We start from the raw sequence: 72089 nt of genomic DNA, 5'->3' as shown, positions 1-72089 counted from the left end.
CTGGAGGTACTAGCAGCCTAGTTTCTTTGCCACTGTCATCTACCTGCGACGGAATAAAAGCTATCGCTGAGACAATGTCTCAGTTGTGCACAACATTAACCAAATACAAATTTAAATCACAATTCATATTTCAAATAAATAGTGGATACTTAAAAACCATAGTTAAATTCAAGATAATAATGTCATAAAGAATTTAACACAATATCACAATAAATCTCAGTAATCAAAACATAGTTAAATTCAAAAGACAGTAAATGTCAATAAGAATTTAAACTTCATTTTACAAATTATCAAATCGCATAATAACACAATTTAGTCGAATAATTTAAGAATACAGTGTTGCCAATTCATTCACAACTTAAGCCATGACACAAATTTCCGATCAATGCCGCGTTGTACACCACGACAAAGCAATCACAACCCCACTAATCGAAATCAATGAGGAAGGGAGCTAGCTATATAATGAGTACTCATCCGATCACCTCAACTGGTAAACCAGAGAGGGAGAAAAATAAACGATCACGACTCCATAAATGGAGAAGGAATGATATGATACTGCCATGCTAAGTGTGAACATAAAATCAATTCCAAACATTTTATTCAAATGATTCGTGAGAATCCAATAAATTTCCAAAGTTATAATTTCATTCACAAAATGGCAACACAATTCATAATTAACTTTAATTTCCACAAATCACACTAAATCAATTTTTTCACAGTTTCAAACCATTTACAATGCTTTTCAAGCAATAAGTATCCATCAGTATCATTCAAACAGTTTTTCACAATTTCGAACTATTTACAATGCTTTTCAAGAAATAAATATCCATTCAAACACACTTCTATAATTTAAAACAATAATATACAAATAGTCAATATTTATTTCAATTGAAAATTCAAAAGAAATACTGTTGTGCACAAACCTCTGATATTTGTCTCCTGGTCTGGACTCAGTGTTTCCTTCCCTCTTCCTGAGTCTTTGCTAACTGAGAAACACAATTTGAAGTGTTTCAGTATTCATTTAAACTATTTCTAGCGATAATGTTTGATAAGTAATTCACTGAATACCCTTATTTGCTTAATCAACCAATATATCGACCCTCGATGCGTTCTAGGTAAACTAGGTTTTAACGTTACTAATATGTCACATTCGATAGTATTTTAGGGTTGGTACGTGTTACCAAACTCATTTCCTTGTTTAGTGCATTTTAATGTAACTTGCTGGATTCCAGGATACTAGTTTGACCTAGCCAGACGACCTAGTTTCCTCGGTTTTTGGGTTTCGGTCAAAACTAAAAACTTGTAGATCTATGTCTTATTGCACGCGGGGCAAAATTTCAGGTCATTCCGAGTTATGTAGACCAAGTTATGGTCATTTTACTATTGCTGGTCAAATGGCATCAAATTAGGTCATTTTAGGTCAATTTGGTCAACTTTGGTTCGGCCAGTTTTTGGACCCGAACTTGTGCAAGCTGTTTGACTTGCTTATGGTCATTTCTGGGCTTTGGTGTCTTCATAAGACTTGTAGGTATGGGTCTTAACTATTCATGGTTAAAATGTTAGGTCAATTGGACCTGTTTTGAGTGAGTTATGGCCTAAACACTAACTGCTGCCCAATTGGTAAATTTTCAGGCCCTATTGCACTTAATCCGGATTTGGTCACTTTTTATGCTACCTTGCAAGCAGAATTTTGGTATGTTTTCTTCATGAAAGTTGGCACATTTTGTGCCTAGTTTCACCTCCAATTGGTCTCATACCAATTGGAGTTACACATTTAGTGTTATTGGCTAAAATGCATGCTGTCCTTAGTTACATTGCTTATACATGTATCAATTACACATTTACCTTGCTCTAAGTCCACTTCCCTTACCAATTCTGGTTTGGTACATTACCAAAACCATTTATCACTTCACTTTAAAGTCACTTTGGGCAGAATACAAATATCCTCAATATACCAAATAAAACTCTAATTCATAAAGTCCAAATACAACCACATATACACATAAACATTTCTAATTCTTACATACAACCAATTTACATACAAATTCATCAATCCTCAATGTCACAATTTACCCAATATCTTCATGAATTCAAACACTCATCAAGAAGCCTCATAGCTGCCGAAATGCTCCACCATGCCAAAGTGTCCATAATTTCGTCAACTTCATTTCAAGTGCACAATCACCATATACATGTGGGATTAACTTATTAGGACATTAAATCACCCTACTCAACATGAATCCACATCAAATATATGTAAGAATACTTCATCAAATATAGAACTCCATGGCTGTCCAAAATTGGACATATCAAGAACTCCTCAAAACTTAAAAATTCCTTCACAAAGCACACACCCATAACATGTATACAAAGTTTAACAAAGCAATATTCAAAAACTCAAACTTACCTATTATTGGGACTTGCTAAATCTTCACTAAAACTCCTTTTTCTTGCTTCCTACATGCTGCCCATGATGTGTAGACTAAGTTTAATGAAGACACTTGCATGGAAATATGGCTTGATCAATGGTGCATGAGGGCTTGTATATGGGGCGGCCATGGATGAAGCTTGGAGAACTTGAATTCGGCCATGGGTGTTTGGATAAAGAAATGGAAGACTTTTGGGTCATGAATTCTATCCACTTAAGTATTTATACCCTCCACTAATGTAGATTAATGAATATAATATTTACCACTCACTTTAGGTTAATATTAGAATAATTAAACTTATGGTTATTTTAATCATGTCCCCATAATTTCTTTTAATTACATTATGTATAAAACTTCTTATTTTCATGACATTTTCAATTTTAATACTACTTATTTTTCATGGATATTTAGGTCAAAGATCAACTCTAGGTGTCAATTGACCAAAATACCCCACTTCGGGTTATATTCCCGATTTTTCGGTAACACCGGGTTTTGTCTGTTTTTCGATTTCTCACTTTTCTTTGTACTAATTAATTAATTTTTCTTTGATATTTTTAATGATATTTATACTTCAATTGATGTCTCTTTAAGTCCTAAAAATATTTTCCAGGGTTCCCCGCAGTCTAGGGCTAGTCAACGGTCCACGCCGTGACTTCCCGGTGCGGTCACCCATCGTTAGGGTTCTCGGCTCGTTTAACTTGTTTACATTTCTTTGCTATTATTTTTCCTTTGTTTTTCTTGTATTTTCTTTTCTTGTATTTCATTGTTTTATGTCTTCTCACTCATATCGAAGTGTAGTTCTAGGCATCCTAGCTGTCCGGACAACACTGGTCACCTGAACAGTAGAACGCACTACCGAACATAGGGGTGTTACAGGTTCACCAAACCAAGCTGATGATTCATACATTACAGTCCATTAATTTCCAAGCTTCCAAATTCAAGTACACGTTCACATATACTAAGTATACATCACCCAAATTAATTCCTACACACATAAACATTTAATCAACCCTTTAATCTACCATTTGCAAGCAAGAATAAACTGCCCTCAAGGAGTTTCCATGGCTGTCAAAAATACACCTCTCCCTTTAAACATCAAACCTCAAAAATCTCTCCATAATTCAAGTATCCATAACATTCTTACTAACTTTAATGAAGCCATAACCCAAAAACACAAACTTACCACTTTGAAAACTCTTCAAAATCTCTCCAAAACTTGGTCTTCTTGTTGCCTATCTACTGCCCAAGGTGTATGGACAATCTTTAATGAAGGAAAGTGCCAAGAAAGGAGCTTGAATCTCACATGCATTGAGCTTTAAACCATGCGTCAATGGAGTTTTTTTTGGGAGCAAATTTCTGCTGGTTCTAAGGTTGAAGATGAAGATGTGTATTCTGCCCAAGATGATGAGTTAGTGGTCCACTTTGATGGGTGAGTGGAGCACTAAGCTTAAATTAAATATTAGTTTAATATAAGATTTCATTTTCCCACATTAAGCTTCCCATTTTTGCTATTTACATTAGGTACCACTAATTTAATTTTTCATGACATTTTCCAAGTGTAATATCATTTATTTTTAATGGACATTTAGGTCAAAAGACAACTCAGGGTGCCAAATGACCACAATGCCCCTGCTCGGGTTGCATTCCAAATTTTTCGATAACACCGGATTTTGTCTATTTTTCGATTTCTCACTTTTCTTTGTACTAATTAATTAATTTTTCTTTGATATTTATAATGGTATTTATACTTCAATAGGTGTCTATCTAAGTCCTAAAAATATTTTTTAGGGTTTCCCGCAGTCCAGGGCTAGTCAACGGTCCACGCCGTGACTTCCTGGTGCGGTCACCCATAGCTAGGGTTCTCGGCTCGCTTAACTTGGTTACATTTCTTTGCTATTATTTTTTCTTTGTTTTTCTTGTATTTTCTTTCCTTGTATTTCATTATTTTATGTCTCCTCACTCATATCAAAGTGTAGTTCTAGGCATCCTAGCTGTCCGGACAACACTGGTCACTGGAACAGTAGAACGCACTACCGAACTTAGGGGTGTTACAGTAGCCATATGGCTGTCTAACCCGTATACTCCCGTGTATCCAGCATTATAGTTTGTTATAGGTTACTTGGGCACAAATATACAGATATGACATAAAATACACCGATATAACATAAAATACTAGTATAACATGAAATACACCGATATGACATAAAATACACTAATATGATTCCAAAGACTCTAATATGAGTTTAAAAAGCCAGAGAATGAAATTAATACTCAGAATAGATACTGATAATTAATTTATTTCCAAAGTACAGAAAAGTCATAAATGACTTAGACTATATAAGAAATGAATAGAAAAGATACTGATAATTAATGCATTTCCAAAGCATAGAAAAGTCATAAATGACTTAGACTATATAAGAAATGAACATAAAAGATACTGTTAAATTTAACTGTTCCCAAAATATAGGAAATTTATAAATGTCTTAGGATTGATGATAATTTCACTGATATGAGTTTAAGGAGACTGAAAATGAGATATGTGCACAGATAAGATCCTGATAAATATATATTGATTCCAAAGTGCTATAAAATATGCAATTGACCTAGAGTTATGAAATTACACATATTACTGTCATTTTAAATCATTTAGTTATTCTGCTTTAAGATTATTCACCACTAAGCAATTTGCTTAGCGCATTGGATTTTTCATTGCATAGGTACTGGAGATCAGCAGCCGCCACAATAGTGTTCTGACCGCAGTTGACCAGATCTGCATACAGTCTAGAGTTCACCTCATTAGTCTTTTGTATTTTAGTAGAGCCCACATATAGACTAGTATTTTGGTTCATTGTGTATAATCATGATGTAATTACTAGTTTGTTATGTAAATAAAAATTGTAAGTATAATTTGGGTTGTAAATAAAGTTATGAATTTTTGTATATAAATTTCCATCTGAATGAATGAATGAATTTCATTTCTTGAAATGATATGATATGATATGACTATGGATATATAAGACAGATATGAAATTGTTTTTAATAGGTAACTAGTGGAACCCGCCAGACGCTAATAAAAACAGAGGAGGCTTTGCCCGGGTATCCACAGAATTAAATTGTGATAAAAAAATTTTTTTTCACATGTTTTGTATAAAGTTTAAAATTAACAATGGACAAAATAGGATAAGATAGGGTGCTCCGGCACCGAATGTGGCACTCCTCGTTCGACTACACAGTAAATGAGTGAGGGGCATCACAAGATGCACCTGATGTTATAATTGGTATATTCTTTCTGTTTGACTCCGTAGTGCATACATTGATAGACCCAGGCTCAACTCATTCTTACATATGCACTGCCATCTTAGTAAAGAGGGGTTTAAAGGTTGAAACTACTGAGCAGGACATCTAGTTACTAACCCTTTAGGCCAAAGTGTGATGGTGAACAAGGTTTATATGGGTTGTCCCTTGAGGATTTAGGAGTATGAGTTTTTGGCATACTTTATTGAGTTGCCTTTTCATGAGTTTGATATGATTTTGGGGATGAATTGGTTATCGCGTCACCAATCTATGGTGGATTGCCATTTAAAGAGAATCACATCGAGGACTCCTGATAACAAGGAAATCACTGTTATGGGTGAGAGGACGGATTATCTGTCTAATGTTATATCAGCCACTACTGCAAAAAGATAGATAAGGAAGGGTTGCGAAGCCTGCTTGGCACATGTGGTTGATACTAGGAAGGCTAGGCCTGACCTACATGACATGCCCATTGTATGCAATTTCCTAGATGTCTTCCCTAAGGAATTGCTTGGTTTGCCACCAGAGTGGGAAGTGGAATTTGCTATAGAGGTTATACCTGGTACAACACCAGTGTCCATTACTCCTTATAGGATGGCACCCACAAAATTAAAGGAGTTAAAAATCATAGCATTTAGGTAAGTATTTTCATGCATAGTAGTTGATTTCATTAGTTTTCATAAATTCTGTTACCAAGCCCTTAATTCCATGTTTTCTACATTATTTCAGGTGTTTGGGTGAAGCCCCAAAGGATGGGAGTGCAAAGGAAAGCTTAGAGAGGTAAAAAGACAAAGAATTGCTGCTGATACAAAGTACATGGGTCATGTAAACCAAGCCCTAGACCCGCGTAACTCTCTGCCAGAAGAAAGCCAAGAGAATCGATGAGAAACACAAGTATACGGGTCGTCTAAATAGACCCGTGTAATCTGCAGGGACCCGTGTCAGTCTCTGCCGGGCGTAAGCTTGAAGAACCTTATGGGAACAACAGTGCACGGCCCGCGTAATCAGGCCCGTGTAGTTGGCACATACCCGTGTAACTTTTTGTGCCAAAACAAGACCACGCGATTCTCCTCCAGCAAGTTACACGGCCCTACTTTGAGGGACCCATGTAGTGACATATGAGTCGTGTACTATGCTGCAGCTTATTTTCTGACTCGAATTCCCCTCCTGTTTTCTGATTCAAACGAGACTCCTAAAGCCTTTTGGACTCAAAATGACCTAACCCTAGAGCAAGCAATATAAATAGAAAAGAAAACATCAGGAAGCGAGGTCAGTCACTATCATCAGGAATGCTGCTGAAGGTTGCTATTGTCGGACTCTACATCAGTACCAAAAGAAGTTTTCCAGCTGAAACTCCACAAGATCAAAGCTGCAAACTCTCTTTGGTTCCTTCATTTCATCTCCTTAGACATATTTTTATTATTTTATTTCTTCTACATAACTCTCTTTTTATTATTTTTACTTTTTATCATGACATTTGCTGAACTCACTATGAGTGAGTAGTTTTCTTATTCTGGATTTGGGAGAGTAGCTCTTGTAATTATTATTATGGATGAACACTGAGTTTTATTTATTGGATTTGAGATTCGTTTCTTGATTTAATTTCTCGCGATGTTAATGCATGCTATGTGTTGGTACCCACTTAGTTATGATTGTAGATGTTAATTAAATGACTAAAAGGTGAAGATTAACATTAGAAAATCAAAGATCATGAACTTAGGAATTCTAACCTGGACATAGGCTGATACCTTTGTGGAACCTAAAAATTGGTTAAAGGTTTTAAAGGATTTTAATTAATTTGATCACCACGAAAGTAGGATTTGAGTTAATTAGAATACACCCTAGATGCCTTGAGAGAGGATTTAGGATAACTTAGGACTGATTTCCATCAAGGAAAATGATCCTCAATTCAGTAAATAAATGAGATAACATCCCTAGTAAGATTCAAGTGTGAAATCTTAATTCCAGAATTGCTTCAAATAAATTATTTCATTTTAATTTTACCATTTTAGTGTTTAAAGTTAATAAACTTCATTCCCTAAGTATTCGATAGCCTATACAGTCAAGATTTCTGTGTAGATTGGTACTTGCAAAACAAAATCCCTCGTGGGAACGATACTCTACTTATCACTTTATTACTTGTTAGCGATACGTGCACTTGCGGTGATTGTAAAATAGCGAAACATCCGGACAATTAAAGGGATTAGAACCACGTCTAAGACACCTAGACAAGCTCTGAATGCAAATAATTAGTAATTGCCAAATAGTTAAGTATAAAGAAGAAAAACAAAGCATAAAAAGTTAAATGAGCTGGGAGTCACAGCGATGGGTGACCTTCTAGGGAAATGACTGCGAGGTCAATTTAAACTAAAATTTTGTACTAGAAAATGTGACGCTGCGGTCCTTAGGACTATTGTGAACACAGTAAAAAAGAGAAAATCATAGAAAAGAATTTTTAAGCAAGTCAAATAATTAGTTCAGGGATAAAGAAGAAATATCAAATAACTTGCAAACCGGATCGAACTGGCGAGAGGCAAATTGGTCAATTCACCCCTAGAGGTAACTCTTGACCTAACTGTCCAATAAAAAGTGAGAAATTAAAATTGTGAAATATATAATTAAATTGAAGAAGTGAGGAAAAAGAAAAGAAAAAGAAAAGAAAATAAAAATAATAAAATGACATCATCATGCATGACATAATAAAACTATAATTTTAAATTTGAAAAATTTGGATAATTACTTATAAAGTGACCAATTAAAATTAAAAAAAAAAATTTGTCATCTTCCATTTCACCTTGTTGTCCCTTCTTCTTCTCCTCTCCTCTCTCTCATTTTTCTCTTCCTTTCTTCCATTAAAGTTCTCTTTGAGCTCTTGAAACCCTAAAATTAACCCAAAATTGTTTTAATTTCTCCACAAAAAAACTCTTAAGTAGACTTAGAAAAGAAGATTGAATAAGGAATTGGGAAGGAAAGTGGAGAGATTTGAAGATTTGGAAGTCAAAGTAAAGGTTAGTGATTTTCCTTCAAATTCTCTCTATTTTTATGAGTTAGATGCATGAATTAAGTTGAAATTGATGAACTTATGGATAGAAAAATGAAACAAAATGAAGCATGTTAGAACCCTAATGAAATTTGGTTGCCATAGTGGTAGTGTGAATTGTTGTGTTTTGGTTTGATAAAATACGTATACAAGTTCAATTAAGTGTGTAGAGAATGTTTAGATACCTTAATTGCATAAATCGAAACACTTGGAAAAATTAAGGTTCTTGACCCTTAGGGTTTTGGAAAAAAAAATTTGGAGAATTGGTTAATTGATGCCATTGACCTCACTTGAGTTGAGAAATGGTCAATTGTGATTGTTTGTGGTGTGTGTGAATTGTTAGAACCAAGTTTCAATTCGGATTGGTTAGGGTCAGTATGCAGATAACTTGACCTAGGTCTCTTTCAGAAACCAAAACTGGAAATTTACCAACCCAATTGATGTGAGGTCAATTGAAAATGAAACTGGACACAAAATGGACCATTTTTCATTTAGGAACCATGCTCAGAAAATGACATTAGGATAGTGAACAATGAGGCCAAATCCGGATTTGGGCACACTGCCCTGTACAAAAATGACCAAATGAACACTAGTTACGTAAATGACAATAACTTGGCCTAGGAAGATCCAAATGACCTAAATCTTATACTAATGGAAAGCTGAGACATAGCCCTACAACTTTTATGAAGAAAATAAATCTAAATTTTGATCATAACCTATCCAAAAGCTCACCTACAATCAGCACACCAGAAACTGCTAGTATCTAGAAAAATGCACAGAATTCTAGATAACACCAAATCCCGCCAGTCTTAGAAAAATAGGCATAACTTAGGCTAAAAAACTCCAAATGGAGTGATTCAAAAAGGGAATTAAAGCTAAGACAATAAGGAACAACTTTGATGAAGGACACTTAGCCAAATTCTTACAATAACTAGACCAATGAAACAGTAGAAAATAGGAGACCAAAACTGAAAAATTGTAAATTCTCTTAGGAGACTTAGAAATTGAATTGGCAATCAGTGCCAACAAATTTGACACTCAAAATGTGGTATGTGGGTGTAATTGGAATTCACATACCTATTATGCATGAGAAAGTCAATATTTTGACTTGAATAGTGTCACCATATGCAAAAATGTGAAAGACCTGAAATTTATAAACCGTAATAGGTAGGATAAGTTTCTAAAGAAACTGTTGGAATTTAAGTATTAGAAATAGATACTGAAGCACTTTAAATTTATGTGTTTCAGTTGGAAAGGGATTTATGAAGGAGAAACGAAAGTATGAGTAAATTAAGTTGACAAAAGAGGTTTGTTCACAACCAGTTTTTAATTGAATTTGTTTTGAATATTTTGCGTAATTAAATGATTTTATTTTTTCTTATGCACTATGTTTATCAATTATGGAATTGATTTCAATGATTATTGAAATTGGTATAGCAAGCATGAGTTTCATTTGGTGAAATATTATTTCAACAATTATTGAATATTGTGTTGGACTGGATAAAATATGTTTGGAAAATTGCGTTGGAATTATGTTTTGAATGTGATGGGCAATTTGCATGAATAAAATACAAAATTTTGTTTTGGATTGTGATGAGCATAAAAAAATTATGGAATATTGGAATTGATCTTGAATTAATATTGTGTTGTGATTTATCCTCACAAAAAGGACAAAGAAATGTATGATATGGTTTTATATCTCACTATAGATGCTTGATTAGGTTATTACCCGTCCCTCTCATTTGTTGAGGAGACAATAGAGTTAGCTTTGTTTTATTTTGAATACCATGGTTTGTGCACAGGCTTAGATTCTCCTCTTATTAGAGGTTAGATCTAAGTTTTTCATTGGCCCTTTTGGAAATTGCATTATTGTGGTATGTACTGTGCACGATGATTCAACTTCCCCGACTATAAGGAGTTAAAATCTCGATTCTACCTCCCCGATCATAGGGAGTTAGAATCGCCCTGAAGATGGCCCTTTCGGATTAGTCTTGCATAGTTAGTGAGATAAAGAATGGGTTTTGATTGATAAGAAATTGTGATTTTAAATGAGATTGTGCACAAATGATTTTGTTAAAATAATTATTTATTTCCATAATTGCAGGAATTACTTTTATTGTTTAGTTGTGATTTGACAAATTAAAATTTTGATCAAGGTTATTTTAACAAGTGACTATTATTATTGGCAATGAAAATTTTGACATTTGGAAATTGGTTAAATTTTGAGATTCCAAAATTTTTGGTATGATTATGTCAATGTATATTGTATTACATTTTAAATTATGGTTGTGCACCACTGAGTTCACCACTCAGCGATAAGCTTTGTATGTTGTCGTAGGTGAAAGTAAAGATAGAGTAGTTAAGTGAGATTCCTGCAGCTGCACCTTGAAGACTGCTTGTGACTAGTCTCAGGTATATTATAGGTATATCCTTGTATATTAGATTTTGATGTATGCATGTAATTATATGTATGTAAATTATTTGAGCAGTTGTATAAAAACTCTTGTAATATTATTTTGGTATGTAATGAAATGCAAATTATTGTAATGTTTAAACTTGTTTTTGAGTTTCGTAATGAATGTAAATTAATTTTTCTTTAGTGGAATATGAATGAAGTTATTTAATATTATTTTTGAAACAATTAAATTGAGAATTGTTTTAAATTATGGAGTTAGGAGAAATGATGTTGATTTGTGTTGTGGAAGTGGTTGATTTTGATGAAATAAATTATTGGAAGTATTTTTTACAGGTGTTTGAAGAACTATCTTTCCCAAATATAGACGGCACTCTGCCGAAAATTTTCTAAAATTTGCGTAAAAATAAAAATATACAAAAATTTTAAATAGTCTTTAAACTTCAAGTAAGAGTTTTTAATTCCTACCAAAAGTGCTTGCCACCTTCGAAATGTAAGAAAATTGTTTTAAAATCCCTTATAGTATATTTAATGGGTTACCGATAGGCGAAGTACGATAACTCATTGTAACACCCCTAATTGCATAGCCCGGTATATTTCACTGTTCCGGTGACCGGTGTCGGTCCGGACAATTAAGGGGATTAGAACCACACTTAAGACAACTAGAGAAGCCATAAACACAAATAATTAGTAATGTCCAATTAGTTAAGTATAAACAAGAAAAAAAGAACATAAGAAGTTAAACGAGCCGAGAGTCACAGCGATGGGTGACCTTCTCGGGAACGACTGCGAAGTCATTTTAAACTCAAATTTCGAACTGTAAGATGTGACACCGCGGTCCTTAGGACCCTTATAAACACAGTGGAAAAGAGAAAATCATGAAAAAGAACTGTTAAGCCAGTCAAATAATTAGGTCAGGAAGCCGGAAGAAATATTAAATTATTTACAAACCGGGATGAACCGGCGAGGGACAATTTGGTTAATTGACCCCGAGAGCTGACTCCTGACCTAACTATCAAATAAAATCGGAGAAAAGAAAATCTCGGAATCGAGAATTAAATTAAAGAACTAATAAAAAAAAAGAAGCAAATGGAAAAGTTAAAAGGTGATGACATCATGCATGACCTCATGCATGATGCCATAAAGAATACAATTAATTTATTTATTTATTTAGACTTTTGGTCTTCCTAAAGAGATAAAAAAAAAACAAAAGAAAAGAAAAGAAAAAAAAAGTAAAAAGCCTCATCTTCCTCACCATTTACGTTTCTCTCTCCCTCACCATTGTAAACCTCCATTAAAGCTTGCTTCAAGCTTTGAAACCACCATTAAACCCCAAATCCTTCCATACTTGCTTCACAAAAACTTGATTTAGTCACTTAAGAAGAAGCTTGGTCATCAAAGAAAGAAGAAAAGAAGAGGGAAATTAGAGAATTCAAATTCAAGTTGAGGTAAGTGCAATTTCAAGTTTAAATTCTTATTGAATTCATGAATTTAAGTTTATGTGTGGTGAAATTGCATTAGAAATAAATGAAATCATGCTTAAATAAGGGAAGAGAGAATGTGGCAGCCATGGAACCCTAAGGTTTTGATGGTATTTAGTTAGGTTAAATATGAAATCTTGGTGAATAGATGTTAGATATGTGAATTGTATAATTAGATTACATGAATTGTGAAGATTGGACAAACTTAGGGTTTTGGACATTAGGGTTTGGAGACCAAAAATGTGAGAAACCTGTAAATGGTGTTTTTGACCTAATGTAAAGTGAGAAATGGTCATTTGTGACCTAATTAAGTGTGTTAGAAGTGTTTGAATCAAAGCCAAATTCGGATTGGGTATGCACCATGACCAAAAGTCAACTTTGAAGGACCAAAAATGAAATTTTACAAGTCCAATTGGTATGAGACCAATTGGGAATGAAAATAGGCACTAAATGACACAATTTTCATTCAGGAAGCATGCCCAAAAAGTGACCAAAACCTAGTGAACAAATTAACCAAAGTTGGAAAATTGTAGGCTACCCTGTATAAACTGACCAAATGAACAGTGTTTGTTCATTTGGTCATAACTCGAGCTAGGCAGGTCAAAATGACCTGAAATTTTACCAGTGGTTAGATGAGATATAGATCTAAAACTTTCATGAAGAACACAAACCCAAATTATGCCATTAACCAAATCAAATTACTGAGCAAAGTTGAACTATTGAATCTGCAGAACTGCAGATTTGCTATATAAATAGTAAAGTTTCAATGGCTATAACTCTCTCTAGAAAACTCCGATTTAGGTGATTCTTGAACTGATGGAAACCTAAGACATAGTAAAACATTTCATATGAAGAAAATTAGACCAAATTATGGACTTAACTTGATCAAATTGCTGAACAAAGTTGGAGCAACAAATCTACAGAACCAAATTCTGCAGCATGAATAATAAACGTAATTTGCTTATAACTTGAGCTACAAAACTCCAATTGGGGTGATTCAAAAATGAGAATAAACTTAAGACAATAGGGAACATTTTCTATGTAGAAAGTTTTGCCAAATTCTAACAATAAAAGGACCAATGAAACAGTGCAACTTAGGACTCCAAAACCGAAAATTTGTAATTTTGCCTAAAAGACCTAAGTTTTGAGAAAATGACCAAAACCAACAAATTTAGTGACCAAAATGTGGTATGTGGGTAAAGTTGGAATTCCCATACCTATTAAGCCTTAGAAAGTCAATAATTTGACTTGAATAGTGTAATGAATAGTAACCCAAAACACAAAATTTCAAGAACGTCGAGTTTAGCACGTTAGAGCTAGGTAAAAGTGAGGTTAAATTTATTTTGGGTTTATGTTAAGTTCTAGTACTGAAACATTGTAAAATTGTGTGTTTCAGTTGGAAAGAATACTGGGAAAGAACCCGAGGAACTGAGTCGAGGCCAAGAGGTGACTCGCTTGAGGTTTGTGCACAACGTGTAATTTTTGTAAATTATTTGCTGCATATTGTTTTGAATGATTTGAAAAAGTGAATTGAGACATTATTTATGATGCTTTAATCGAAAATTGTTGAAAGTTTTTGTGTATATTCGAAATGACAATGTTTAGCAAATTGTTAAGATAAGTTTTGAAACCACAGTATCATGACCATATATTTGAACACCTCACTAACACGACTAGTGGGGGTAATTAGTTTCGAATTTTGATTCCTTCTCTAGAGAAGTGTTGAGGTGTGCCAGTAGAAGAGGATGTGAATGGATATCCATATATTTGAGCTAGCTAGCCTTGTGATGTGATTTCTCTTTAGCCTCTAGCTATTGAGATTCTATTTGTTTCGAATGGCATGATCTAACTGTGGGTTTTATGAAATATGATTTGATACTTCAAAATGAAATTGTTTGGGATTAAAATCTCATAATGCATGATTTGTATTTAATACTCATGTTTAGTCAAATTTTTGAATAAATGTGATTTAAGTTCTGCATAAAGATTATTTTAGTATGTTGTGCACCACTGAGTCCTAGTACTCAGCGATAGCTTCTATTGTTATCGCATATACAGAGACTAGAGGAGCAGCAGACTGAGTTGCTGAGGTGTGAGGAGCTATCAGTTTAAAGTCATCGGTTATAATTTATACCCTAATTGTAAATATTTCTTTTGATGTATATATTGCATATAAAAGTATGGACATGTAAATGGGTCTTGAGCAGCTTGTACAAAGTTTGTATGAAGTTTGTAATAAAAAAATTTAGTTTGAACTTCCTTTGATGTAAATTTTTTAATGATGTGTATATAAATTATTTCGTCTCTAATGAAATATGAGTGGAACTATATTATTTAATTTGAATAAATTGTATTGCTAGTATTTTGAGGATTATTAAATTTTGAACTTGAGAAATTGATTGAAATGATTGTGGAATTGTTGAAATGGATTGAGTGTGATTGTGAAATTGAAGTAGTTGTTGGGGAAAAATTTTTAGAAGTGCTTTTTACAAGTATTTGAAGAACTGTTTTCTCAAAATACAGAGGGAACTCTGTCAAAATTTTTATAAAATTTGCGAAAAAATAAAATGGACCAAAAATATTAACTAGTTTTAATTTTAACTAAATGTTTTAAATACTTATTAGAAAATGCTCACCACTTATCAAAAATAAGAAAATTGTTTTAAAATCCCTCGTAGGGTACTTAATGAGTTATCGGTAGGTGAAGTTCGGTAGTTCATTAAGTATTCTACGGGATCATGTTATGCCTTATAGAGGGGTAAGGTGTGACATGTTTTAGTGGTATCAGAGCAAAATTTTTGAAGTATGTTTTAAATTGTGAATTTGTGTCTTTCTTTGTTAAGTACAACTGCTCAATGTCCATAATTGTTACATACAGCGCATTACATCATAAATATGAACTAACGGAGGGAAATCTCCTTGTGTTACTTGTTCAAGAGATACCCTACTTCAGACTGAAATGAAGGAAGAGGATCGCTCAGTTGAGCAGTCTGTTGATGCTGAGGCACAAGGGGATGCCCCAGCTCTACAGAATGTCAGTGGATCAGTAGCACCAGTCCCACAAATGCCGCAATTCCCTGCACAGTTTGCATAGCAGATGGCGGTAATGTTTCAATAAATGGCTGGGGGTATGCCTGTTCAAGCTCCACCCCAACCACCTGTGGCACAACCACTACCTCCAGCCAGACAGTATGATAAATTACTGAAGTATGGGGCTGCAGAATTTAAGGGTACAGTGGACCCTTTAAAGGCAGAGTAATGGCTCGAAAGAATGGACAGAGTATTTAAGAAGCTGCACTGCCAAGATGAACTGAAGTTTGAGTATTCTGTGTCTCTACTGCAAGGGGATGCGTATGATTGGTGGAAGACCATCCCTCACAGCTTGGCTGAACCACCAGTGCTGACCTGGGATGATTTCATCAAGAAATTCAGACAGAAATACATCCCAGATGCATATGTTGATCAGAAACTGCAAGAATTTTTGAGTTTGAAACAAGGGAACTGATCGGTGGCAGAGTATGAGAGGGAGTTCTCCCGCTTAAGTCATTATGCTGGGAGTCTTCTTACTACCAGCAAGGCAAGGTGCAAGAGATTTGAGACGGGTTTGAAGCCCAATATAAGGATGCAAGTTGTGGGATTCCGACACAGCAACTTCTTAGAGCTCATGTCTCAAGCACTTGAGTTGGAAAGAATAGAATCAGAAGCAACCCCAGTGAAAGAAAAATCAGAGAAAGCTGAGAAATCAGAAAAAAACAAGGGGGAAAAATCACTAGAACCGAGTTCTGGTGGGACTTCTGGGAAGAAGAAGAAATTTAGTGGACCTTGCAGGGGTCGAGGTGGAAGATTTGGTAGGGGCCGATTCTTTGGACAGAGACCCCCTAGGTCTGGTCAACAGTCTAGCAGGGGTTCACATTCTGCCCACCCCTGTGAGACTTGTGGCAAGATTCATGGGGGGGAGTGTTATTGGGCTACTGGAGCCTGCTTTAACTGCGGAGGCAAGGGTTATTTAGCAAGAGACTGCACTAGTGCTCCGTCTCCGAGTTATGGTCCAGCTCCTACTACTGCCAAGGGATCTATTCAGAGTCCTGCTCCCAGAGGTTCACAATTAGTTGGTAGAGGAAGAGGCAGAGGTAGAGGCACTACTTTAGGCAGTTAGGGCACAGTTGGTCAGTCAGCACAGAGAAGTGCTTCAGTTAGGGTTTATTCAATGAGACAACGAGAAGAGGCTGAGACTTCCGATGTAGTAGCTGGTATATTTTCTATCTCTGATCAAGAAGTATTTGTATTGTTTGATCCGGGTTCAACCCATTCATATGTTAGTGCTAGCATAGTCAGTTCACTTGCTGTTCCATGTGTGCAAATGAGTTTTGAAGTGCTAGTAACTAGTCCGTTAGGACAAGAGGTCCGGGTCAACAGAATTTATAGAGACTGTCCTTTGGTGATCCAAGGACATGTTTTCCTGTCAGACTTGATTGAAATGCCCTTCAGAGAGTATGATATCATCTTGGGCATGGATTGGTTAGCCAGGCATCACGCCATGATTGATTGTAGACTGAAGACAATCACTTTTGGTCTCCCTCTATATGGTGATGTGGTAATACATGGGGAGAGGCATTTACTGCCATCAAACATCATTTTGGCTGCACTAGCGAGAAGGATGATCAGAAAGGGGTGTGAAGCATACTTGGCACATGTGATAGACACCCAAGTGGGGAGTCCAACACTAAGAGACATCCCTACTGTATGTGATTTTTCGGATGTGTTTCCTGATTAATTGCTAGGATTACTTCCAGAAAGAGAGGTGCAGTTTGAAATTGATGTTATGCCTGGTGTGGACCCAATCTCCATAACGCCATATAGAATGGCACCTGTAGAATTGAAAGAGTTGAAAGTGCAATTGCAAGAATTGCTTGACAAGGGCTTTATCTGCCCTAGTGTGTCACCTTGGGGAGCGCCAGTGCTGTTTGTTAAGAAGAAGGATGGCACTCTCTGCTTGTGTATTGATTATCGGCAGTTGAATAAGGTGACAATAAAGAATAGATACCCATTGCCCCGTATTGATGACTTGTTTGATCAGTTGAGGGGTGTAGCTGTGTTCTCCAAAATTAACTTGAGATCAGGTTATTATCAGCTGAAAGTACAAGAGCAGAGTATTGCTAAAACTGCCTTTAGAACCCGCTATGGCCATTATGAGTTTTTGGTTATGCCATTCGGGTTAATTAATACTCCGGCTACTTTTATGGATCTGATGAACACTATCTTCAGACCATACCTCGATCAGTTTGTTGTGGTATTCATAGATGATATATTGGTCTATTCGAGGAATGCAGAAGAGCATGATAGACATCTGCAGATTATACTACAGACTTTGAGGGAGAAACAGCTATATGCCAAATTGTCGAAATGTGAATTTTGGCTGAAGGAAATATCTTTCTTGGGGCATGTAGCATCAGAAGAGGGCATCAAGGTAGATCCAAGTAAGATAGAAGCTGTCCTTAATTGGAGGCCACTAGAAATGTCACAGAGATTCGCAGTTTTCTGGGTTTAGCTGGATACTACCGTAGATTTGTAAAGGGATTCTCTATGTTGGAATCTCCATTGACCAAGCTGCTTAGAAAAGATGTGAAATTTCAGTGGATGAATAAATGCCAACAGAGTTTTGATGAATTGAAAAGATGTTTGACTGAAGCTCCAGTCCTGACTTTACCTACCCCAGTTAAAGAATATACAGTTTACAGTGATGTTTCTCACAATGGGTTAGGCTATGTATTGATGCAAGATCGAAATGTCATTGCCTATGCATCACGCCAGCTGAAACCACATGAGAGGAATTATCCAACACATGACTTGGAGTTTGTAGCTATAGTGTTTGCTCTTAAGATCTGGAGACACTATTTGTATGGGGAGAAGTGTTACATCTACACAGATCATAAGAGTTTGAAGTATTTGGGCACCCAGAAAGAGTTGAATTTGAGACAGAGGAGATTGTTAGAGTTGATAAAAGACTATGATTGTCTGATAGACTATCAGCCAGGGAAAGCTAATGTTGTGGCTGACGCTTTAAGTCACAAGACCATGGCAAGTCTACGGGTTACTCCTTTGTCTTTGGTGCATGAGTTAAGATCATTGCATGCCAGCTTAGAGATTAATGATGATGGGCGGACAATAGTTGCATGGCATATACAGCCAGTGTTGATTGATCAGATCAGAATGGCTGCTCAGAATGATGAAAGGTATCAGAAGCTGTTGGAAGAAGTCAGGCAGGGCAAGAAATTTGAATTCTCAGTTAGAGATGATGGTTTATTGCTACACCAAGGCAAAATATGTGTTCCTAATGATGTCGATTTGAGGTAGATCATTGTGAAGGAAGCACATGAGTCTCCTTTTGCCATGCACCCTGGTGGCACAAAAATATATAGAGGGCTAAAGGAGCATTACTGGTGGATGGGTATGAAAAGAAATGTGGCAGAGTTTGTATCCAAATGCCTAACTTGTCAGCAAGTGAAGGCAGAGCATCAAGTACCCACTGGGTTGTTACATCCACTACCAGTATCGGAATGGAAATAGGAGAGAATAATGATGGATTTTGTGATGGGACTTCCGAGGACACAGAAGAGTCATGATGCAGTATGGGTCATTGTTGACAGACTGACCAAGTCTGCTCATTTTTTGCCAGTCTGGATGGACTACAGTTTAGAAAAATTAGCCAAGTTGTACATTGATGAGATTGTGAGACTGCATGGAGTGCTAGTACCCAGCGTATTAGACAGAGATCCTAGGTTCACTTCTAGATTCTGGGGTAGTCTTCAGAGAGCCCTAGGAACTAGATTGAACTTCGATCGCATTCCACCCACGCATGCATGGCCAATCTGAGAGGGTAATTCAGATCTTGGAGGACATGCTACGGGCTTGTGTGATTGAGTTTGAGGGCAGTTGGGACACACACTTGCCTTTGATTGAGTTTGCTTACAACAACAGCTACCAATCAAGCATTGGGATGCCTCCATATGAAGCTTTGTATGGCAGAAAATGTAGAACCCCGTTGTGTTGGGATGACGTGGGTGAAAGAAAGATGATTGGACCTGAAATTGTTCAGCAGGCTGAGGAGAAGATCAGAGTGATCAGAGATCGACTTAAGACTACATCAGACCGTCAGAAGTCCTACATTGATCTGAAGAGAAGGGATATTTAGTATGCAGTGGGTGAGAAAGTTTTCCTCAAAGTTTCTCCTTGGAAGAGAATTATGAGATTCGGCAGAAAGGGGAAACTGAGTCCTCGTTTCATTGGGCCTTATGAGGTTCTAGAAAGAGTGGGTCCTTTAGCATATCGTTTGGCACTACCTCCAGAGTTGGAGAAGATACATAATGTTTTCCATGTATCGATGTTCAGGAGGTATCGATCAGACCCATCTCATGTACTACCAGTAGAGGAAATTGAAGTGAATCCAGACCTCACTTATGAAGAAGAACCCATAGAGATTCTGGCTTATGAGGTGAAGCGACTCTAACAAGCGATACCGTTGGTAAAAGTGCTGTGGAACCATCATTCAGGCCAGGAGGCTACTTGGGAATGAGAGGAGGACAAGAGGAGACAACACCCATAGCAGTTCAGAGATTAATACCAGGTAAAATTTCGAGACGAAATTTATTTTAAGGGGGGGAGAATTGTAACACCCCTAATTGCATAGCCTGGTATATTTCACTGTTCCGGGGACCGGTGTCGGTTCGGACAATTAAGGGGATTAGAACCACACTTAAGACAACTAGAGAAACCATAAACACAAATAATTAGTAATGTCCAATTAGTTAAGTATAAACAAGAAAAACAGAACATAAGAAGTTAAACGAGCTGAGAGTCACAGCGATGGGTAACCTTCTCGGGAATGACTGCGAAGTCATTTTAAACTCAAATTTCGAACCGTAAGATGTGACACCGCGGTCCTTAGGACCCTTATAAACACAGTGGAAAAGAGAAAATCACGAAAAAGAACTGATAAGCCAGTCAAATAATTAGGTCAGGGAGCCAAAAGAAATATTAAATTATTTGCAAACCGGGATGAACCGGCGAGGGGCAATTTGGTCAATTGACCCCGAGAGCTGACTCCTGACCTAACTGTCAAATAAAATCGGAGAAAAGAAAATCTCAAAATCGAGAATTAAATTAAAGAACTAATAAAAAAAAAAAGAAGAAAATGGAAAAGTTAAAAGGTGATGACATCATGCATGACCTCATGCATGATGCCATAAAGAATACAATTAATTTATTTATTTATTTAGAATTTTGGTCTTCCTAAAGAGATAAAAAAAAAAACAAAAGAAAAGAAAAGAAAAAAAAAAGTAAAAAGCCTCATCTTCCTCACCATTTACGTTTCTCTCTCCCTCACCATTGTAAACCTCCATTAAAGCTTGCTTCAAGCTTTGAAACCACCATTAAACCCCAAATCCTTCCATACTTGCTTCACAAAAACTTGATTTAGTCACTTAAGAAGAAGCTTGGTCATCAAAGAAAGAAGAAAAGAAGAGGGAAATTAGAGAATTCAAATTCAAGTTGAGGTAAGTGCAATTTCAAGTTTAAATTCTTATTGAATTCATGAATTTAAGTTTATGTGTGGTGAAATTGCATTAGAAATAAAGGAAATCATGCTTAAATAAGGGAAGAGAGAATGTGGCAGCCATGGAACCCTAAGGTTTTGATGGTATTTAGTTAGGTTAAATATGAAATCTTGGTGAATAGATGTTAGATATGTGAATTGTATAATTAGATTACATGAATTGTGAAGATTGGACAAACTTAGGGTTTTGGACATTAGGGTTTGGAGACCAAAATGTAAGAAACCTGTAAATGGTGTTTTTGACTTAATGTAAAGTGAGAAATGGTCATTTGTGACCTAATTAAGTGTGTTAGAAGTGTTTGAATCAAAGCCAAATTCGGATTGGGTATGCACCATGACCAAAAGTCAACTTTGAAGGACTAAAAATGGAATTTTACAAGTCCAATTGGTATGAGACCAATTGGGAATGAAAATAGGCACTAAATGACACAATTTTCATTCAGGAAGCATGCCCAAAAAGTGACTAAAACCTAGTGAACAAATTAACCAAAGTTGGAAAATTATAGGCTGCCCTGTATAAACTGACCAAATGACCAGTATTTGTTCATTTGGTCATAACTCGAGCTAGGTAGGTAAAAATGACCTGAAATTTTACCAGTGGTTAGATGAGATATAGATCTAAAACTTTCATGAAGAACACAAACCCAAATTATGCTATTAACCAAATCAAATTACTGAGCAAAGTTGAACTATTGAATCTGCAGAACTACAGATTTGCTATATAAACAGTAAAGTTTCAATGGCTATAACTCTCTCTAGAAAACTCCGATTTAGGTGATTCTTGAACCGATGGAAACCTAAGACATAGTAGAACATTTCATATGAAGAAAATTAGACCAAATTATGGACTTAACTTGATCAAATTGCTGAACAAAGTTGGAGCAATAAATCTACAGAACCAAATTCTGCAGCATGAACAGTAAACGTAATTTGCTTATAACTTGAGCTACAAAACTCCAATTGGGGTGATTCAAAAATGAGAATAAACTTAAGACAATAGGGAACATTTTCTATGCATAAAGTTTTTCCAAATTCTAACAGTAAAAGGACCAATGAAACAGTGCAACTTAGGACTCCAAAATCGAAAATTTGTAATGTTGCCTAAAAGACCTAAGTTTTGAGAAAATGACCAAAACCAACAAATTTAGTGACCAAAATGTGGTATGTGGGTAAAGTTGGAATTCCCATACCTATTAAGCCTTAGAAAGTCAATAATTTGACTTGAATAGTGTAATGAATAGTAACCCAAAACACAAAATTTCAAGAACGTCGAGTTTAGCACGTTAGAGCTAGGTAAAAGTGAAGTTAAATTTATTTTGGGTTTATGTTAAGTTCTAGTACTAAAACATTGTAAAATTGTGTGTTTCAGTTGGAAAGAATACCGGGAAAGAACCCGAGGAACCGAGTCGAGGCCAAGAGGTGACTCGCTTGAGGTTTGTGCACAATGTGTAATTTTTGTAAATTATTTGCTGCATATTGTTTTGAATGATTTGAAAAAGTGAATTGAGACATTATTTATGATGCTTTAATCGAAATTGTTGAAAGTTATTGTGTATATTCGAAATGACAATGTTTAGCAAATTGTTAAGATAAGTTTTGAAACCACAGTATCATGACCATATATTTGAACACCTCACTAACACGACTAGTGGGGGTAATTAGTTTCGAATTTTGATTCCTTCTCTGGAGAAGTGTTGAGGTGTGCCAGTAGAAGAGGATGTGAATGGATATCCATATATTTGAGCTAGCTAGCCTTGTGATTGATTTCTCTTTAGCCTCTGGCTATTGAGATTCTATTTGTTTCGAATGGCATGATCTAACTGTGGGTTTTATGAAATATGATTTGATACTTCAAAATGAAATTGTTTGGGATTAAAATCTCATAATGCATGATTTGTATTTAATACTCATGTTTAGTCAAATTTTTGAATAAATGTGATTTAAGTTCTGCATAAAGATTATTTTAGTATGTTGTGCACCACTGAGTCCTAGTACTCAGCGATAGCTTCTATTGCTATCGCAGATACAGAAACTAGAGGAGCAACAGACTGAGCTACTGAGGTGTGAGGAGCTATCAGTTTAAAGTCATCGGGTATAATTTATACCCTAATTGTAAATATTTCTTTTGATGTATGTATTGCATATAAAAGTATGGACATGTAAATGGGTCTTAAGCAGCTTGTACAAAGTTTGTATGAAGTTTGTAATAAAAAAATTTAGTTTGAACTTCCTTTGATGTAAATTTTGTAATGATGTGTATATAAATTGTTTCGTCTCTAATGAAATATGAGTAGAACTATTTTATTTAATTTGAATGAATTGTATTGCTAGTATTTTGAGGATTATTAAATTTTGAACTTGAGAAATTGATTGAAATGATTGTGGAATTGTTGAAATGGATTGAGTGTGATTGTGAAATTGAAGTAGTTGTTGGGGAAAAATTTTTAGAAGTGCTTTTTACAGGTATTTGAAGAACTGTTTTCTCAAAATACAGAGGGAATTCTGTCAAAATTTTTATAAAATTTACGGAAAAATAAAATGGACCAAAAATATTAACTAGTTTTAATTTTAACTAAATGTTTTAAATACTTATTAGAAAATGCTCACCACTTATCAAAAATAAGAAAATTGTTTTAAAATCCCTCGTAGGGTACTTAATGAGTTATCGGTAGGTGAAATTCGGTAGTTCATTAAGTATTCTACGGGATCATGTTATGCCTTACAGAGTGGTAAGGTGTGACACTCATCAAATGTACTATGGGATCATGTTACATCTTACCGAGGGGTAGGGTGTGACATGTGCAACAATTCAAATAAAATGATGGAAGTGCACAGCTTATGCAGAACTTAAGGCTTCCATCAAAAACCTGTATAATTTTCTCAAAGTAGTAGAAAATGAACAAAATGGTATAATGGATGGACATTCATTGAAATAAATTGGATAAGATAAATAATGGGCATTCAAAATAAGTTAACCTAAAAAACAAATGCATAAACACTTAATTGTTCATCATCTAAAATTCAAATTTAAGCCAAGTTGCTCCTAACAATGTAGAAATAAGCTACAAAAGTGGAAAAATAGAGCTATTAAAAATAAATCTAAATAATCAATCTAGCATTATTGCTTTTCCTTTGCTAATTGGATTAGTTAAGGATGAAGACCCTAGCTACTGCTGAACTATTTGCTACATTGGAGCTGGTGGCTACTGTGGAGCTAGTGGAGGCATTCCTAAGAAGTTCATAATTTATTTTAGCATAACTTCTAATTTATCCTGTTTCTCCCTAGCCTCCAAGATAAGATTAAAAAGATGGTCATTGTGACCTTCCAAATTATCAATTCCTTCTTCTAATTTCCTATCCACAATATAGATGTCGTCACTCAACCTATCCAAATAGGAGAATAAATTGTAGCATTGAAAGGTTAAGGACCTGCAGAAAAAGGTCTAGTTGCAGACTCTGGCTGTGCAGCTACTAGTGGAACTAGCTGTGCAGAAAAAGTTTCAGGCTGTGTAGATGCATATGTAAGTTCAGTTGTTGGCAAACTTATCCCAATCTTAGAGAGGAAATGAGCATAAAAAAGAAACTATCTATAATGACTAGAAGTGTATGCTTAGTTAGATCAAAGCCAAAATGTTAGGCTATAACAGTTATGAGACCACCTATAATAATATCACTTATAGGTTTGCTAGCAGTGTGCAATACATGCTCACAGAAGAAGTAGCCATGACCTACTTTGACCTTATGAAATGCACACAAAAGGATGAAAAGCTCTGAGTTACCTACAGTGCCAGCACTAGTTCCTCTCCCTAGGATGGTGCTAGCAATTAACCTATGAACAAATTTAAGTGTTGGGTCTATCACTTGTGAAGCTTTAGATCTACCTGTAGAATTCTCAAAGCAGTAAAAAATGAACAAAATGCTATAATGGATGGACATTCATTGAAATAAATTGGATAAGAGAAACAATGGGCATTCAAAATAAGTTAAGCTAAAAAAAAAATTGCATAAACACTTAATTGTTCATCATCTAAAATTCAAATTTAAGCCAAGTTGCTCCTAACAATGTAGAAATAAGCTCCAAAAGTAGAAAAAAAGAGCTATTAAAAATAAATCTAAATAATCAATGTAGCATTATTGCTTTTCCTTTGCCGATTGGATTAGTTAAGGATGAAAACCCTGGCTACTATTGAGCTGTTTGCTACTTTGGAGCTGGTGGCTACTGTTGAGCTAGTGGAGGCATTCCTAAGAAGTTCATAATTTATTTTAGCATAACTTCTAATTTTATCCTATTTCTCCCTAGCCTCCAAGATAAGATTAAAAAGATGGTCATTGTGACCTTTCAAATTATCAATTCCTTCTTCTAATTTGCTATCCACAATATAGATGTCATCACTCAACCTATCCAAATAAGAGAATAAATTGTAACATTGAAAGGTTAAGGACCTGTAGAAAAAGGTCTAGTTACAGACTCTAGCTGTGCAGCCACTAGTGGAACTAGCTATGCAGAAAAAGTTTTAGATTGTGCAAATGCATATGTAAGTTTAGTTGTTGTAAACTTATCCCAATCTTAGAGAGGAAATGGGCATAAAAAAGAAACTATCTATAATGACTAGAAGTGTATGCTTAGCTAGATCAAAGCCAAATGTTTGGCTATAACAGTTATGAGACCACCTATAATAATATCACTTGTAGGTTTGCTAGTAGTGTGCAATACATGCTCACAGAAGAAGTAGCCATGACCTACTTTGACCTTATGAAATGCACACCAAAGGATGAAAAGGTCTGAGTTACCTACAGTGCCAGCACTAGTTCCTCTCCCTTGGATGGTGTTAGCAATTAACCTATGAACAAATTTAAGTGTTGGGTCTATCACTTGTAAAGCTTTAAATCTACCTGTAGAATTTTCTCAAAGCAGTAGAAAATGAACAAAATGCTATAATGGATGGACATTCATTGAAATAAATTGGATAAGAGAAATAATAGGCATTCAAAACAAGTTAAGCTAAAAAAAAAATGCATAAACACTTAATTGTTTATCATCTAAAATTCAAATTTAAGCCAAGTTGCTCCTAACAATGTAGAAATAAGCTCCAAAAGTAGAAAAATAGAGCTATTAAAAATAAATCTAAATAATCAATCTAGCATTATTGCTTTTCCTTTGCCGATTGAATTAGTTAAGGATGAAAACCCTGGCTCCTGTTGAGCTGTTTGCTACTTTGGAGCTGGTGGCTACTGTGGAGCTAGTGGAGGCATTCCTAAGAAGTTCATAATTTATTTTAGCATAACTTCTAATTTTATCCTGTTTCTCCCTAGCCTCCAAGATAAGATTAAAAAGATGGTCATTGTGACCTTTCAAATTATCAATTCCTTCTTCTAATTTGCTATCCACAATATAGATGTCATCACTCAAACTATCCAAATAAGAGAATAAATTGTAACATTGAAAGGTTAAGGACCTGCAGAAAAAGGTCTAGTTGCAGACTCTGGCTGTGCAGCTACTAGTGGAACTAGCTGTGCAGAAAAAGTTTTAGGCTGTGCAGATGGATATGCAAGTTCAGTTATTGGCAAACTTATCCCAATCTTAGAGAGGAAATGAGCATAAAAAAAGAAAACTATCTATAATGACTAGAAGTGTATGCTTAGCTAGATCAAAGCCAAAATGTTTGGCTATAACAGTTATGAGACCACCTATAATAATATCACTTATAGGTTTGCTAGCAATGTGCAATACATGCTCACAGAAGAAGTAGCCATGACCTACTTTGACTTTATGAAATGCACATCAAAGGATGAAAAGGTCCGAGTTACCTACGGTGCTAGCACTAGTTCCTCTCCCTAGGATGGTGCTAGTAATTAACCTATGAACAAATTTAAGTGTTGGGTCTATCACTTGTGAAGCTTTAGATCTACCAGCATGAAAAGTTTTGTAAGGGTTGGTGATAGTTTTCCAATATAGAGCATCATGCCAAATTCCTTTATCTTATCTGTTGTGCCTTTATAAGGGACCCGAAACAAATCATTAACATCAAAGCCAATGAGTTCATGAAATGGATCAAGTGTTAACTCCCTATCCTGTCCCAAACACCTAAATCTCATTGTGGGCTTCTAATCTCCCTCATGCAATTTCAAGGTAGCAGAAAAAGAAGAATTAAATTCTAAACTAAGGGTGGGTAAACTAATTCTTATTTCTAGACAAATTTAATTCAACCCATTCCCTTAAGACAGGCAAAAACACTGTCAAACAACCTAATAGATTTAAGTACTTCCTCATAAATATATCTTGTAGCAATGATTTCTCTATCATGCAAGCACTTATAATTTGCCTTATGTATCTCATTAATAAGAGGCCAAGGTAGTTTAGGTGTTACTTTGCAAGTGCAAGGGGGTTAAAGATGATTTTTTCTTGCTTAAGGAGGGAGATTTCACATGTGCAGTGGCAGTGAAAGTGCTGAAGGCTTTTGATTTCATAGCAGCAGTCTTGGAGTTCTTTGGTGGAGGTTCAAAAGGTTGGGTTACAATTGGTGGGTCCTTTCATTTTGGGGCTGAGGGAGAAGAAGAAGTAAGGCAAATGCTTTTTGAGTGTCTTTTCCAATGATAAGTGGATCGGAAAGAGGTTGGTTATGGAGGAGGGAATTAAGGGCCAAGTAGTTATATGGAAAGGGGGGTAATCCATAGTGGAGAGCCGTGAGGAGAAAGAGGTAGTGGAGATGCCATGGGGGTTGCCAAAAGTTTGTAGGTAATGAGAAAGAAGAAAAGAAATGAAAAAGAGAAATGGTTTCGAAAAAAATATAGGAGAAAAAGTTGTCAAAAAATGGAGGAGATGGGTGTTGTGGGTGAGTGGCAACGTGAAAAAGGGAAAAAAAAAGTGGGTTAAGGTTGTTCAAAACAATTTGGCATGAAAGTGCACAGGATAGGCATGAGAGTGCACAGGTTGTGCACTACCCTGTGCATGTTTTAGCAAGAATAGACAATAAAGCAAAATGAAGCAGCATAAAGCTGCACAAGGTATGCACTAAGCTATGTAGATTTCTGCAAGAAAGAAATAAAAAGCTTAAATTGTAGCGTGAAGTTGCACAGGTTATGCAATAAGCTATGCATATTTCGGCATGAATCAAAATTTGTTAAAAAATAGTGTTACAAATCTTAAAATGCATGGAAATGTGATTTTTGGTGCTTAACACCAAGTTAAAATGAAAAATTTCAACTGAGAAACTCATGAATCATTAAGATTATTAAAAAAAAAGTACACAAATGCAATACAAATTCAGATTAAATGCATAAATAGGCATCATGATCAATAACTTTTGCATAAATAGCCCTGAGAACAGTACCATCTTAACCAAAACCTGTAAAGTTCAATTTTAACACATCAAAAGCTCTTAAGAGCCTATACAAATGCACTATAATGGGAAAAATATACCCACCAAGAAAAATAGAAATTCACTTAAGTACTATCAAAGAACAATGTACACTCATTCTCAATTTTCAATCAACTTCAACATAACAAAAATGAGTTGCACACACCAATTGATTACCAAATCTCAAAAATTGACCAATCACCATAAAATCAACATAAAAAACATGAATATGTAAGCTTAAGGCACCAAACCTCAACCAGTTAGTCAAAAATAAACAATTGATAACAAAAACCCCAAAATTACTGCACACAAGCTGAAAAATTTGCCACACAAGATATCAAAAAAAATCTACATAGAAGGAAATTAAGATAAATCAGCCTTGGGAGATTGAATAGTAAAAATAAGAAGTATGAAATAGTCCCTAATAGTGCAACATCTTCTTTCCATTTCATAATGCATCTATAAAAGATAAAAAAAAAATTAACAATATCAACAATTTGAGCTAGGGATAAACTAAAACAAAATAAAACTAATCAAAAGAAAATAAATTGAATTAAAAAGAATGGAAATAAAGCTAAGATAAAAGATTTAGGGTGCCTTCCAAAGGATCTAGTTTATGGTCATTAGCTTGACCCTTAACTCATTTTTACTAAGAAGAAGGTATGGGATTAAAGAGTTTGCAAAAGCAAGATACATACTAAATGATATGCTCTAGGGCATACTGCTAACACTTCTTAGGTACAACATGAACTGGACTCACCCAAGTGCTATAAAATATGAGGTAAATGATATTCGTATTTAGCAATTTCAAAATCTCCTTTTTCATAGCCTCTTTCATATTTGGATTCAATCTTCTTTGTGACTCTCTAGAGGCTTTATGATCATTTTCCAACAAAATTCTATGCACGCACACAGAAGGATGTATTCCTTTAATATCATCAATGGTATAGCCAATTATCCTTTTATGCTCTCTAAGAACTCTTAACAATATTTCAACTTCACAATCGCTAAATTTAGCACTAATAATCATAGGATATGTAGAATTTTGACCAAGAAAAGCATACCTGAGATTTGTTGGAAAAGGTTTTAACTCTACCCTTGGTGCTTCGCATTCTTTAAGAATTGGTGGTGAAGTAGCATCTTGCTTCAAATCTTCAATCTTCTCAACACTAGCCATAGGTAAAGGTGAATTTCCTTCCAAAATTTGAGCATATTCTATAGCTTCTTCAATTTCATCCCCTTTAGTGATGTTGTGGACTAAACAAGCTTCTAAGGGATCTTCAAGATGTTGTTTTTTGAACACCTCTTCAACCAACTCATCTATCACATCAACTCTCAAACATGAATTTGAATCATCTTTCTTTTTCATTGCTTGAAACAAATTGAACTCAACTTTTTCTTCCCCAACTTTCAATGTAAGCCTTCATCAATCACGGCTCCAACGGTAGCAAGAAAAGGTCTACCAAAAATAATAGGAATGTGTACATCCTCTTCTATTTCTAATACTACAAAATCCAATGGTATGAAAAACTTCCAAACTTTTAGTGGCACATTCTTAATCACCCCAACTGGAAATTTAATAGACTTATCTATTAACTGTATTGAAATTGTGGTAGGCTTCATTTCTCCAATCTTCATCTTCTCATAAATAGACAAAGGCATTAGACTAACACTGGCTCCAAGGTCACATAAAACTTTATCTATATTGACATCTCCAATGTGACATGGTATTAAAAAGATACCAAGATCTTTCAACTTGGGTGGAAGTTTATTTTGCAAGATAGCACTACTTTCTTTTGTAAGAGCTACTGTCTCAAATTCTTCCAACTTCTTCTTGTTAGACAAAATTTCGTTCAAAAACTTAGCATATGATGGTATTTATGCTAAGAAATCAGTGAAAGGAATAGTCACATGCAAAGACTTCAACACCTCCAAAAACTTTCTAAATTATTTATCTAACCTTGCTTTCTAAAATCGTTGTGGGAATGGTAAAGGTGGAATGTAAGCGTTGGATGCCATATATTTAGGTTCTTACTTTTCACTCTGCTTCTCTTTACTTTCATTTTCTTCCATTGAACTCTCTTTTTCAACTTCAACTTCAGCTTTTTTATTTTCCTCTCTATTTTTCTCTTCTTTAACTTTCTCCTCAGCCTTTTTGTCCCCACTCTCCATAATTTTTCCACTTCTCAATGTGATAGCCTTGTAATGCTCCCTTGAATTTTCTGGTTAACTAGGAAGCTTCCTAAATGCTTTACTATTTAAAGAGCTTGCCTGTTGAGTTATTTGATTTTCTAACATCTTGTTATGTGTTGCCATTTAATCCACTCTAGATGTTAGTTGAGAAATCATATCTTGCTGGCTTTAATGGCTTGCTAGCAAAGTCTCAATTATAGCTTCAAATCTAGCTATCTTGTCTGGTTATGCTTGTTATGGTAGAGGTTATTATGGTTATGGTGAAGCAAGTACATGTTGAGGTTTAGGAATTTAAGAAGGAGGCCCTCTATTTTGCTAAAAATTCTAATATTATTGATATGCATGAGGTTGTTAAAAATTCTAATGTTGTCCTTATCTACCTCCCTATGAAAAATTGGGGTGGTTTCCCCATGCTGGATCATAAGTAGGAGAAAATGGGTTACCACTTGGCCTTTGATTGTAGTTCCCCACATAATCCACTTGTTCACTTGAAAAGTTATGACCAAATGAAGCAAAATCAATGGCACAATTCACATTTGGAGCTCCAACATCTACTAAATTACTTGAACCTGCAATTGATGAATCTACTTTCATGCTTAGCTTGTCCATTTTCCTTGTCAAAGCATCAAAATTAGCTAATCATATTTATAGCATCAAGCTCAAACATATCATTTATTTTCTTTATCTCATTCCTCTCTCACAACTTCACTAGTAGTTGTTATAAGCAATTTTATCCAAGTATAAAAAGCTTCATCTTTAGATTTCTCCATAGGGTCACCTCCAGACGATGCATTAATTATACTACTAATAGCTGAAGAAACACCATTATAAAAGTTTTGAACAAGCATCCACTTAGGAATCCCATGGTGTGGACATCTCCTTTGCAAATCCTTATATCTCTCCTAGGCTTCATATAAGCTCTCATCATCTCTAGGTTTGAAAGAATTCAGCTCATTTCTCAGCTTAGCTGTCTTGCTTAGTGGAAAATATTGAGCTAAAAATGCTTGAGAAAGTTCATCCCATATTGTGATAGAACCTGGTAGCAAAGAATGTAGTCACTCTCTAGCTCGGTCTTTTAAAGAGAAAGGAAATAATCTGAGTTGAATTGCATTATCAGAAACTCCATTTATTTTCAACAAACTGCTGATCTCAAGAAAGTGTGCTAGATGCACATGTGGACTTTCACTTGGACTTCCCCAAATTATGATTGTTATACCATATGACAAAGTGCAGGCTTCAATTAAAAGTTATTAGCTTCTACTCTTGGTCTTGTGATACTAGGCATGAAATCCACAATGTTAGGATAGGCATGATCCTTCATAGAATGATTGTTGGCATTATTGTTATTGTTGGCCATTATGTCTTGTAGTTGCTCTTGCTCTTATTCTCTTTTTTGCTGTTGTTGAGCTCTAAGTTGTGCTTTTCTTCTTTTAGCTTCTGCTCTTAGTGCTTTGGCTTTCTTCTCTATTTCTGGATCAAAGAATAAACTAATTTCTTCACTTTTTGTTCTTCTCATAAAATAAAAGTATCTGAAAAACAAAATAACCAAATTCTCAAACTAAAATAATAAAAGAAATTAAAAATACCCAAATTAACCAAACAAATAATAGTTCAATATCAAATAAAAATCAAATCTTGGCAACGATGCCAAAAAATTGATATGTGGTATCTGCAAGTATACAAGCCATATCAAGTAATAAAGTGATAAGTCAAGTATCATTCTCACGAGGATTTGCGTTTGAATACCAAACTTTGAGTGCAGCGATTATTTAGGCTAATGATAAAGGAAGTAAAATATAAAGGCAAATAAACTAAATGAAATTGGTAAATCTATATAAAATAAGCAAATAGCAAGGGAAATAAATTCTTAATCTTGATGTAATTAAACTAAAATAATAATGAGTAATTAAAATCAAGGACTAATTAATAGTAAAAATAATTCTAGAGTTGAGTTTTATGCATAAATTAATTGGGATTTTTCTTGGTCAATTCAATTTTAAGGGAAAATAGAGATTGAAGGTGATTGATTCTAAGGTGCTTTGATATCTTTTTTAAGCAAATCAAAGAGTATTTCAAGAAAACTAAACCTACTTTCATATGATATTAGATTTACTTAAAACCCATTAAGTTTTGTAACCAATTAATGAATCCTCTTAAACCCCTAGTTTATTTCTAAATCTAGGTAATTTTAAGTTCTAATCCTTGATTATCTATCGATGATTTTCACATTTTGGTCCTTCAATCTAAGATTAAGATAATACCAAATGGGTACCAACATTAGACAAGTAAAATAGGCACACAAGGAAAAGAATCAAAACTCATATTTATATAAAATTTGAAAATAACCAGTCCAAATCCATAAAATAATTTAAAACATGGTTCCCAACTCTAAAATCTAGAGTTTCTACTCACTCATGATGATATTTACAAGTGAAAATGATGATGAAGAAGAAAGAAACATGAAAATGAGCTAAAAATAGAAAAACCCAAATGGAAGAACCCAAGATGTCAAGGTTTTGTAGCTCCAAACGTCTCAGCAACTACTTTCCCCCAGAGAAATCAATGATGTTTCCCTTCTTTCCTTGTCTTTCTTGTGTTTTTCTCTCTCTTTCTCCTTATGGTAAAAACTGGATAATGATGCTTTATATGGTCTCAAAAGCTGACCTAAAACAGGTATAAAAATGGGTAAAGACAAATGAATGGATGGGAGATGAGGTGTAAAAAATTCTAAGACAGCATGTGATTTCACATTCTAGAGTGTCTACTAACAAAGTTGTTTAACCCTAAGCAACATCTCAGGCAAGGGTCTAGGCGCTGCATTGCCTAGTGACATATGGTTAAGCAAGTTCTTATTTTTCAGTGAATTATTGCTATACATGAGCTTTAGCTTGACCTAAGTTGCACCTTAAGCATGTGACATGCCCTAAGCAAATCTTCAGCAACATCTCATGTAATTTTTGGAAAGATTGTTTTCCAAAATCCTAAAAATACTTGAATTCTGCCATGCTAAACTTGCGACATGCCTAATGTCATAGGCTAAGTGACATGACATGCCATAAGCAACTTTTCAAGAAATATCTTAAACAAATCTCCGCAAGCTTTGATGGTTGTTAATTCCACCAAAAATTAAATTAACTGAAATTGCCAGTTATGAAATATTTTCTACAATAAGTGGTAAATCCAGATCGAACCCTAGAGACTGAATTACTAAATTTCATGCACTTGTGTAATGGAAAAAGAAACAAAGGTTGGGGTGGTTTGTAACACTAAATCAGAAGAAATCAAAAATCATAAATTAAAAAACTAAAATTAAATATGAAACTCTCAAATTAAACAAACTTCAGTCCAAGCTAATTCGCATTCCAATGCATTGATTCGATCATAGACAAAAGAAATACAATAATCTCTTATTAAATACTTAACGTAGATTTACGAAACAATGAGGTAAAATCCCTAACTTCCCTATACTCATCAATTTGAGCCTAGCACTCTTATTGACTCTAATTATTAACTGAATTGGTATTAAGCAATCCTCATCAAATTAATAACTGCTTTAAGAAAAGGAAGTAGTTAAGCTGAACAACAATTTATAAAGCATAAATCATTTAATTCACCCTATTATTTCCTTAGGTTATTATCGAAAACTTGGATCATAATCAATAAAACCTAATTGCTACTTACGTTCAATCTTACACAACAATTACGGATTATGAAGATGAACTAGCAATTGATTAGATCAAACAATTAACAAATAGACCTTTTTAGCAAATCATTCAATAGATCAAAGAGAATGAAATCATAAAATAATAGATATTCAAAAAGACATAAATTAAATTAAGAACCTGGTCTCACAAATCATGCATAAGAACTAGAATCCCTTGAACTGAATTTAAAACTTAGCCACTCATGTTCATGGCTTACAAAAAATTGAAGAAAAATAAAGAAGAAATTCAAAAAGAGAATGGAGAATGAAGGTCTTCTATGGTGTTCGAAGGTCTGAATCCTGTGTGTTGAAGTTGCTACCCAAAGATGTCTTTATAATTGAAAACCTAATCCTGAAGATAAGAATCAAACTTGGAAAAGTTTTGAAATTCAAAAGACTGATTTTCTGCTCTGCAATCATGGCCGTTTCTCAGCCACTTTCCTTTCGAATCTGTCTCTGTCTTCTTCAGGAAAGTTATAGCCCTATTTCTTAGCTTTCCAATAGGTACTCATTTGCCCAAATCCAAGGTCTACCACCCAAGTTATGAGCTAAAAATCGAAACTAGTTCTGACAGATAGTCCAGACCATAATGACGACTTCATTGCCATTTTTGACAATTAAAACGGTCTTATTTCGCTTCCAGCCCTCCATAGAAGTTGTAGAGGCAGCTCTTAAGGTTCAATTGGGCTTGGGTTTGCTTTATTTGGACCTTCGGAGCTCCAGATATAAAATAATTCCTAAGACTGGTCATGGCACATCAAGCGTGGGCTTTTTTAATAGATCCATAACTCATTTTGACAGCCTTGGAGACTGATTTGGGCTTTGGTTCCTCTTTGTCAATTGTAGTGCTTTGACTTAGCTTTTCAATGGATTAAACGGCACTCAATTTGGAGACCCACAACTTTAGAAACACCTAAAAAATACAGCGAAGGTCAAATTAATGCAAATGCTGAAAATTTCTCCATTTAACACAAATATTCCAACAAATCTCTAAAAATAAGCCAAATTGATATGAAATGCCTAATTAACTGAATTAAACATAAAAATATACTAGAAACACTAAATGTGATGGGAGTAAAATTAATAAATTATGCACTTACCAAATTTCCCCACACTGATTCCATGCTTGTCCTCAAGCATGACTTAAACTCTCAATCAACTCCACTTAGAAGTTCACTTAACTTCACCCTATCACAACTTTCTCTAACAAAAGATTAAAAGTTTGAAAGAAGATGTAAGTAAGATAATAACCATCACAATAAGTTCCATCAACACCATATCAATATATCAACAATTCTCCAATACAAAACAAAATGCTTGAAATCAATTAAACTTACACAATTAAAGTTCCATAAAATTTTAAATCAATACACACCAAAACATAAGGCTAATTTATTAAGGCACAACAATTATAGCTCTTTACAAATCTTAGGGGAGATAGAAATGGCCTTTTTTTTTATTATTCAAAAATTTGAAATTGGTACTTCTCTATCGTCACAGTACCTTTTTTTTTATTTTAATCGTCACCTTCAGAAAAGTACCTTGCTCATATCCTAGCTAGCTTTTGGCCTGAGAGTCGACATGGCGTTCATGAAGACCCCTAGTTATTTTGCTTAACTAAAATAGCGGAGCAATTTTCAAGTTCAGCCTTTTATTTCTCCCAATTTATGCATCTACATATTATAAAGTGCCCTGATAGATTAAACAAAGTTCTGAAATATGCATGACACTAATTTAAAGCACACATAACTAATCATTTCACCATTAAATCAAGCCTAAATGATTTATGCAGGAAAAATAATTGCTCTATGGTATGAAAAAGAGGGAAAATCCATCATTAAAGTTACTATTACCTTGCCTAAAATCTCAAAAATTCAACCTAAAATAGAAAAGTCATTTCAAGGACAAAGCACTTCTCTCCGAGAGTTAATATAGAATCATGAATCATGCTTATGAGAATATATTTTATTTTATTTTAATTTAAATTTTATTTTATTTTAAAAATTGCAGCAATAAATTTCTCCTCCCTCACACTTAAAACTTACATTGTCCCCAATGTAAAGCCCAAATGCAAAAGAAAGAAAGAAAAAAAAATCCTATAAAATAAAATAAGATAAGGGAAAGAAAACAAATCTGATTGTGGCTAATAAGCCACCCATGTGTTGCCTACCAAGAAGCACTTTTGTTTATCATCGTTAGCTCGACATGGCAAAGCTCCTTAGTCCACATAAATTGGGTTACTCAATTTGAGCTCCTCCACTGAATGCTCCTGAAACCCCTCATAAAATGGCTCGAGTTTATGACCATTGACCTTGAACACTTTGTTAGTTCCTAAACTTTGAATTTCAACTGCACCATAAGAAAACACATTAGTAACAACAATAGGTCCAATCCAATGAGAACGCAACTTACCAGGCATCAGTTTTAATCTGGAATTATATAATAAAACTTTTTGTCCAACCATAAACTGCTTCCTTAGAATTAGTTTGTCATGAAATGCCTTGGTCTTTTCTTTATAGATCCTAGAATTCTCATAAGCCTCAAGTCGAGTTTCCTCTAATTCCTGCAATTGTAATTTTCTTTCCACACTAGTAGTGTCCAAATCCAAATTACAATATTTAACAGCCCAATAAGCCTTATGTTCTAACTCAACAGGAAGGTGACACAACTTACCAAATACTAATCTGTAGGGGGACATACCTATGGGTGTCTTATAAGCAGTCCTATAAGCCTACAAAGCATCATCAAGTCTAAGGCTCCAATCTTTTCTATTTGGCTTTACTATTTTTTCCAAAATAGACTTAATCTCTCTGTTAGACACCTCTACTTGCCCACTTGTTTGAGGATGATAAGCTGTAGATACTCTATGGAAAACACCATATCTCCACTATAATGCCTCAACAGATCTATTACAAAAATGCGTGCCCTGGTCACTGATCAAAGTTCTAGGAACTCCAAACCTGCTAAAAATGTTTGACTTGATAAAACTTATAATAGCTTTAGAATCATCAGTCCTGGTGGCTTTGGCTTCCACCCATTTCAAAACATAATCAACAGCAAGTAATATACAAACAAAGCCAAAAGAAAAAGGAAATGGGCCCGTAAAATCAATACCCCACACATCAAAAATCTCACAAACAAGTATTGGATTCTGAATCATCTCATTCCTATGGGTTAAACTTCCTGTACTTTGACATTGTTCACAATTTTTGCAAATCAAATATGAATCATGAAATATAGTGGGCCAATAAAAACCACAGTCTAATATTTTTCTACCTATTCTCTTGGGTCCAAAATGACCTCCACATGCATAGGCATGACAAAAAGTAAGAATAGATTGAATCTCATTATCAGGAACACATTTGATCTAAACAAAATTTCCACAAATACGGGTCATCCCACACATAATACTTAGCCTCACTTTTCAATTTCTCTTTCTTAGCTCTACTCAAATCAAAAGGCACAATCTTAGTAACCAAATAATTCACCAAATCAGCATACCAAGAGATCTTACCTTGCAATTTAAATAACTGCTCATCAGGAAAAAGTTCCTGCAAAGGAACTGGCTCTTCTTGTGTCACTAACCTGCTCAAATGATCAGCTACCAGGTTCTCAGCTTCTTTCTTATCTTTGATTTGAAGATCAAATTCTTGCTTCAGAAGGATCCATCTAATCAACCTTGGTTTTGCTTCCTTCTTTGCTAAGAGATATTTCAACGCTGCATGATAAAAAAAACAATTATTTTAAAACCAAGCAAATATGATCGAAGTTTATCTAAAGTAAAAACTATAGCCAAAAACTCTTTTTCGGTCGTAGAACAATTACGCTGAGCTGAATTGAGTGTTCTAGATGCATAATAAATCACATGAAAGAGCTTCCTAACACGCTGCCCTAAAACTGGTCCCACTGCATAATTACTCGCATCACACATAATTTCAAACGGTATAGTCCAATCAGGAGCCTAAACAATAGGGGGTGATATCAATGCAGATTTCAACTTGTCAAAAGCCTCTTTGCACTCATCACTAAACTCAAAAGAAAAATCTTTTTGCAAGTGTCTAGACAAAGGCAATGCTATCTTAGAGAAGTCCTTAATGAACCTACGATAGAAATCTGCATGACCAAGAAAAGAGTGTACTTCCCTCACAGTTGTGGGGTAGGGTAAGTTCACAATTAAATCTATTTTAGACTTATCCACCTCAATCCTATTAAAGACAACATGACCCAAAATAATCCCCTGTTCCACCATAAAATGACACTTCTCATAATTCAAAACAAGATTTTTCTCAATGCATCTTTCAAGAACATAAGTCAAATGATGTAAACATGCATCAAATGAATCACCATACACAGTAAAGTCATCCATGAACACCTCAATGCAATTATTAATATAATCTAAAAATATGCTCATCATGCATCTCTGAAATGTGGCAGGTGCATTACAAAGCCCGAAGGGCATCCTTCTAAAAGCAAAAGTTCCAAAAGGGCAAGTGAAGGTAGTTTTCTCTTGATCCTCTGGTGCAATCACAATTTGATTATATCCAGAAAAGCCATCAAGAAAGCAGAAATAAGACTTACCTGCTAACCCCTCAAGCATATGATCAATGAATGGCAGTGGGAAGTGGTCCTTCCTTGTTGTTGAATTCAGCTTGCGGTAGTCTATGCACATTCGCCATCCACTCTGAATCCTTGTTGGAACAAGCTCATTATCTTGATTTGCTACCACAGTGACTCCTGATTTTTTTGGCACTAATTGGACTGGACTTACCCATTTACTATCTGAAATTGGGTAAATAACTCCTGCATCCAGTAGCTTTAAAATCTCCTTCTTCACAACCTCCATCATCTGTGGGTTCAACCTCCTTTGAGCTTCTCTACTTGGTTTAGCATCATCTTCTAGTAAAATCCTGTGCATGCACACTGATGGACTTATACCTTTGATGTCAGCTATTGTCCATCCAATTGCTTTCTTGTGTACCCTTAGAACCCTAGTTAATCTTTCTTCTTGAATCTTTGTTAAATTACTTGAAATGATAATTGGAAGTGTTTCATTGTCTCCCAAGTAAACATACTTCAAATGCTCAAGTAAAGGCTTGAGTTCAAGAACCGACGCCTGCACAACAGAAGGTAATAATTTTGTGTGAGATGTAGGTAAGTCAATCTTTGATACTTCATACCTTTTTAGAACAGGAGGTAATGATTGCAATGCCATTACTGCATCTTAAACCTCTACACTTAATGGTTGATTGGTACTGATTTCTTGAATTCCATGACTAATCACAACTTCTAACTTATCCTCCATGCTTAACTCAAAAACATCCTGCACAAATGTATCAACAACATCAATAGAAAAAACAGAATGATCATCGGCAGGATACTTCATGGCATCAAAGATATTAAATTTGACAGTCTCTCCATCAAACTCCATAGTTAAGGTACCATCGTCCACATTAATTTTTGTCTTGGCATTTTTTAGGAAAGATCTTCCAAACAAAATCAAAGCTAACGTTGATGTGAGAACACTATCCTCCATATCCAGAATGTAAAAATCTGCAGGAAAAATCAATTCTCCAACCTTTACCAACACATCCTCAATTACTTCCAATGGGTAAGCATTAGAATGATCAACTAACTAAATAATAACACTGGTTTCTTTCAAAGGACCCAAATTCAAAGTTTGAAAAACTGAATATGACATAACATTAATAGATGCTCCTAAATCTTCCATTGCACGTTCAAATTTAGAATCACCTATTCTGTAAGAAATAGAAAATGAACCTGGATCCTTACACTTAGGGGGTAATTTTCACTGAATTAATGTCAACACATTTTCCCCTGCACTAATCTTCTCATTATTCCTCAACTTGTGCTTTGTAGTGCATAACTCCTTAAGGAATTTAGCATACCTAGGAACTTGTTTGATCGCATCAAGTAAAGGTATATTAACCTTTAACTTCCTGAAAGTCTCCAAAATTTCTTTCTCTTGTTCTTCTTTCTTATTTTTAGCCAACCTGCAGGGGAATGGAGGAAGAACAGAATTATTAACCTTACTCAGTTTAGGTTCAATATTTACCTCAACTTCAGGAACTTTAGACTCTTTTGCTCCTTGCTTCTTATTTTTCATTGACTCATGTGGAGTTTGGTTATCAACTCTTTCCCACTCCGTAACAGTATAGCACTTGCATTTTCTCTGGGATTCATGACTCTTTGTGATGGAAGCTTTCTAGAACCTTGGGCTTCCAGCTTACTCACAGATGAAGCTAATTGACCAATATGCCTCTCTATGTTTTGAATGCTATTTATGGTCTCCTGTTGAAACTATTGTGTATTGTTAGCCAAATCCTTAACAATTTCATCAAGTAACATATCTTGATTTAAGGGAGGCGAAGGTGGTTTATTCACTTATCTCTGCTGCTGATATCGGTTTTGCACCGGTTGATTCTCATTACTCAAATTAGGATGATCTCGCCATCTTGGATTATAAGTATTAGAAAAGGGATCATAACTGTGTTGTGGCTGTCCATAATTTCCTACTACATTAGCATGTTACATTGATTCATCCTCTTGTAATGCAGGACACATGTCAGTAGCATGACCTGAACCGGAACAAATTCCACATACCTTAACCGTTTGCATGTTCCTTACAGTCAATTGCCTCACCAAAGAAGTTAAATCAGAAATCTGTTTCTCAAGGTTAGATGTACTTACCTCATTAATCTTCTTAGGTGTGTGATCCATTCTCATTCCAAACTGTTGAGAGTTTGCTGCCATGTTAGCAATCAGCCTCCTTACTTCATCTGGTGTCTTGTCAACCAAAGCTCCACCACTAGCAGCATCTATCATACTGTGGTCCATTGGTAGAAGTCCCTCATTGAAATACTAAATCAAAAGCTACTCACTTATTTGATGATGGGACAGCTTACACACAGCTTCTTAAATCGCTCCCAATACTCATACAAACTCTCTCCATTGTACTGCCGGATGCCACAAATTTCTTTTCTTATGTTGGTAGCACGGGAAGTAGGAAAATACTTCACCAAAAATATCTGTTTCATCTCATTCCATGAGTTGGGATCTAGAAGGAAGGTAATACAACCAATCCTTAGTTGTGCCTTCCAGTGAGAAAGGAAAAGCTCGAAGCTTAATCTGGTCCTCGGAAACTCCTTGAGGTTTCATGCTGGAACACACAACATGAAATTCCTTCAAATGCTTATGTGGATCCTCACCTGCAAGACCATGAAATTTAGGCAACAAATGGATTAGTCCTGATTTTAACTCAAAAGTAACATTTAAAGCAAGGTATTGAATACACAAAGGTGTTGGTTTAGATCAGAAGCAGCCAACTCTTTCAAAGTTCTAGCAGTCATGATTTCATTTTCTGAATCTAAATTCGAATCTGAACTTAATTCCCTTGGAGATTGGACTCCTTCAGATGTACTTGGAATCTGTCTAGCTTGCTTAGCTAATTTTCTCAACTGTTTAGCTATTTTTTCTACTTCTGGATCAAAGATCAACTCACAAGATTGAGAAGTTCTTGTCATAAACAAAAAAAATAAAACTAAAAATAGAAAAATGCCTCAAAACCCTAGAAGACGATCGAATTTGGCCTCAGGAGGGTTGGGCCAAAGAATCCTTTCGATTGATTGGTCTTAATCAGAACGTCGTTTCCTTCAAAAAAAGTATGGGCCGCCCTCCTAATTCAACCAAAAATCTGTCGATGAATAGTAACACCGTAATTTTTTTCAAAAACCTGAAAATAGCAACACTTCACAAACAAAATTAATAATAAAATATCATAACACTAAAAACACAAAATCCAATAAACTTTAGTCCCCCGGCAACGGCGCCAAAATTCTTAATGGTTGTCGATTCCACCAGAAATTAAATTAACTAAAATTACTAGTTATGAAATATTTTCTGCACTAAGTGATAAATTCAGGTCGAACCCTAGAGACTGAATTACTAAATTTCTTACACTTGTGTAATGGCAAAAGAAACAAAGGTTGGGGGGGGGAGGGGGGGGGGGTTGTAACACTAAATCAGAAGAAATCATAAATTAAAGAACTAAAATTAAATATGAAACTCTCAAATTAAACAAACTTCAGTACAAGGTGATTCACATTCCAATGCATTGATTCGATCATAGACAAAAGAAATACAATTATCTCTTACTGAATACTTAACATAGATTTACCAAATAGCGAGGTAAAATCCCTAACTTCCCTATACTCATCAATTCGAGCCCAGCACTCTTATTGACTCTAATTATTAACTGAATTGGTATTAAGCAATCCTCATCAAATTAATAACTACTTTAAGAAAAGGAAGTAGTTAAGCTGAACAATAATTTATAAAGCATAAATCATTTAATTCACCCTATTATTTCCTTAGGTTATTATCGAAAACTTGGATCATAATCAATAAAACCTAATTGCTACTCACGTTCAATCTTACACAACAATTATAGATTATGAAGATGAACTAGCAATTGATGACATCAAACAATTAACTAATAGGCCTTTTTAGCAAATCATTCAACAGATCAAAGACAATGAAATTAGAAAACAATAGATATTCAAAAAGACATAAATTAAATTAAGAACCTGATTTCACAAATCACGCATAAGAACTAGAATCCCTTGAACTAAATTTTGAACATAGCCACTCATGTTCATGGCTTACAGAAAATTAAAGAAAAATACAGAAGAAATCTAAAAAGAGAATGGAGAATGAAGGTCTTCTATGGTGTTCGAAGGTCTGAATCCTGTGTGTCAAAGCTGCTGCCCAAAGATATCTTTATAATTGAAAACCTAATCCCAAAGATAAGAACCAAACTTGGAAAAGTTTTGAAATTCAAAAGATAGATTTTCTGCTTTGCAATCACGACCATTTTTCAGCCACTTCCCTTTCGAATCTGTCTCTGCCTTCTTCAGGAAAGTTGTAGCCCTATTTCTTAGCTTTCCAACGGTACTCATTTGCCCAAATCCGAGGTCTACAGCCCAAGTTATGGGCTAAAAACCAAAATTGGTTCTGACAGATGGTCCAGCCCATAATGACAACTTCATTGTTGTTTTTGACAATTAAAACGGCCTTATTTCACTTTCAGCCCCTCATAGAAGTTGTAGAGGCATCTCCTAAGGTTCAATTGGGCTTGGGTTTGCTTTATTTGGACCTCCGGAGCTCCAGATATAAAATAATTCCCAAGACTGGTCGTGGCATATCAAATGTGGGCTTTTATAATTGATCCATAGCTCATTTTCATAATCTTGGAGACTAATATGGGCTTTGGTTCCTCTTTGTCAATTGTAGTGCTCTGACTTAGCTTTTCAATGAATTAAATAGCACTCAATTTGGAGACCCACAACTTTAGAAACACCTAAAAAATACAGCGAAGGTCAAATTAATGCAAATGCTAAAAATTTCTCCATTTAACACAATTATTCCAACAACTCTCTAAAAATATGCCTAATTGATATGAAATGCCTAATCAACTAAATTAAACATAAAAATATACTAGAAACACTAAATGTGATGGGAGTAAAATTAATAAATTATGCATTTATCAAGCTTGGATTTCAAAACTTAATTTCTTCAACTTTTTTTTTTCTTTCATTCTTCAAGCTTCTAAATTTCTCTAAGTCATCTCTTAATGTATCATTGACCTTCAATTTATCACAATAACCTATTAAAAATGCCAAAATTATAAAAATCAAATATCAAGTAACTAAAATTAATAATCTAGCTAAAATAAAGACTAAAGGCATAAAAACACTAAAATCATAAGGGCAAAATAGATGCAAAACTATCCTAAAATGCCTATATAAAATGACCGTAATAGAACTCTAATTTCAACTTTTCTTCTCTTAGCTTCTACTTTTAAATCCTTAGCTGTCTTTTCAATCTCAAGATTAAAATTAAATCAATCTCTTCACTTCTTGATCTTCTCATATAAAAGATAAGTACTTAAAAAACCAAAATAAATAAAATCTCAAAGTAAAATTATAAAGAAAAATCAAAAATTAAAAATAAAATGCCCAAATTAACCAAACAATCAATCGTCTAATATCAAACAAAAATCAAATCCTTGGCAACGGCACCAAAAACTTAATTGGTACTTTCTGCCAGTATACAGATCATTCAAGTAGTAAAGAATAGATATCATTTCCACAGACACTTGATGTTTAAGTACCAAACTATAAATGTTGCTATTATTTGGGCTATCAATAAGGTGTATCAAAATTAAAGGAAGTAAATGCAGTAATTTAATTGAATAATAAAGAAATAAGCAATGAGACAACCAGTTAAATCTCTAAACAAGATGTAAAATCATTAAATTAACAATAGGTATTTAAAAACTAAAATTAATTAATGGCAAAGGTGATTCCAGAGTTGGGGCTCATGAAGTAAATTTTGTTGGGATTTGGATAGGTAGAACAAATTTTACGGGAAATACAAGTTTGAAGGAAGTTAATTCTAATTTTCTTTAATTTCTCTTTCAAGCAAACTAAAGAGTGTTTTAAAGAAAACTAAACCCCATTCTCATGCGATGTTTAATTTCCCAAAACCCCTTTAAGTACTTTAATCAACTATAAAATTTCTCTTAACCTACTAGTTTATCTCTAACACTAGGTGATTAAATTCATTATCTTGATTATCTACCAAAGATTTTCACGTCTCAATCTTTCAATCCAAGATTAAGAATAAAACTCAAAAGGTATCAGTAATGGGCATGTAAATAAAGCATATAAGATATGAATCAAAACTTATATATATCAAAATCTAGTGAAAACCAATCTAAATCCACAAAATAGAACTCAAATCATTACACCCAACTCTAAAATCTAAGAAATCTACTCACTCATAGTTGTCTTCACAAGAAGAAAATATGAAATAAAGTAACTAGACATGAAAATAGACTAAAAATAAAGAAAACTTAGAAAAAAAGGATCCAAATCTCTGAGAAATAGTAGCCTGAAGTCACTTATAGAGGTGGGTCTTTCTCCAAAAATGGCATTTATGCCTTCTCTCTCCAAAAAAGACTTTTATCTCTCTTGCTTCTTGTGGAAAAGAAGAGAAAATGATGAATTTATATGTGTTAGAATTTTGCCCTAAAAAACTAGTAGTGAGAAAAGACAAAAAGTGTACAATAAGTGGTGAGGTGTAAAAAGTGATTGGCATTTTTCGTAAGTATACGGATCATTCAAGTAGTAAATAAAAGATATCGTTCCCACAGGGATTTGATGTTTGAGTACCAAACTATAAATGTTGCGATTATTTGGGCTATTAATAAGGTGAATCAAAATTAAAGAAAGTAAATGCAGCAATTTAATTGAAATATAAAAAATAAGTAATAAGACAAGCAATTAAATCTCTAAACAAGATGTAAAATCACTAAATTAACAAGTATGTTAAAAATAGAATTAATTATTTGTAAAGGTGATTCTAAAGTTGGGGCTCATAAAGTGAATTTTATTGGGATTTGGATAGGTAGAACAAATTTTAAAGGAAATACAAGTTTGAAGGAAGTTGATTTCAATTTTCTTTAATTTCTCTTTCAAGCAAACTAAAGATTATTTTAAAGGAAACTAAACCCCATTATCATTCGATTTTAATTACCCAAAACCCTTTAAGCACTTTAATCAACTATAAAATTCCTCTTAACTCACTAGTTTATCACTAACACTAGGTGATTAAGTTCATTGTCTTGATTATCTATCAAAGATTTTCACCTCTCGATCCTTTAATCCAAGATTAAGAATAAAACCCAAAGGTTACCAATAATGGGCATGCAAATAAAGCACATAAGATATGAATTAAAACCTGTGTATATATATATATATATCAAGATCTGGTTAAAACTAGTCCAAATTCACAACCAGTCCAAATCCACAAAATAGAACTCAAATCATTACACCCAACTATAAAATCTAAGAAATCTACTCACTCGTAGTTGTCTTTACAAGAAGAATATATGAAATAAAGTAAATACACATGAAAATAGATTAAAAAATAAAGAAAACCCAAAACAAGAGGATCCAAATATCTGAGAAATAGCAGCTTAGACATCAATTTTAGAGGTGAGACTTTCTCCAAAAATGGCGTTTCTGCCTTCTCTCTCCAAGAAGAACTTTTCTCTCACTTACTTATTGAAAAGAAGAGAAAATGATGAATTTACATGTGTTCGAATTTCGCCCTCAAAATCTAGTAGTGAGGAAAGACAAAAAGCATACAATAGGTGGTGAAGTGTAAAAGGTGATCTAAGACAACTTAAAAATGAGCTAGGAACAAATTTCAGTATTGGTGTTCAACATGCCCCATATTGGGTGAGAGATGAAGAAAACTCAGGCAACTTAAGAAGTCACATCGGACATGGGACTTCTTAAGAAAATTGCTGTCCAAATTAACATTTCTACTTCTGGTGCCGGGTGAAGTGACATGCCCCATGGGACTTCTTAAGGAATTACTATCTGCTTAAATTTTTTCCTTTGCTGAACTTGAGAAGCAAAATTCCCCTTAAGACTTTGCATGAAAATCTCGACCACTTTTTAAGTAATTTTTCTTCAATTCCTTCACCACTTTAAGTCTTCAAGTAACATCAAATCATTTTCAATTGTACCTTTTGATCTTCAAATCACCATGAAACCTATTAAAAACATGAAAATTCTAGAGAAAATGAAATATAAAATACTAAAATTAGAAATTTAACTAAATTAAATACTAAATGCTATAAAATACTAAATTTAAATGGCAAAATGGACATAAAATGATCCTAAAAATACATATATGATCCTAAAAATACATATATAAAATATGTATATCATAGGAAACTTCATCACCATTTGATTGGCTAATTTTTATTAGTCATTCCTCAACTTTTGAAGTTGTTATACTTTTGTCCTCCATCTTTAGTTTTGTATCATAAAATCCTATAACTTTGGAATTTGTTACACTTTAGTTCCTCAACTTTTGAAGTTGTTACACTTTCATCCTTCATCTTCAACTTGTTACCATAAAATCTCTCAACTTTAAAATTTATTATACTTTAGTACCTCATGATAGAAACTCCTCATATCTCCAGCGAACCTTATATGCTACAGTGCCACAGTGTAAAATAAAATGAAATTAAAAGAAAAATTTACATGTGAAATTTATATCACCCTATCTCCTCACTCTCTTTATCATTTCACGCACTCTTCCTCTCTCTACTCTTTATCTAATTCTCTTCGTGCTCTCTCTTATCACTCTCACTCTCTATCCACTATCTTGATGAAAACAAAATGTAAATCACTATCTACTCCCCCTCTTTTAAAACCGAAAAGAAAAATCCCGAAAATTACTTTTTAGATTTCCTTTTCTAGTTGATTATTTATTTGTTTGTTAGTCCTCCAACATGGTTTCCTTTAAATTTTTTGCAAACAATATCCAATTTGAAAAGTTAAGGGATTTTAGTTTAACAAATTCTAAAATTGAGGAATTTTAGTGTAACAAATTCTAAAATGAGGGATTTTATGGTAATAAACTGAAGATGGAGGATAAAAGTGTAATAATTTCAAAAGTTGAGGGACTGAAGTATAACAATTCCACAGTTAAGGGATTTTATAATAGCAAACTAGAGGTGAAGGCCAAAAGTGTAACAACTTTAAAAGTTGAGAGGTAGCTGATAAAAATTAGCTCGTTAAACTTGGACAAATTCATCAACTCTAGGTCAATATAACGGTATCAAAATGCAAAGGTATAATTAAAGAATGATAATATATTATTGCATGATAAGGACATCTGTCCATATAATGTCGTATGATTATGGACTTTTTTCCATGTAATGGGCATATAAGATGACAACGAAAAGAATTTTAAATTCTAATTGTTTGCTTTTAAAAGGACGTGTCCCTTCGCTTTAGACTAACATGTCCATCTTTGTTCACATTGGTTGAATTAAAAATTCAACAATTAAAACCATTGTCTCAAACGTTCTATTTAGTGAATGTTATTTTACAGTTATTTTTTCTTTATAAATAGGAAGTACAATCCCAATTATAAATAAGATTTTTGCAATCAATGCAACTTAGTGTTTTTCTTTTTTCTTTTAGTATTTATTGGGTTGAGTTCTTGTTGATAGGAGAAATCAAAGAGTGCAATTTTGATTTCTTATTAGGCATTGTATGCTGAGGATAGATTTTCCATTCAACCTTTGCACCTAGAGGGAAAATTACTATCGTAAAGATAGTTTCATGGAAACTCCTTGCCTAAGTTCAATTCTCCATTTATTATTCTTTCATCCTTTCTTTTATTTTCTTCATATTTTCCTATTATTATACAACAAGATTCTTTTAAAATACATAAATAACTAGAGATTTTGTTCGCTCGTTGCGCAGAGTATTTATTATATTATTTTAATAACATAATTTAATATTTATTTTTTATATTTTATATTTTCAAAATCATACTATAAAACTTTATTAATGATAAAATTCTTAATTAGTATAATTTTATTTCAAGTGGTAATAAATAATTTTTTAAAATCTCACCTTATATTACTTTATTTTAATATATATATATATATATATATATATATATATATATATATATATATATATATATATATATATAATTTATTTTTAAATTTTTTAAATAAGTTGATCAATAAATTATTCTTTATACCATACCAATAAAAAAAATAAACTAAATAAAAAAAATACATATACCATGTGGCAATTTAGTGTCATTAAAATTTTTAGATTTTAAATATAAGAAACGTTTTTAATGATAAATGTTTAAATTTTATAAAGAATATATACTAATATAATTTTTTAAGAAATAAAAATAAATTTAAATTTATTATGACTTATGGCAAAATTTAGAGATTTTAAAATAATTTACCAATTTTTTAATTCAATTGAAAATTTAATTAAAAAATGATTGATTTCAAATATATATAATATAATAAATACAGTTTTATAATGCTCAAAATTATAAAGATAAGAATTTTAAAATTAATAGATAGTGTTTGGTATAAATAAATTCTATAAAATTTTCTGAAATTCATTTGTAAATTTAAAATTTTAGTATTTGATTTAATTAAAAATTCATTTAAAATTCGCAATAATCAATTCCATAGAATTTATTATATCTAAATCAAATTTCATCAAAATTGATAGAATTTATAAATGAATTTCAAACTTAAAATTATATATATTTTAAGTGACAAAATTATTCTCTTATTATATATCATTTTATTTTACTTTATTTATTCCAAACACAAAATTCATTTCATTTGAAATGAATTCTATATTGAATATAAAATATATCAAACAAAGAAATTCATTCATAAATGAATTTTATCATAGAATTCATTTATAAAATCAAATGAATTTTACCATAAAATTGAACCAAACAAATTCTTAATAAATTTTAATTTTTATATTTTATTACTGTATTTCGTTTGTTTTTGCTTTTGTTTTCATTTTTCACTTGCTTTGTTTGAACTGCTGCTTTGTTTTGCTAAGGTCTTGAATTTTTTTATTTTTTATTTTTTTATTTTTTATTTTTTTATTTTTTAAATTTTTTTATTATTTTTTTTATCTCCTGCTTTTTTATCTCTCTGGTTTCAGCGTACAGGGGATGCTATTTCTGGGCTCAAGCTTACGGCATATTGTTCTTCTTCACTCTTTCAATCAATTTTAGCTAATTAAAAAAAAAAAAAGTATTATATACTTTTGAAAGTAAAATTAGAGGACTAATTTGACTTTTAAGCTTATTAGAAAGGTCCTTTCTAATAAGATAAATATCCCTTCCACTCGTGGTTCATTTCATTTAAATCAAATTCATACATCAAAAAAATAATAATAATAATAATTTCATGCCTTTCTTTTTAATAAATTTAAAAATCAAGAAAAATATTTCTTTCTGATTCCTTGCTCATTTCATTTAAATTAATTTTCCTAAGCTGAGAGCATACATAAAAAATTAAGAAAATATATATGTATTTGCCCTAACCTTAGGAAAATTGATTTAAACGAAATGAACCACAAGTGAATTAAAAAGGAATATCTTTCTTAATTTTTAAGCTTATTAGAAAGGAAAGACATGAAATTATTATTTTTAATGTGTGCATTGAGCTTAGTAAAATTGATTTAAATGAAATAAACTATAATTGAATTAAGAAGGGTTATTTTTCTTAATTTTTAAGCTTATCAGAAAGAAAAGGTGTAAAATGACTTTTTTTTTTTAAATGTATGCGCTAGGCTTAGGAAAATTAATTTAAATGAAATCAATAACAATTGAATTAAAATGAAATATTTTCTTAATTTTTAAGCTTAACAGAAAGAAAAGGCATTAAATGATTTTTTTTTTATGTATACACTCAACTTAGGAAAATTGATTTGAATGAAATAAAAATTGAAAAGGAATATTTTTCTTAATTGTTAAGTTTTTTTATAAGCAAAATTATTTTATTAATATTAAAATTAAAATTCAAGAAAAATTTAGTAAATGTATTGGACTAAGCTGCGGAACATGACATGCTAAGTGAAAAGGATTGAGGAAACTAGATTGAGACCAAACTAGCACAAAGCTGTCAGATACAAGAGCAGATCAAGCACAAAACAGCAACAAACAAACAAAAGGAACCAGACCAAGAACACAGAAACACAAGGAAGACGCCAAAGTCCAGTAACTTCAAAAAGAAAGTGTCACCAGCGAATAGTAACTTCAAAAAGAAAGTGTCACCACCAAATACCAACACGCGAATCCATATAACCAAATGATACGAACTGAACCCAAAGAACACTTCGCAGAGCACCCTCCAGAGACAAAATCATCAAAAGTCGCAGACCAAAGAGTTCCTTGCAACTAGAGCAACAAGGGCTTGAGGATCGACATGGAATAGGCTTACTGTTGCTGCAAACATAGCGTTGATTGTCACCGCACCCATAATTAGTTGAACAAAATTCAGCAGTAAAAGATACCCTTTTATTAACCACCAAATCATTTTTTGATGATCTATGTCTTGTAGAAGCAAATTCCCATCTCCCATGTAAATCTAACGAGAAGCATAAATTAAGTCCACCAACAAGTCTGCAACAATGGGCATAGTTTTCCACCATTCTTGTCCACAAATCATTTAGGTTCATGTAAGTTCTCATACTTCAAGAAAATACGATGATTAACAAACTGACCTCAAATAGGCACCTAGCAGAAAAGGTTATACAAACCAATGGCACTAGTTTTTGGCAAGTAAATGGGCCGTATCAAGTAGTAAAGTAAAGATATCATCAAACAAGAATTTATGTTTGAATATCAAACTATGAATGAGGAGATTATTTAGGCTAATGATAATGTAAATAAACTCAGCAAATTAATAAATCTAAGCAAAATAGACGACTAATAAAGCAAATAAATTTTCAAACTAAATAAAATTAAACTGAAATAATAATGAGTAATCAAAATCAAAAATTAGTTAATGGTAAAAATGATTCCAGAGTTGGGGTTTATACATAAATTAATTGGGATTTATATATCTTGGTTCATCCAATTTAAAAAAAAAAAAGAGTTTGAAAGTGATTGATTCTAAAATCCTTTAATTTATTTCTCAAACAAATCAAAGGTTGTTTTAAGAAAATTAAAACCCACTCTACTCTAATATTTAATTCACTCAAAACCCATTAAACTTTTTAATTAATCAATAAATCCTCTTAAATCTCTAGTTTATCTCTAAAACTAGGTGTTTAAGTTCAAATCTTTGATTATCTATCAATAATTTTCACCTCTCGGTCCTTTAATCAAAGATTAAAAACTAGACTAAAATGGGGTCTAACATTAGGTAAGTAAAATAAGCACATAAGAAGAAGAATCAAAGCTCATATTTATATAAAATCTAGAATAAATTAGTCCAAATCCGCAACTTAATCTAAAAAATAGCACCCAACTGTGAAATCTAAAATTTCTACTCACTCATGCTAATATTTACAAAAGAATATGATGATGAATGTCACACATTTCCCCTTCGTAAGGCATAATATGATCCCGTAGTATACCTAATAAATTACCAAACTTCGTTTACTGATAACCCATTAAATGCACTACAAGGGATTTTAAACATTTTCTTATTTCTTTTTACAGTGGTGAGCACTTTTGACAGGTGTTAAAAAAAATTTTTTTTTAACTGAAGTGAAATCAAATAAGAAATCTGAAGTATCAATAATTTCTATAAAAATTTCGGCAGAGTGCCATCTATATTTTGAGTAATACAGTTCTTCAAAAATCTGTAAAAAAAGCACTTCCAATATATTTATTCAATTCCAAACTCCAATATGGCTTAACACAAATCAGTGTCCTCAACACAGTTCAAACTCAATTCAATATCATTTTCAGCAATTCCAAAGATAAAATGCAAAATGACTGAGTAGTTCAAAAGCTAAGATAAGAGAAATATATTACAACATTTTTACAGGTCAAAATAATTTACGACTTTAGTTTACAACTGCTCAAGACCAAGTACAATATATATACATACAGTTCACATACATTATAATAATATTTACAAGGAAGTGGTATACTCAATATACCTGGCAAAATCCCAAAGCGAAGTCACAAGCAGCCTACTCTGTTGCTTTATCTGTCTGTCTACCTGAGATAGCAATGAAAAAGTTATTGCTGAGTAAAATTTATTCAGTGGTGCACAATAACAATTTAAAATGCGGTATATAAAACTTTTATTGATAATTTACAATTCAAATAATTCACAATTTAATGTTATAATTTTCAAAGCTTATATAACACAAATTTGATTAAACAATTGAATAACACAGTGATGCTAATCAATAACACAACTTAGGTCATGACACAACTTTTTTTTTCCGAACATGTCGTGTTGTACACTATGACAAGACATACTCACTCCACTAATCGAAATCAATGAGGGAGGTGGCTATCTAGATAATGAGTATTCATCCATACTCACCTCAGACTGGCAAGTCAAAGAGGGAGGAATATAGTCATACTCACCCCATAAATGGAGAAGGAACATAGTAATATTGTCATGCCAAGTGTGAATCAAAACAATTCCAAATCACAATATTTAAATATATCATACAAACCACATATCACATTTTGTCTCAAAATTTTCATTTACAAAATAGGCAACACAATAATTTTCAAATAAAATTTCCAAAGCCAAAACAATAAAAAACTATTCATAACTCATTTCTCTAAATAAATTTTCTAGTAAAAGCAGTAAATATAAAAAGTATTGTGCACATGTGACACCCCTTACCTGTCTACAGTGTAGCCGAGCAAGATATGCCACACAGTATACCGAAACGCCATATTTTATTTCAATCGTTTTTATTCTTCCTTAATTTATTTCTTCATGGACATGAAGTGCAATTTGTGAAATTTAACTCATTTAATTCATTTATTGAAATTATAAATTCATTTGGGGTTTCAAAAATTTTAAAGAAAATTCGGCGGAGTACCAGCTAAAAATGAATAAAACAGTTCTTCGGAACCTGTGAAAAACACTTCCAATAATTTCCAATCATTCTCAACTCCATTTGTATCACCTCAATTTACAACAATTTCTTAACAATTCCTCCATTTGTCATTCATTCATTTCACATCATCATCAGGCTCAGATCATAAATAAATTCTCATATGTTATTTATAAACACAAAGTTACAAATACTTACATTAATACCAAATTATATTACATAGGTTTCAAATATACATGATAAAATAAGAGTTTAATTACAAAACTTACAAAAATCATAAAATACAAAATGGGACCTTGTGTCCTACCAATGCACTGTAGTCTGTGAGGTGATACGGACACTATGCAAAACTGTGAACGGCCTTACCCAATCTGTGGTCTACTGGGCCCTCTATCCAAATCTTCAGTACCTACGCGTTGCAAAAGCGACGCGCTAAGCATAAAGCTTAGTGGTGCCAATAATACAAGAAAATATAATATGCAAATAAAAATAATAATCTCCTATTCATTATGTTCATAAAAAAAAAAGAATAATTACTAACTTATTGTTTAGTCGAGGGCTAATTACATTTTATGATATTAACTCCGAGCTTGTTTATTTTATTGTTATCATTGTTGATCTTTATCTTGATATTTAATTTTCGTATTTTCTTTAATAATCGATTCCATTACAATTATACTTTTCCATGCCCAAGTAACCTATACAAATTGACCGGAATGGATAAATGGATAAACTACCACTGGGTACCAGATACCTCAGGCCGTCACACCATCGGTCACAATTTGTCTCTCGGTGTGCAAACAGAATGGCTAATAAGCCATAAAAGTAATAAGGCATAAAGCCAAGTTAACATCATAATCAGTATAGCCATAGGCTATCACATCACAGAATGGCATGAAGCTATACATCATAGGCAGTACTACTATCAGAACCCTATTGGCATGCCAACCTATCCAAACCAATCACATTAGGCCTACTAGGGCATATTACAAAGTCATTTCTTAAATATTTGTACTTTATATGTAAGGTTACTATTCATTTCATTAGTCAACTAAAATATTGACTTTTTCATAGATAATAGGTATATTGGTTCAAATATCACCAACATACCACATTTTGCATTCCAAAATTGTTGGTATTGGTTGCCAATACCATTTCTAAGCTTAGTGTTAGTTATTCAAAATTTTCAGATTTCAAGCTTCATATTTACTATTCCATTGGTTATTTATACAGTAAGAATTTGGTAAAATTGTCTTCATGAAAGTTGTTCCTTATTTTGTCTAGTTACATTTCCTTTTTCGAATCACTCCATTTGGAGTTTTGTAGCTCAAGTTATGGCCTAAATACCATAACTGGCCGGATTGGACAGAATCTAAAATTTTGGGCAAAACTGGTTCTGCCAGATTTGATAACCTAAGTTTGGTTGGCAATATGACTAGGTTATGATCAGAATTTGGATTTGTGTTCTTCATGAAAGTTGTAGGTCTATGTCTCAGCTTTCTTTTGGTAAAATATTAGGTCAATTGGACCTTTCTACACCGAGTTATGAGCAAATGAATAAATACTGTTTATTTGGTCATTTTGCCCAGGCAGAATGCAAGTCACCTGGATTAGGGCAATTTTTAGGCCAACTTGGTTTGGTTTTCTAGGCAGGGTTTCTTCACCAAAGCTGTGCCATTATGTGTCCAGTTTCATGCGCAATTAGCCTTGTACCAATTGAACCTATACAACTCCATTTATGGCTGCCCAAACCTGCTGGACTCATGCTCAGTCCTGCAGGTCAGCCAAGGTAGCTCACCCACACTCAAATGCCAAGCCTCAACTCACTTCATTTCCTCATCATACACATTCAAATGGTCACTAATTGACCATTACAAGGTTAATGAACCATCACATGAGCAAACCCTAGAATTGTTCAAGTGTCCAATTTTTTTCATTTCCCACATGCACAATTCTTGCATTTCATTTACTCAATTATGTTCAATCCCTCATCCACTACCAAAGGCTGCTCATAACCATTTTTTTACCAAGCAAAATCATCAAATCCTAGCTAACCCTAGCTACCAAAATTGTAGGGTGCAGACACACACTTTTTTATTTTATTTTCTTACTTTTCTTACACAATTCATGCCCTTAAACATGAATTAAAGCAAAAGGAACTAAAATTGGACACTAACCTTGAATGGAGCTACTCCCAAGTGATGTGGCCCAACCGCAAGTGCACGGGTCGTACAAGTAATATAGAAAAGATATCGTTTCCACGAGGAGTTGTGTTAATGATTGAATTTTTGATATAAAAATTCTGACTAATTTGAACTATTTTTGAAATTAAAGTAATAAATTGATAGATATTGAAGTGTGAATTCTATATGTGTAAAATTAATAATCTATTCAACAATGTAATGATTTAACTAAATTTCTTCACCTTTCTATCCTTCAATTAATATTTGTAATCAATATTAAGTGGGTACCAACACATAGCATGCATTAAGATCACAAGAAATTGAATCAAATGGCAAAACTCAAATCCAATAAATAAAACTTAATATTCGTCCATAATAATAATTATAAGCGTTACTCTCCCAATTTCAGAATCAAGGATTTACTCACTCATAGTGAGTTTAACAAACTTAATAGAAATAAAATAAAGGAATATGAACGGCCTTAGAGAAATAGAACAAAAGAATTGATGAGGATTTTCTATAGCCTTGAACTTATGGAACTCTGGCTGAAGCCTTCCCTCTTGTACTGATGATCTGCTCTCCAAGATGGCTGTGAAGGATGTGTGTATGAAGGTGTGATTAGGTCTGGAATTGAGATTTCTCTTCTCAAACTTAAAAACTCCAAAAGGAACGCTCCCTTATTTTCTACGGCTCTTCTCTTTATATTGAATGATCTAGGATTAGGTTTTTAGAGTCCTCCAAGCATTAGGAGTCTCTTCTTTTTGTCAAAGCTGGAGCTAGAACCAATTCAAAAAACTAATTGTCACATGATACACGGCTTGTGTATCACTACACGGCCCAGGGCCATGTAACCTACTGGAGCTAGAATTATTGTATCTTGTATCGGGACAGGACTTTACATGGGCTTTAGGTAATTACACGAGCCTAGTTACACAGCCCGTGTACTTTTGTACTTTAGGGAAGTCTTCAAGCTTGGCCCGGCAGAGATTTACACGAGTCTTTATATTTTACACGGGGCATGGTACATGGCTCATGTACTTTAATTCTTCCCTAGCTCTTTGTCTTTCACCTGGCAGTAAGTTACACAGGTTTGTGGCTTTGATTACAGGACCCATGTAAGGTGTATCAGCAACATTTGTCAATTCTTTGGCCTTTCCAAGTCTTCTACTCTATTCCTATGCCTTAGAACCTCTTTAAAACACCTGGAAACATACAGGAAACATAGAATTCAGAGTTTGACAATGGAATTTACAAAAGTGCACAAAATTGATGATTATGCATGAGATTACTTATCTAAATGCTATGAAATATTTTACGAATGTACTTAAAACATCTATATAATACAAGTGTATCAAATACCCCCAAACTTAAACTTTTGTTTATCCTCTAGCAAATTGAAAACCTTTTTAGAATACATTTTAGGGGAGAACTCAAAAGTATAACTATAAATTCAATATGCATATAATTGAACTCCTTCAACCTTCATACCAATTCCCTTCCTTCAAGGCATAAAGGTTTCTATAGGTACCTGCTTAAAACCTTTCCCCCTTTTATGGTGTTTCAACTAATTACTCCTCTATGCAAGGCGATTAATAAGTTACAAATAACTTGTTTTATCGGGATAGACTTATAAAATACTCACTCACCTCAAATTTAGCCTCTATTATGGGAATTGTTGAGATTTATTTAATTCCAACTCCATAGGCACATCTCAATTTCCTATCTCCACTAATGTAGCACATATTTTCAAAAGATCAAAAGGTCTTTAGAAGGGTTGTAATAGGGCTAAAGGGATAACGACTTAGTTACCAATGAAAGGTTTTTAGGGAATGCAAATAGAAGGATAACATGTACGCATAAAATAACAAGTATACTAAGTTTATTCTACTAATTTTGTATGGAGAAGATGAGTTTTTGGTTTTTATAGTGCCAAGCATGCTTCCATGATACTTATCTTGGGACTTCTTCTTTTTTTTTTTTTTCTTATTTATGTCCCTTTTGTCCTCTTCCCCAAACTCATTGCTTTTGCTGGGTTGGAAAGGTAAATTTTTCCTTTATTTCAATTGCACACTTGCACTCTTTCTTGGGTTCTACATCCTCTCTCTATTTTTGCACCTAATATACTTTTTACTTATGCATTTAGCTTCCTCAAAAGGGTAGGGTATGTTTTTAGGCTAGGGGCTAGGTAAACATGTGTGGATAAATAAGGAAAATTATACAAGTGAAAGTATAGGCTCAAGTTAGTTACAAGGGGTATATTGTAACTAAGGGTGGCTTAAGGCTTAATGGGGCTAAATGAAAGAATGCCTTAATCATTTCTTTGTCAAACATATGTTAGGATTTCACCTTGAGAGGTCCAAGAGACATGTTCTAGAGTTGGTGAGGCATTTTTAGGTTTGTTTGTATTTCAAAATTTTCTCCTGATTTTGCAAGTTCAATGTGATAAATTAATGGCTATGAAGGGGTTTAACTAGTCTAGCTCTACTAAGGTGATTAAGTCTTTTACAAACAACAAATTAAAGCCTTTTTGCCTATCAGGATACTTTCATTCCTCGTTCCCATGAAGAATAATTATCAGCATATTAATTTTTATGGTTATAATTCCTAGTTAAAAACCAATTCAAAAATTTCAAAATTTGTAAAATTTTCTACAATTTTTGATACACAAGTATAGTATGGATATAATTAAGCAATGCAATGAAGTGCAATGATGTGTAGTGCATGAAATGCATTTGTACCCCCAAACGCATATATGACATTGTCCTCAATGGCAATACAATATGCAAAATTAAAGTACAGCAGACAAAATTATCAAAAAGCATATTATGTATCAAGATTTGAAAGTTTAGACAAAAAACTACAAATAGAGACCTATGAGAACTGAGTAGGACTAAGGAAACTAGGTTTTTACGTGAAGGAGCTTATTCTATATTCCTAACTCTAAAAAGCCTCTGATGGGGATGATGGTCCCTCTTCATCAAGCCTCTCGATAATCATGTCAAGCTTGTTGTGGGCCTCCTAGAGACTGTCCTCGAGTGCTTGCAGCCTGTTATTGAGTATAATCTCCATGCACTGAAGGTAGGCAAGGACAGGGCCTGTCGGTGGTAGAGTGTAGGGAGGCACTTGAACTGGGGACTCATGGTGGAGTGGTTCTTGGGCTTCGTCCTGTGGCTATGATGGTTCTCCAGGTTTTGCTTGTGCTTCGTCTCTCATAGGGATGACATTCCCTTTGGCATCTATCAAGTAGCACATGTTGCCAACCTTCTTGTTAGTAGTATACCCTAGAGTATATCATTTAGTATGTATCTTGTATATGTTTTATTAACAAAAGGCATTTTCACTTTTCCGTTTACATAATATATTTATGTGTAATAGAAAAGGTCCATTGATATTTTGCTAGAAATTCTATTCTTAAGTTGTTAAGAATATGAGTGACAGTATTTCTAGTACAAAGTAATATAAATAGGTTCATAATCTAGGATACTTCATAATAAGGACATGACTTATCTAGAAAGATTGTATTCATATTTGTTCCCAAGTTATTTATATGAGATATAAATAAGATGGAATGGTGAGTCTCATGCCATATGACGAACATGATAGGCACTTATAAATGATAAGTAGGCTGAACCAGTGACACTTATGACAAGCACATGGAGTTTATTCTTGTCAATATTTTGTCATAAATCATATCAGTGCATATAATCTTTAGACCTGAGATAGCACAGTTATCTTTTATATAGGTGGCTTGAGTTTGATATTGCTTTCATACTTGTACTGTGTATGGGTATATGGGCATGTGTTGGCTCCTACTAGTTATATATGGAGGTAGGTGTTGATCAAGATGGAATATGTTCCTCTAAGTAAATAGGAATAAAATCTTATGTTCATTTAATTTTTCTTGATGTTTCAAGTTCCTGGCCAAGACAGATAGATTTAATCAGAAAAGAGTTTCTGATGAAAAAATCTTTTAATCAAGAACTGAAATTAAAAGAGAACATAATAGTCATAGCAAATGGGGTTTGACATAAACCATGACTCCAGCTTGAGTTGGGATTTTGTAACAGAGAGATTCTAGTGCATGGTAACATATGATTATAGGTTCATTTAAGGTAAACCTTATTACTTATTGGGTGGCCATGGCATGCTATGCTAGGTGTTAACCATGGTCTATGAGGTGCATAAAATGATTTAGGGAAATCATTTATGGTAAGAAAGAGTTCTGATGATATTAAGAGTTGATATCATGTCTCATTGCCAATTAGTGATGAGCCTTGTAAGTCACACACATACACAAGTAGTCACCAACTTAAATATGTTTTAATTAATTAATTAAAGAGTTTAATTCATTAATTAAATAGGTTTGGTTTGCAATTAGATTGCAAAGTTCCTAGCATGACTTGAAACTAAATCTAGATTATTGGATGTATAGTATAAGTTAAATTTATATTTAAAGTGTTTAAATATGAATTTAATTAATGAGAAATTAATTAATAGAGATTAATTAATTAATTTATATTTGATATAAATTGATTAGAAGAAGAGAAATAATTATTTTGGGTTGAGAACTCAAAATTAAGACACAGGGGCATTTTGGTCATTTCACTGGGTGACATGTGGCACCATGAGATGGTGACACATGGCACTACACATAAGCTTGCCATATGTCTTTTAATCATGTAAGATGATTAGAGTTAAGATTAAATATAGGTTTGACGCTTGGCACAATGTGATTGGGTCAATTAAACCTAGAACCAATCAGAATGTGACATGTGGCAAGGGTTTTATGTGGTGATCTAGCTATATAAGTGTTGCTTTAAAAAGAAAAATAACAACCAGCTGCTACTCCTCTTTGTGCCGCCACCCAAAGGCCCCACTCCTTTCTCATCTTCTTCATCTCTCATCTATTCCAAGAGATTCGCAAACAATCTCTTGAATTAAAAATACTAAAAATCATTTCTAGTGTTTTGTTTACATCTTTAATCTCCCAAAAGGCAAAACTTGATTTTCTAATTAATAGAAAAAGCTTTAGAAGCTGTTCAAGGGCTGCCATAGGTGAACTTAGTGTGGACAAGCTAGAGGGACAACATCTGGTGTCCTAAAGATGCATCCTAAAGGTACAAATATGCTGCAGTGCATCAAGAGGTTAGTGTATTTGTTCTTGATTTAATCTAGGGTTCTAAAATTAATCTGATTAATTCTAAAATCTTAAATGGCAAATACAGATCCAAAGACATATTAAAAGTGTTTTAATATATTGTTTATCATTGAAATAAAATAGATAAAAATAAATCTTGCATGATGCATGTGACCCTGGGTAAAAATTTTTAAATTCAATGGTACAAACTTATGTTTTTCATGCTTCTGCTCCTTCAATTGGTATCAGAGCCACTATATTTGCCATTTAGGTTATTGATTATATGATTTAATTGTGTAGAATAATCATGAGATGATAGATCCATTGCTGGTTGCAAGAAAGGTGGCGGCTTAGGTGATGAACACCATGATTGGTGCGCCATCTTTGGCCTTAATGGGTGGCACAAGGTTTGGTCTTAAATTCTGCAATTGTTATATGATCTAAGGCCTATTCTATGTCTAATTAAATTATTTAATTAGATTTTTAATCACACAATTAAATTTTGATTCAAATCAGAATTTTAAAAATTATTTGAAAGTGATTCAAATATGAATTTTAAAAGTTGTTTGAATGTGATTCAAATATGAATTTTTAAAGTTGTTTGAATCATATTCAAATCTTAATTTTTAAAGTTGTTTGAATAATATTCAAAACTGAATTTTTAAAAATTGTTTGAATGTGATTCAAATTTGATTTTTTAAAATTTGTTTGAATGTAATTCAAATCTGAATTTTTAAATTTGTTTGAATGTTATTCAAATCTGAATTTTTAAATTAGTTTGAATCATATTCAAATCTGATTTTTTAAGTTGAATATGAGATATTCAATTTAATTTAAGTATGTATGTTTTATTTAATTGTTAAATGGAGATATGCATGATGGATGATCATGGACTATAAAAGGCCAATTTGATTGGATTTATTTCTTTTATATTTCTTTGGGATTGTAAATTAATTAATTTATTTTGGGTATGTATTATTAAGGTTGTAATAATTTTGGGTTGTAATTTCATTTATTTAAGTTCTTCTAAATTGGCCTTGGTATGCCAAGGATTACTATGTAATTGGATTGCAAGAAGTTCAAGGAGGTCAAGAGCATTGGTGGGACCAGTGGGAGGAATTCTATATCAAGTGTTGATTATGTACTCCTTCAGCAACTCTTGTAATATAAATGAATGAAATGTACCTAGGAATGCCCTGATTCAATTCTTGGTGGCTCAGAATTGAATCCCTTAGAAAGTCCATGATCATACCATATTTACTGTTTATCCATGAGTGCATGAGATGAAGGAATGGAAGCATGAAAAACACAAGTTTATACCATTGAATTCAAAAATTTTCACCTAAGGTCACATGCATCATGCAAGATTTATTTTTATCTATTTGATTTCAATGATAAACAACATATTAAAACTCTTTTAATATGTTTTTAGATCTGTATTTGCCATTTAAGATTTTAAAAATTAATCAAATTAATTTTAGAATCCTAGATTAAATCAAGAACAAGCACACTAACCTTTTGATGCACTACAGTGTATTTGCACCTTTGAGATGCATCTTTAGGACACCAGATGTTGTCCCTCTAGCTTGTCCACACCAAGAACACCTATGGCAGCCCTTGAACAGCTTCTAAAGCTTTTTCTATTATTTAGAAAATCAAGTTCTGCCTTTTAAGAGATTAAAGATGTAAACAGGACACTAGAAATAAATTCTAGTATTTTTAATTCAAGAGATTGTTTGTTAATCTCTTGGAAAGATGAGAGAAGAAGATGAAGAAGAGAGAAACATTCTTGGGTGGCGGCACCAAAGAAAGAGGCTACTGGTTATATTATTTTCTTTTCATAACAACACTTATATAGCTAGGTTAACACATTAAACCCTTGCCACATGTCACCCTCTGATTGGTTCTAGGTTTAATTGACCCAATCATATTGTGCCAAATGTCAAACCTATATTTAATCTTAATTTTAATCATCTTACATGATTAAAAGACATTTGGTAAGCTTATGTGTAATGCCATGTGTCACCATCTCATGGTGCCACATGTCACCCTGTGAAATGATCAAAATGCCCCTATGTCTTAATTTTGAGTTCTTAACCCAAAATAATTATTTTTCTTCTTCTAATCAATTTATATCATATATAAATTAATTAATTAATCTCTATTAATTAATTTCTCATTAATTAAATTCATATTTAAATACTTTAAATATAAATTTAACTTATACTATACATCCAATAATCTAGATTTGGTTTTAAGTCATGCTAGGGACTTTGCAATCTAATTGCAAACCAAACCTATTTAATTAATCAATTAAACTCTTTAATTAATTAATTAAATCATATTTAATTAGGTGATAACTTGTGTATGTGTGTGACTTACTAGGCTCATCACTAATTGGCAATGAGTTATGATATCAACTCTTAATATCATCAGAACTCTTTCTTACCATAAATGATTTCTCTAAATCATTTTATGCACCTCATAGACCATGGTTAGGACCTAGCATAGCATGCCATGGCCACCCAATTAGTAATAAGATTTACCTTAAATGAACCTATAATCATATGTTACCATGCACTAGAATCTCTCTGTTACAAAATCCCAACTCAAGCTGGAGTCATGGTTTATGTCAAACTCTATTTGCTATCAATATTATGTTCTCTTTTAATTCCAATTCTTGATTAAAAAAGATTTTCTCATTAGAAACTCTTTTCTGATTAAATCTATCTGTTCTGGCCAGGAACTTAAAACATTAAGAACAATTAAATGAACATAGGATTTTAACTCTATTTACTTAGAGGAACAGATTCCATCTTGATCAACAGCTACCTCCATATATAACTAGTAGGAGCCAACACATGCCCATATACTCATACACAGTACAAGTATGAAAGCAGTATCAAACTCAAGCCACCTATATACAAGATAACTGTGCTATCTCAGGTCTAAAGATTATATGCACTGATATGATTTATGACAAAACATTGACAAGAGTAAACTCCATGTGCTTGTCATAAGTGCCACTGGTTCGGCTTACTTATCATTTATAAGTGCCTATCATGTTCGTCATATGGCATGAGACTCACCATTCAATCTTATTTATATGTCATATAAATAACTTGGGAACAAACATGAATACAATCTTTCTGGATAAGTCATGTCCTTATTATGAAGTATCCTCGATTGTGAACCTATTTATGATACTTTATACTAGAAATACTGTCACTCATATTCTTAACAACTTAAGAATAGAATTTCTAACAAAATATCAATGGACCTTTTCTATTACACATAAATATCTTATGTAAACGGAAAAGTGGAAATGCCTTTTATTAATAAAAACATGTACAAGATACATACTAAATGATATGCTCTAGGGCATACTACTAACAATCTCCAACTAGCACTAGAGCCATTCATTACAATATCTTAGACCCATCTTCTCAAGATGTCGGTCTAGCTGAGTCTGTGACATAGGCTTAGTGAATGGATCAGCTGGATTTTCAGCTGATGCTATTTTCTGCATGGCTACATCGCCTCGTCCAACTATTTCTCTGATAATATGATAGCGCCTTTCTATGTGTTTGGATTTCTGGTAAGACCTTGGTTCCTTAGCCTATATGACTGCCCCATTGTTGTCACAGTGTAGTGCAACTGCTGACTCAATGGAAGGAACTACTGTAAGTTCTGTCACGAACTTCTTTATCCAAACAGCTTCCTATGCAGCATCTGATGCAGCAATATACTCTGCTTCGGTAGTGGAATCTGCAGTCGTGCTCTGTTTGAAACTCTTTCAACTGACTGCACCTCCATTACAAATGACCACATATCCAAAGGTAGACTTTCTATCATCGATATCTGATTGGAAATCAGAATCAGTATAATCATCCAATTGCAAGTCTCCACCTCCATAGATCAAGAATAAATCCTTAGTTCTTCTCAAGTACTGAAGGATATTCTTGACAGCTATCCAGTATTCCAAACCTGGATTGGATTGATACCTGCTAGCCAAACTAACAGCATATGTGATATCCTGTAACACCCCTATGTTTGATAGTGCGTTCTACTGTTCCAATGACCAGTGTTGTCCGGACAGCTAGAATGCCTAGAACTACACTTCGATATGAGTGAGGAGGTATAAAATAATGAAATACAAGAAAAGAAAATACAAGAAAAACAAAGAAAAAATAATAGTAAAGAAATGCAACCAAGTTAAGCGACCGAGAACCCTAGCGATGGGTGATCGCACCGGGAAGTCACGGCGTGGACCGTTGACTAGCCCTAGACCGCGGGGAACCCTGGAAAATATTTTTAGGACTTAAATAGACCCCTATTGAAGTATAAATGCCATTAGAAATATTAAAGAAAAATTAATTAATTAGTACAAAGAAAAGTGAGAAATCGAAAAACGGACAAAACCCGGTGTTACCGAAAAATCGGGAATGTAACCCGAACAGGGGCATGGTGGTCATTTGACACCCCGAGTTGTCTTTTGACCTAAATTTTCATTAAAAATAAATAATATTACACTTGGAAAATATAATGAAAAATTAATTTATTGGTACCTAAATTAAATAGCAAAAATGGAGTGTAAAGGAAGTAATTAACACATTTAAACATATAATATAGTTTATAATTGGTGAGTGGAGCACTATGGATTAAATTTAATCATAATTGGGCAGATTACTCCCACTCACACTTCATCTTCAACCTTCCTTCCATCCATGCCGAAAGAACACTCACCAAAACCTCCATTGCCGCATTTGATTCAAGCTTCATCATCTCTTCCATTTCACCTCCAAACACCAAAGCTTCTTCATTAATTTTGATCCCCACCTCACAAGGAAGAAGTAGATACCAAAATCAAGGAAGTTTAGTGAAGATTTAGCAAGTCCCAACAATAGGTAAGTTTGAGTTTTTTATTGTTGCTTTGTTAAAGTTTGTAAGGATGTTATGGGTGTTTGATTTATGGAGAAATTTTTGAGGTTTGATGTTGAATGGGGATGTGTACTTTTGGCAGCCATGGAAACACTCTGAAGGCAGTTTATTTTTGCTTGTAAATGGTGAATTAAATGATTGATAAAATGTATATTGTGTAGGAAATTGTTTGGGTGATGTATACTTAGTATATGTAAATGTGAATTGAAATTTGAAGCTTGGAAATTTATGGAATGTAAAGGCACCATTACGGCAAGTTGTTAACTCTTGAAGAATGCTGGAATTCATGCTTGGTTTATAGTATATTAATGTTGACTTGTGTTGGATGTTATGGCAGTTTGAGTGTATATATGATCGTGTGAAGTTGGACATGAAAAAAGTGTTATGGTTAGGTGATTGAATTGTTGTAAATTGAGTTGAAAAATTCTGCACTTTATGGTGTATGTTGAATGTAATTGTAAGCTGCCAAAATGACCTATAATATGTTGTAAATTATGTTTAGGTCATGATACAACTAGAATTGACTTGAATATTGAGTTTGGTAAGTGTTAGGAGTGATTCTTGATGTGTATGAAAGAAATGCAATAAGGCAGTTTGTGTTTTAGGCCTAGAACTTTAAGTGTATGGCTCCAATTGGTATGAGACCAATTGGAGGTGAAACTAGGCACAAAATGTGCCAACTTTCATGAAGGAAACATGCCAAAATTCTGCTTGCAAGGTAGCTTGAAAAATGACCAAATCCGGATTAAGTGCAATTGAGGCCTGAAAATTGACCATTTGGGCAGCAGTTAGTATTTAGGCCATAACTAACTCAAAACAGTCCAATTGACCTGAAATTTTAACCATGAATAGTTAAGACCCATATCTAAAGATCTTTATGAAGACACCAAAGCCCAGAAATGACCATAAGCAAGTCAAACAGCTTGCACAAGTTCGGGTCCAAAAACTGGCCAAACCTAAAATGACCTAAAATGACCAATTTTGGTGCAATTTGACCAGCAATAGTAAAATGACCATAACTTGGTCTACATAATTCAGAATGACCTGAAATTTTGCCCCACGTTCCATAAGACAGAGATCTACAAGTTTTTAGTTTTGACCAAAACCCGAAAACGGAGTGAACTAGGTCATCCGGCTAGGTCAAACTAGTATCCCAGAATCCAACAAATTGCAAGAAAATGCAGTATACACGGAAATGAACTTGGTAACATGTACCAACCCTAAAAGACTATCGAATGTGACATGTTAGTAACATTAAAACCTAATTTACCTAGAATGCATCGAGGGTCGATATATTAGGTTGATTAAGCAAATAATAGCATTCAGTGAATTACTTATCAAACATTATCGTTAGAGACAATTTAATTAAGTACTGAAACACTTCAAATTGTATTTCTCAGTTAGCAAAGACTCAGGGAAAGGGAAGGAAACACTGAGTCAAGACCAGGAGACAGTTATCAGAGGTTTATGCACAACAGCTATTTCTTTTGAATTTTTCAATTGAAATGAATTATGACTATTTGTACATTATTGTTTTAAATTGTGGAAATGTGTTTGAATGGATACTTATTGCTTGAAAACATTGTAAATGGTTTGAAACTGTGAAAAATTATTTGAATGATATTGATGGATACTTATTGATTGAAAAGCATTGGAAATGGTTTGAAACCACAGCTATCATGTATATTGATTGTATTCCTCGCTAGCTTGTCTAGTGGGACGAATTGAATTCCCTTTCTGGCTGAAGTGTTGAGGTGTGTGCCTGTTGAGGACGAATCGAATGAGTACTCATATTTTTGCTAGCTAGCTATGTTATTCCTCATTAGTCATTGACTTTTGGGACGAATTGAATACCTCATTAGCCATCGGCTTTTGGGACGAATTGAACTTTGGAACATGATTAAGCTGTGTGTGATTTATTGATTTGTATTATGAGATTGTGAAATGGAGTTAAATTCTTATTGACATTCACTGTCTTTTGAATTTAATCATGATTAGATTTATTGAAATTATTGTGATATTGAGAAATGGAGTTTAAATTCTTGTTGACATTTATTGTCTTGAATTTAACTATGGTTTTAAGTATCCACTTTTTATATGACTTATCAATTGTGATTTCAAATTTTATTGGTTAATGTTGTGCACCACTGAGACATTGTCTCAGCGATAGCTTTTCATTGCTGTCATAGGTAGACAGACGGACAGGGCAACAGACTAGGCTGCTAGAGCATTCAGCGAGAGAGCATCGGGTATATTGAGTATACTCCATTTTGCATTTTGTACTGTAATGTATATTCACTGTATGTATATTTTGTTCTTGGTTTGAGCAGTTGTAAAATAAAATTGCACCTTGAAGTTGTAAAATAAATTATGAGTTATTTTGACTTTTAAAATTGTACTATATCTCTTTAATCTCAGTCTTTGAAAAATTATTGTGGAATTGAGTTGAGGAAAATATTGTGTTGTTTAACTGTTGAAGTTGAGATTGAGAAATATATTGAAGTACTTTTTATAGGTTTGCTGAAGAACTGTTTTATCCAAAATACAGATGGCAGTCTGCCAAAATTTTTACAGAAATTCCTAATAATTCAAATGTGTTAGTTCTATCACTTCAGTTCAAAAAGTTTTTAACACCTGTAAATTGTGCTCGCCACTGTAAAAAAGAAGTAAGAAAAGTTTTAAAATCCCTTGTAGTGTATTTAATGGGTTATCAGTAGACGAAGTTGGTAATTCATTAGGTATACTACGGGATCATGTTATGCCTTACAGAGGGGTAGGGTGTGACATATTTGGCCTAATACACAACATTGCATATATTAAACTTCCAATAGCCGAAGCCTATGGAATCCTGGCCATCTTATCTCTTTCTTCAGGTGTCTTTGGAGACATCTCTTTAGAAAGGTGGATACCATGTCTGTCACACTTTACCCCTCTATAAGGCATAAATGATCGCATAGAATACCTAATGAACTATCAAACTTCACCTACCGATAACTCATTAAGTACCCTACAAGGGATTTTAAAACAATTTTCTTATTTTTGATAAGTGTTGAGCATTTTCTAATAGGTATTTAAAACATTTAATTAAAATTAAAACTAGTTAATATTTTTGGCCCATTGTATTTTTCCGTAAATTTTATAAAAAGTTTGCCAGAGTTCTGTCTGTATTTTGAGAAAACAGTTCTTCAAATCCCTGTAAAAAAAGCACTTCCAATAATTTTCTCAACAATTTCTTCAATTCATAATCAATCTCAACCAATTTCACAAGTTCAAAATTCAACAATCCTCAAGATACTGTCAATCAATTTTATACATTCATATTTCTTTGAAGATAAACAATTTATATATACATCATACTATTCACTATACTATTCAACTCAAATTGTTGACTTTCTAAGGCTTAATAGGTATGGGAATTCCAACTTCACCAACATACCACATTTTGGTCACTAAATTTGTTGGTTTTAGTTGTTTATTCAAATTCTAAGTCTTTTAGGCAAATTTGATAATTTTCAGTTTTGGTGTTTAAGGTTGCACTGTTCCATTGGTCATCTTACTGTTAGAATTTGGAAAAAACTTTCTTCATAGAAAATGTTCCCTATTATCTTAAGTTTATTCTCCTTTTTTAATCACTCCAATTAGAGTTTTGTAGCTCAAGTTATAGCCATTTGAACTATGGCTGCCGGATTGGATTCGACCCAGTTTTCTTGGCAGATTTTGGTTCTAGCAGTTTTAGGTCACTAACTTTGGGTGGCCAAATGACTTGGTTAATGGCATAATTTGGGTTGGTGTTCTTCATCAAAGTTTTAGGTATATATCTCAACTGTCCACTAGTAAAATTTCAGGTCATTTAGACCTGCCTACCTCAAGTTATGGCCAAATGAACAAATACTATTTATTTGGTCATTTTGTACAAGGCAGACTGAGATTTTCCAAGTTTGGTCAATTTGTTCAATAGGTTTTGGTTTTAACTCCAACACTTTCAAAACACTTCATTTGGTCACCATTAACCATTTCCCACTTCAAATTAGGTCCAAGACATCTTTTACCAATTTTTTACATTTTTGTCTCTAACCCTAAGTGTCCCAAAACCCTAACTTATTAAATTGTTGCATTTAACCACATCTAAGCATACCAATCTAATTAGCACATCCATACAAGCTTGCCTACCATATTAAATTCAATCAAAACTCAAACATATGCATAGTAACCCTAGCTGGCCGAAATTCAGTTTGGTCCCTCAACAATGTTTTTCTTTTATTTAAAGTTTATTTACAAGTTCAATAAGTTAGAAATGTAAGAATCAAACTAAAATTGTCAAGTTTGCTTACTAACCTTTCTTAGAACTTCAAATCCTCCAAATCTCCATCTTTTGTTCTTCTTTCCTCTTTCAATCTTCTTCTTAGGTTGAGATAACAAGCTCTAATGAGGTTTTTATGAAAGCTATTAAGATTTAGTGGAGAGATTTAAGCTTGAGTGCAAGTTTTAATGGAAGACAACCATGAAGAGGGAGAGAGAGTGAGGGCGGCACATATGAGGAAGATGAAGGCTTTTACGTTTTTTTTTTCTTTACTTTTCTTTTATGAATTTTTAACTTATGGAAGACCAAAATATCTAAATAATTAAATTTATTAATTATAGGATTTATGGCATCTTGCATGATATCATGCATGATGTCATCTTCCTTCACTTTTTCATTTTCTCTTTTTTTTTTTCATTTATTGTTCTATTAGTTCTTTAATTTAATTCCTGACTCTGAAATTTTCTTTTTTCCGATTTTATTTGACAATTAAATCAGGAGTCAGCTCTCAGGGTCAATTGACCAAATTGCCCCTCACCGGTTTAACCCGGTTTGTAAATAATTCAATATTTCTTCTGGCTTCTTGACATAATTATTTGACTGGCTTAACAGTTCTTTTTCGTGATTTTCTCTTTTCCATTGTGTTTGTAATGGTCCTAAGGACCGTGGCGTCACATTTTACGGTTCGAAATTTGAGTTTAAATTGACTTCGTAACCCTTCCCGAGAAGGTCACCCATCGCTATGACTCTCAGCTCGTTTAACTTCTTATGTTCTGTTTTTCTTATTTATACTTAACTAATTGGCAATTACTAATTATTTGTGTTTATAGCTTATCTAGTTATCTTAAGTATGGTTCTAATCCCCTTAATTGTCTGGACCGACATGGGTCACCGGAACAGTAAAATATACCAAGCTATGCAAATAGGGGTGTTATAATTCTCCCCCTCTTAAAATAAATTTCGTCTCAAAATTTTACCTGGTATCAATCTCTGAACAGCTATGGGTGTTGTCTCCTCATGTCCTCCTCTCATTCCCAAGTAGTCTCCTGGCCCGAATGATGGTTCCACAGCACTTTTACTAACAGTATCTACTTATTCCGTAGCTGCTTTACCTCATAAGCCAGAATCTCTATGGGTTCTTCTTCATATGTAAGGTCTAGATTCACTTCAATTTCTTCTACTGGTAGTACATGAGATGGATCTAATCGATACCTCCTCAACATAAACACATGGAAGACATTATGTATCTTCTCCAACTCTGGAGGTAGTGCCAAACGATAAGCCAAAGGACTCACTCTTTCCAGAACCTCATATGGCCTGATAAAACAAGGACTCAGTTTCCCTTTTCTGCCGAATCTCTTCTTTTTAGATCAATGTAGGACTTCTGAAGGTCTGATGCAGTCTTAAGTTAATCTCTGATCACTCTGATCTTTTTCTCAGTTTGCTGAATAATTTCGGGTCCAATCATCTTTCTTTTACCCATGTCATCCCAACACAACGGGGTTCTACATTTTCTGCC

General features: G+C 33.6%; 1 protein-coding gene and 2 non-coding genes across 3 annotated transcripts; 2 read left to right on the top strand and 1 right to left on the bottom strand.

The window, feature by feature from the left end:
* Nucleotides 1-31677: 31677 nt before the first annotated feature.
* Nucleotides 31678-31784, top strand: LOC131170742 (small nucleolar RNA R71). The gene has a single exon (XR_009141509.1). It is a non-coding gene; the product is annotated as a small nucleolar RNA R71 (small nucleolar RNA).
* Nucleotides 31785-38001: 6217 nt separating this feature from the next.
* On the bottom strand, nucleotides 38002-51624 carry LOC110672003 (uncharacterized; the record flags this gene model as incomplete). Its single annotated transcript, XM_058129384.1, is given in 4 exon segments — nucleotides 38002-38249; nucleotides 38252-39264; nucleotides 39358-39635; nucleotides 51262-51624. Coding segments are annotated over 4 exon segments (1902 nt in total), but the record flags the coding sequence as incomplete, so codon positions are not given.
* On the top strand, nucleotides 41424-41529 carry LOC131170951 (small nucleolar RNA R71). The gene has a single exon (XR_009141714.1). It is a non-coding gene; the product is annotated as a small nucleolar RNA R71 (small nucleolar RNA).
* Nucleotides 51625-72089: the final 20465 nt, after the last annotated feature.

Source organism: Hevea brasiliensis, chromosome 11 (genome assembly GCF_030052815.1).
Source record: "Hevea brasiliensis isolate MT/VB/25A 57/8 chromosome 11, ASM3005281v1, whole genome shotgun sequence".
Classification (NCBI taxonomy): Eukaryota; Viridiplantae; Streptophyta; class Magnoliopsida; order Malpighiales; family Euphorbiaceae; genus Hevea; species Hevea brasiliensis.
Note: the sequence above shows the minus strand (reverse complement) of the source record. Positions and strands in the feature narration are given on the sequence as shown.